The following is a 72,089-nucleotide window of genomic DNA, read 5'->3' on the forward strand; positions in this document are numbered from 1 at the left end:
ATACATTTCTGTTTGTTAAAGCTGCCAATTTGTGGTATTTCTTTTATAGCAACACTTGATAACTAAGACAGTGTTCTAAAAGCAGTCTTAAAGAGCTCTCTCACCTTTTCTCCCCTAGCAATCCCCTAAAGCCAGGAGAAAAAAAGAATGAAAGATAAAGGGTGCCTTTCTTCCTACAACTTAGAACTGAGCTAAGGCCCTTATAGACTAGGTTTGGCTCTTTTCCTCTCCTAGGCTCTTGTAAACTAGGCTTGGCCATCCAAGAATCAGGAAGTACTCTCAGGCCTTACGGTGACTGTTAACTTTAACCAAGACAATTTCTAATGTTGCAAATGGTTAATGCGCTTGACTGCTAACTGAAAGGTCGGAGGTTCAAGTGCATATAAAGGTGCTTTGAAAGACAGGCCTGGCAATCTACTTCCGAAAAATCAGCTATCGAAAGCCCTATGTAACAGTTTTATTTTGACACTCATGGGGTTGCCATGAGTCAGAATCACTTGATGGCAACTTGTTTCATTTCCTAATGCACATACTTCTCCCATCAGAAACTACCTTTCCAATATAATGGTTTATGTGTTCCTGGGGCTCCATTTGTCACTGACTGTTACTAGAGCATCTCTGTCTTGGAGATAAAATAGGAAGCAGAGAGAGGAGGTCTTTGAGCTCCTGCCAGAGCTTGGGGATGCATAATTCTCCAGTTAGCATTTGCCACTGGCCTTTCCTCAGGCGTCTGGGCTATACCTCTTTCTTGCTGACTATTGCTTCATGCTTTTATTTTGATAATATTGCTTTCTTGGTGTATTTAATAAAGGTTTTGCTCAACATTCTGTAGATCCTAAGCTTGTTTGTGCAAGGCCTCCAGGAGATAGGTCAAGAGAATTACATTGGAAGCTGGATTCCACTGAATTAGATACCCAGGGGTCTGTCTTCAGAGAATTCTGGCCAAGGGCTGAGGGCTTGTCAAGGTGGAAGGTAACACATTCCTATCACAATCAGAACAAAGGTGTCAGTCAGGGCCTTAATATTTTTTCTAAATCTCACAATAAGTGATCAGCCAGTCAGGTGGCCCATGAACTTTTGTAGAATTTTCACCCATGAAACTCATCAAACAGGTGTCAGTTATTCAAGTATAACTTCCAAATGTTATGTTTGCAACATAAACTCTATTACCTCCAAACAGAATGGGCTCAGATACAGTTCTCTGAACTCTACACATCTCTCTGTACAATCTTTCCTGAAGACAAGAAGATGGGACATGCTCGGGCTTTCAGTCAGGAAGGTTTCTTCAGGCAGAAAGATAAAATTGAATTGCCACCTTGCCTACAGCAAAATGAAGGGATGTAAGTTGCTGTACAGCCTTTCCATCACCCATATATTTAGCGTACGTTTATAATCATAGGCTTTAAAAGAAATCAGGTCTGTGCATGTAAAAGTCAGACCAAGAGCCTGTAAAAAAAATATTACACAGTAAATCATTGAAATAGTAAAGCGTAGTGGTGTAAGATTAGGGGGTTGTACCAGTTAATCGGTTGTTGCAGCCATTCAGTGATTCTGGCTTTGACATTAAAGCCAGTAATGAGTTTAAGTTGACATGACCCCAATCTTTGAAATTGTGATAACAGCTCTTAATAGGCATCCTCTAGGTTTCTGGGCCAAATTTGACCTGTTACCTAGAAAATGTACGGCAGAATTTTGTTTAGGGAGAGAACCTCAGCAATTTGAAAGTATAGTGAAAGTTTAAAGAGCCAAAATTGCTTTTCTGGAGAAGAAAAGATGGAAGGGCTGGCCTAACTGCAGTCTCCCATCTAGATAAATGAAGACAGAAATACAACTTGAAACCTTATTTAGAAAAAAAAAAAAAATTTTTTTTTTTTTGAGTTTAAAAAAAAAAAAAAGAGAAAGCAAGCTAAAAAATCCCACATCTTGTGAGTTAGACTTCCCTAATGAAATGTGATTCTGTTTCACTCAAATTGAAAATCTACTGCTGATTCCATTTGTTTGGGATCTGATGTAATATGTGAGAGGGCTGTAGAGTTGTGGAAAGTTTTCTGCAATAGGCATCTGAAGACCAAGTTTGAACCTGATTCTTATAGCTTTTACCGGATGGCTTAGGATGAGTCAGTCATTTACTCTCTCCGAACCTCGGTTCTTTCATGTGTGAGAAGTGAATTCCACCCCTGCCTTACAGGGTATGTAAAACCAAAAAAACCAAACCTGTTGCCATTGAGTCGATTCTGACTCATAGCACCCCTATAGGACAGAGTAGAACTGCCCCATAGAGTTTCCAAGGAGTGGCTAGTGGATTGGAACTGCCAACCTTTTGGTTAGCAACTGAGCTCTTAACCACCAAGCCAACAGAGCTCCACAGGGTATGTAAAAGTACCTTTAAATATTATGGAAATACAGGGCAAGTGAAAGAAAAGCAGAGGTATCTCTTTTGATCAAACTCCTTCATTATCTTGGTGACCCAGCTTCAGTACTTCATTTGTAAACAATGATGATTTCCCTAAAAGTTTTAAGCACCTTCTATGGGCACCTGCTCTCATGAAGCTTCAAGCTTCCTTTAGTTGGATCTATTTGAATGCCTCAGAATTTTCATCTCAAAACCAAAAATGGTTTGACTTAGGGCCTAACACTCATCACAGTAGCCTTTTCCGTTCTGTTCTTCAAATGAGCATTTCCCCAAACAAGGTTCCTGATGAGCCTTTTCTTTCATAGCAAAAGAGCTGTTTTTTCTATTTTATTCTGAAAATTTCAATTCATGGGACCTTATAGATGAATATCTAACACTATTTGACCTAGTCAAAAATAAACACTTTAAAGGAATAGGCTGATTTTTTCCCAATTCAATCCAATAACCTTTTCTGGTGGCATAGTGGTTGAGTGCTACGGCTGCTAACGAAAGAGTCAGCAGTTCGAATCCGCCAGGCGCTCCTTGGAAACTCTATGGGGCAGTTCTACTCTGTCCTATAGGGTCGCTATGAGTCGGAATCAACTCGATGGCACTGGGTTTGTTTGTTTTTTTATAATAACCGGCTTTATTCCACGGCTTTTGAAGACGGTTTCTTTCACTTTCTTTTACACTGCCATTGAAGTAAGTAAATGACCATGTCTAATACTGAAGCAAAGGAAAAATATTTCTTTTCCAAGCCATCCTTATCAAAGATAAATTCCTTCTGCAGAATGATAGTTCTTAGAATCACATATGATCCTCTTTCCTGATGAGCTTCTTCAGATTCCAAAATTGTTAAGAAACAGGAAATGCTGTCCTGAAAACTCCTCCAGCCTTTCACAGGCACGCCCAAAAATCTAGCTATGAGAACAATCTTCCCGAGAGGTAAGGTCTGGGCCTCTTTGTGAAACATCAAAGTCGATCACACTGGCGATACCTCCTTACCAGACCAAACCCATTGCTGTTGAGTTGATTCCTACTCATGGCGACCCCATGTGTTACAGAGGAGAACTGTGCTCCATAGAATCTTCTTGGCTGTTATCTTTATGGAAGCAGATCTGTGGCACCGCTGGGTGGGTTCAGATCACCAACCTGTAGGTTAGTACTTGAGCGCAAATGGTTTGCGCCACCTAGGGACCTTTCTACTTCCTTAGATTTCACTTTATTGTAGCACTAGCCTACGGCTTAAAATGGGCACTTAAAGGTAGATAAGAGTACAAGCTCCAGCTCGGTCTTTATTTAGCTATGTGAGAAAAAATAATAATAATATCTTACTTTGATTTTAAGGGTTGTTTCTTACCCAAGAAACCAAAAGTTAATTGGAAAAAAAAAAAAGCCTGACCCAAACTGCAAAAGCATTAACTCTTTTTTCCCCAGAAGCTGCTCTGCCGTATTGTCTATTTGTCTTTTCTGACTAGAAAAGGGTAGTCAATAACACACCCATTACCTCTGATTTAATGAAAAAGACTGTGGGTTTCTTTAATGTTAATTTCAGAGGTCTCAAATTTACAAATGGGTACAGGGCCAAACCTTCAGGAGTTACCTTTTTAACTTCCAGAACCCAGTGCCCTCAACTTGGTCACCATTAATTACTTGGTCACTATGGAAACTTGTATTCATTAAGGAAAAAAATACTTAAGCTTTTGGAAAATCTCCAATCCTCAGAAGTGTCTCTTTTCTTCATTTTTCCTTTATTCATGGGAGACTCTGCTCCTCCAGTTTACAAATTGTCTATTAAATTATGAAACAATCAAATATTGTATTCTTGTTTTAAGATAATTCAAAAGTGGACACGGGCAATCCGGGGTGGAAAGGAGGAATGTGCAGTCCCATTATAGGGACAGCAGCTAGAGTCACTAACAATGTGTGTATAAATTTTTGTACGAGAAACTAACTTGAGCTGTAAACTTTTAACTAAAGCACAATTAAAAAAAAAAAAAGATAATTGAAAGGTTTAATTTTAACAATTGTAACTAGCCTACTTTGGGCTACTTACTTTTCGAGGTGAAATGATCTCCCTGCATGCATATAGAATGACTACTTGGATTAAACTTTGTTTCAATTTCTTGGAGTTTTGATTATTCATAACAGTAGCAAGAAAGTCCCACTCCAAACTTAAAGGTAATGATTTATGCCAGGGAGCAGTAAAGGGCACTAGTTGAATTTATTTTTTAATCATCTGTGGAACGTTTGCAAGGAGAGCCTATTAGAAAATGCTTGTATTTAGAACAGTGCATTACGTTTGCAGTGAGAGAAAGCTTGAGGTGATTTATATATATTTCACCTGGAGTATTAAAAGTGCAATGGTTTAAATATATATATGCCCACTGCATCGTAAGAGGGGAAATGTGTTTAGTCCTTCCCCAAAGTGAGGGAGAGTCCTCCTTTTTGCCTCAATTCACTCCACCTCTAAATTCTGATAGAATATCCAATAAGGATGAGAGGCACTGCGGATCACAGTGATCTCAGAATAGCCCAGAGGCCAGGGGGCAACGAGCCGGGAAGGAACCCATTCTAAGCTATAAGGCTCCAGAGCCTGAGCCTGGGCTGGTCCTGCATGCTTCACTCCTTGTCGGTGTCCGGCCCAATCCCGGTGGACTGGTATCTCCTGGCTATAGCCTTGGGGCCCAGGACAGGCCGGTCTCTTTCTTAGCCCTACACAGAGACTCTGCAGCTATGCAGAGCAGAACCAGTCTTTAAGTGCTGGGCACTGAATTGACATAAAGCAGTGCTTCTTGAATTCTGTGCAGAGAATCCTCTGGGACTCATGTTGAAACGCAGGCACTGACTCAGTAGGTCTGTGGTGGGCACAAGACCTGCATCTCTAACAAGTGGCTGGTGATACCTAGCTCATGGACCACACTTTGAACACTGAATACCTGAAGCAGTGGGCCTCAACCTTGCTGCCCATTAAGAGTCACCTGGAGAGCTTTTAGACCCACACAAGTGCCCAGGCCTCCTCCTTACTAATCTGAATCTCTTGGGTTGGAGTGCAGGCATCACTGATTTTCTAGAAGCTCCCCAGTCACTGATTGGGGCTGAGAACAGCTCACCTCCGGGTCCAATTCATTGTAAAGCAGGAGCCCAGTCTCAAATGAACAGGTTCCTGCAGATGACCAGACTTAACCTGGTCTTATCACTTTCAATTTTTTTGTCCTCCATGACCAGAAAAACAAAATTGCTGAAGGTATTTTACCGCTGAAGGCAATGTACTGTCATCCCTCACTTTAGCCACTATTCTCAAGAGAGGAAAGAGGCAGGAATATTTTCTCCTCTTTTTACCCAGCCAGCTCTTAGCACAGGGTCACGGACACAACAGGGTGTCAGCACTTGGTGGTTTGTGATGTCGCATCTTAATACCTCTCACTAACCCTGGAAGAGGTGCTAGTATGCAGTAATCTCATCTGAAGGTGTAAAAGGAACAGAGTCTGGAGTATTCAAAACCTGACCAGTGAAAGGATAGTGAGAAAGGTTTCACAGCTTGAAGAATGTAATCAATGTTACTGAATCATCCATGTAGAAACTGTTGAATTGACATACTATTTATTGAATATATTTTTACCACAAACAAAAATCCTGACCAGTGCTGAGACCTAAAGTTAATAGTGGTCTACTATCAATAAAACGACTCCAGAATCAGGTTAAAAGAGGAATAAAGTATCTTTCAGATTTCTTTCAGAAAACAAATCAAAATTGTCTTCAGCATTTGATTTGATTCAATGCACTCAAGTTATGAAAGTTGGTGATTCTATCCAGACAAAAATGTATCTATAGACAGATACCATTTTATGGTCATTTACACCTACAAAGTGTAAAGTTTTCATAAAGTAGTTTAATAAATATATTAAGGCTTAAGGTAATCATTGTTTTAAGCAGATGAGGACAGTTTACATACTTGTTTACTAGTATATCTTAAACATACTAGTTTACATTCAGAATCTTTAAAAACAAAAAATTTACTATCTTACAATGAAGAATACAAAACATTAGTTTGCCCCAGTTTTTTTTTTTTTTCCATTCAGCATATCATCCTTCCACCTATATCTGATGGACAAAGAATGATTTAGATTTTTTGACAGACTGAGAAAAAAGTTGATAGGTGTGATCTGAAATGTTTACTTTTTCAGCAAAAAGCTTTCACTGAGTTGCCCGGACAGTTAGTAATGCGGCTTACAAATAAGTAAAGCTGAACCAATGACTTAAAGGTTCATTTAAATAAAAAGCACAGCTGTGGAAGGTACTGAGGAAGAGGAACAGTAAAATGTTACTTTTCATACATCCCAGCCTTGAGGCAGGAGCCCCACCACAAGGATGGTGCCGATAAGCTACTATCCGCAAGGATACCCACACTAATCAAACACCCACTAAGGCATTTTGCAGGGACCCTCTCATCAATGTATCATATGACTCCCCAGCAGGAGGGAGTCACAGATACTGCTAAGCACCTCAGGTCTGCATTGGCAAAAACCCCAGCCATTAAAATAGACTACCCACACATGTTGATGGAGAAGACCTGTTCACGAATCTGCCTGGCAGTGTTCATCCCACATGCCAAGGCCCTCCAGTGGGGAGCACGGGAGGGTCCTAAAAGAAGCATTTGCAAGAGGAGAAGCAAGTGCTGCCATGGTCCAGTTGTAAGGGTTTCTCCAACAATCACAGCCCTCCTGAGGACCCTAGATGGGCTCCAGGATCCAGTCACTGCTGGACAGGGGTGAGATGGGCGGCGCCATGTCCCGCGGGGCTCCTTGCTCCCTCCCGTCATGGAGCCGGCCCTGCTCCTGGAAATAGTCCTCTTCCTCATCAAAGAAGCCGTTTTCCAGAGTGTAAGAGCAGTCTGGGCTGGAGGCTGCCTGGCATGCTCCCTTGTACTCCTGAATTGACTCATAGAGGCTGTAGAGTTGACAGAGCAGGGACATGTCCAGCTGTCGGAGGCCAACCTTGTGGAGGGGCGGAAGATAAAACAAGAAGTCAACACTTGGGTTAATTTTAAGATTACGCACTCCGCCAGCAACATGCTGGTGGCTAAGCATTTTTCTGTACAGCTGATGACTCAAAGCACTGCTGGATGCTTTGTACTTCCAGTTTTAAGAAAATCTTAATTGAGTTTCCCCACACCTCAGACAATTACTCAGTGTGTCAGGGAAGGATTACGACTGTGAGGAAGTGAGCCCCCAGCCTGTGGAATTTACCTGGTGTTCCTGAACACACCTGCTAATGCAACAGTATTGCACAGCTGGTATCTCCAGGTGGTTTCACTTTGGACACCAATATGCAAGTGTGTCATTTTCTCTCCCTGTGGTCAGATGAAGGGAAGAATCACACTGCCTTCCCTAATATGGCATCAGGATCCCAAGAGACCCAGTCACTCTCATGACTCCCTGGTCAAAAGGTCCCCTCTTGCCTGTGGCAGTGGTTCACCAGTCAGCATCATGCACTGCCTCCTGGAGCACCACTCTCTGACCAGGCCAGCCCCCAGGCTCTCAGAAGAGGCCAGTGGTCAGGACCCTCCTCCTGAGAGGGTCCATCTTACTAAGACAGTCTTAACCAGGAATGGTTGTGGGAGCACTCTTCAGAGCGCACGACAGAAGACAGCCCAATAAGGTAAGGTCCCCTAGAGCTCTCCCTGGGGGCTTCACAAGGAGTGGTGAAGAAACCACAAATATTAACAAGTTGTTGTTATTGTTAGGTGCCCTCAAGTTGGTTCCTACTCATAGGGACCCTATAGGACAGAGTAGAACTGCCCCACAGGGTTTCCAAGGAGAGACTGGTGGATTTGAACTGTTGGCCTTTTGGTTAGCAGCCAAGCTCTTAACCACTACACCACCAGGGCTCCATTAACAAGTTAGATATTAGATATCTGCTTATCTTCAAATTCCTCTCTTCCCCACAGCCCACCCCGGGGAAGGAACACAGATACCAGGAGAGCATTGTTATATCAATCCCACAAAGAGGAGGGTTAACACATTTAGCAATGCAGTATATATCAGTGCATCCTAAACTTCCATGTGCATGAGAATCCCTTGGGCATCTTGTTAAAAGTGCAGATTCTGGTTCGGTAGGTTAGGCTACTGGCAGTCCAGGCTTCTAACAAGCTCCTGGTGGTGCTGATGCAGCATGCTGCCTGCCCACCTTATTCCGAGTAGCAGGGAAGAGCCTCTAAACATGGCGCCAGGAACCTGCCTTCTGCTTCTTGGACCTTAAGTAAGTTATTTACCACTTCTGTGCCTTGGTCAATGTCAAAAAGGAATAATAATTTTTCTTACTAAGTTACTTGGGGGATCAAATGGAGTATTAATTCATTTCAACAAACAGCAACCGAATGCCTCCTGTGTACCAAATGCTGTGCTAAGTGCTAAAGGTACTTGGTATGCGTGCATATAAAAATACATAGAAAACATTCATGACTCATTAATCCAGTAAAGAGGTTTACCCCATAAGACGGACTTTCACAAAAGGAAAGCTGAGGTTGGGAGAGGAGTATCATCTTGTGACAAGATAGGGTGCTGAATTCCAGGTTATTCTTCATACCCTTCCTTAACCAGTGTAAATCATCAAGTAAACACTGGCAATGTCCCTACTACAGCCTGAATAAACTATAAAAAACAGAACTATGTTATGTTTATGTAGTGTATTCTCTTGAGAAACCCAATGGAAGACTTCCCGTAAGAGGCAGTCTGTTGTTACTGTAGCAACCCCACATTACTCTAGAATTCCTTCTACTCTGTTGCTGTTGCTCTTAGGTGCTGTCAAGTCAGTTCCAGCTCATAGCGACCCCTATATACAATAGAATGAAACCCTGCCTGATCCTGCACCTTCCTCATAATCGTTGCTGTGTTTGAGCCCATTGTTGCAGCCACTGTGTTAATCCATCTCTTTGAGGGTCTTCCTCTTTTTTGCTGACCCTCTACTTTACCAAGCATGATGTCCTTCTCCAGGGACTGGTCACTCCTGATAACATGTCCAAAGTATGTGAGACGAAGCCTCACCATCCTTGCTTTTAAGGAGCATTCTGGCTGTACTTCTTCCAAGATAGATTTGTTCACTCTTTTGGCAATCCATGATACATTCAATATTTTTTGCCAATACCAAAAAGGCATCAATTCTTTGGCCTTCCTTATTCGTTGTCTAGCTTTCGCATGCATCCTTCTACCCTAGAACTCCTAAAAGCCATGATTGGGAGGCATGGTCTCTAGGCCAAGCTTTGCTATTCTAGATGGCTTTGTTGAAGGTCCTCGCCCTTGACCGGCCTATACAACAAGAGGTTTAGGCTGTGTCATCTATGGCTAGTTCAAAAACTTTGAGACTCCAATAGCAAACTGTTGCTTCTTTGTCCTTTGTTCTTTGCAATGAGTTCCAAGTGCTTAGAAGAGAGTTTCCCAAAAAGAGGGCACAGGCTTGGCTCAATGGCATCCTACTCTCAAAAGCATACCTTTAAAAAGTAAGAAAGGGGGCCTGGTGGCACAGTGGTTAAGTACATGGCTGCTGACCAAAAGGTCGGTGGTTTGAACCCACCAGAAGCTCCACAGAAGAAAGATGTAGTAGTCTGCTTCTATAAAGATTACAGCCTTGGGAACCCTATAGGCAGTTCTACTCTATCTTATAGGGTCACTATGAGTCGGAATCGGCTTGAAGGCAATACATTTGGTTTTTTGTTTGCTTTAAGAGGTAAGAATTTGGTAAACCAAGACGCCCGGGCCGCCACAACATACCTGCCTATGGTCAGATACCATCGATTCTTTCCCTCAATTAGCATGTGAGCCATGCATGTGGGCAGGTGGGAGGGTGGATCCTGACATGTGTGTTTTCAAAATTACCCCCAGATGATTCTAGTGCCCAGTTCTGGTAAAGAACCAGAATTCTTCATGCAAATATTTTTCTGTCTTTCCCGGGCAACTTACACTTCACTGTAATCACTCAGTTTTAGGCTAGCCAAGACAGAAGAACATAGAATTAAAAATGCAGGATCTGGAGCCTGCCTGTCCATGTTCAGATCCTGGCTTTGCCACTTATTAACCGTGAGACAACTGCCTTATTTCTAAAAATAGCAACAGCTGCTGCTATCAGGGCAGAGTTTCCAACAGGAAAGGCCCTTGGATGTCTTACGTCAAAACTGAAAAGGGAGAAGCCCAGTACCTCCCAAGCTGGGTCATTCTTCTTCAAACAGATGTAATGGTTCCTCATACAATCAAAATCTACCAGCACGTAGGTTCTATAGAGCTCTTTGTGCTCTAGGTAACCTTTCACACACAAACAAATCTAAGTTCTCTTTTTCATAACCACTCTTTAAATATTTGAAGATAATTTTTACTCACCCATCCCAACCCCTAAAAAGTAAATCTTCTCTTTTCTAAGCTAAATACCCTCAACTATTTTCATTATGATATTCTGGTCCACTACCTATCCTAGTCTCTTTCTTCTGGACTTGCTCTATTTCCCAAGATTCGTCTATAGTATCCGGATTTGAATACAGTAACCAAGCCACAAGATTCTGACTGGGAAAATTCAAATATATCTCTCTTTTCTAAGATTTAATTATTAGGATAACCCGAACCCGTTGCTGTCAAGTTGATTCCGACTCATAGCAACCCTAAAGGACAGGGTAGAACTGCCCCATAGAGTTTCCAAGGAGTGCCTGGTGGATTTGAACTGCTAACCTTTAGGTTAGCAACTGTAGCACTTAACCACTATGCCACCAGGGTTTCCAATTATTAGGATATAAATTGTAATTTAAAAAAAAGTCACACCCTCCCAATATTTGCTCAACAGTAATGGAAATGATTCACTCTGAGAATCTAGATGTACTTCTCCTGAGTCACTTTGATACTAGTCAGGTTAGGCAAGCCCAAGACTATTATTTCCTACCTCAGGAATGAATGATGGAAAATACATAAGTGGCAGTGAGCTCATTTTCACCCTCGTGGGATAGTTTGAGCTCAGCCCAGGTAAACATAGGAGCCTGGGCTCTATGGCTTTAAAAAATCCCTTCTAGGTTTCAAAGGCTATGACTTCCCATGACCCCATGCTACCAAGACACAAGGTTCCACACTTTCCTCCTTAAGGTACTGTGGGGTAAAGAATTTAACTTTACCCAAAGTATCTGTTTTTTTGTCCTTGGTTCCTTAGAATTTCCCACAGTTCAAGTGTCTTTGATGAGGCCTCTGGACTACACCTGAAGGTTTGTGCTAATGTAGTGATTTAGGTGGGGGCTGGCCTAAAAGACCACCATGTGATATCAGCCCACCCTCAGGGAAAAGGGGCTCATTCAATCAATCATGACTACATAATGAGGCCATAACAAAGGCTCTGGACACCAAAGCTCCATGGACTTCCTGATCCGATATCCACGCACATGGGAAGGTAGTGCATCCCTTTTTTGGGACATGGAAGCTCTGCAGTGGGAACCCTCCCAGACCTCACCCTATACGTCTCTTTACTTGTATCTTTTTTTGCTATAAGAAAACCGCAGTCTTAAGCATGGCAATTTCTTGAGTTCTGTGAGTTGTTCTAGCAAATTATCCAACCCCAGGTAGTGGGAGCCAGTAGGTCAGAAATGAGGGTGCCCTGGGGACTCCCGAGCTTACAGCTGGCATCCTAAAGCGGTAGTGTGAAAACCTGAATTTGTAGCCAAAAAGGTCAAAAGTGAGAGTGTTAGGACACCCAAGCTTGCAGATGGCATCTGAAGTCTTGGGCAGATTTGGCAGTCTGGAGGACTGTGTCCTTTAATTTATGAGCTCTGACCTAGTTCTGGGTGGCTAGAGTCAGAGGAAGCAGTTCTGCCGTGCAGCTGGTGTCAGAACAGAAGTGGAAGAGAGGGGAACAGAACTGATAATAAATTGATTTGGATTGATCAACATACATTTGGAGTCAGGGAAGTGGGATTTGATTTTCACACAAGTACCACTCCCAAAGTACTCCCAGGCCTGAACAGGATTAGCCTGAGACAGGGAGTCAGCAGAAAACAGGGCTGTGTCCCCGGCCGTTCTGCATTGCAGCGAGCAGATGACTAACAAAGCAGCCCCGTCATGTCATCGGGTGGAACGCTATCCCAGAAACAAAGGTTTGACCCACCTAGAAGTACAGTGTGATTCCTGCCACACAACCTATTACACAACAAAATGTAGAGTAATTTAACAAGGCTTTAAACACACATGTGCACACATACACCCATGACTGAATGACAGATCCACCCACATCCCAGCTTCTTGGTGCCACCTTCTTCTGGCACCTCACTAAACTCCCCCTTACTTATCAGAACTCCACTAAATTAGCTGTGACATGAAGCGAGTGGTGAAATGAACACACCTAACTTCCTAACCAGGAAACCTCTTCCTTGGGCGTGGCTGTTTTAACACTTCCACTTAACTTGTTGTTGTTGTTGTTGAGAACTTACATAGCAAAACATACACCAATTCAACAGTTTCTACATGTACAATTCAGTGAAGTTGATTACATTCCTCAACTTCTGCAACCATTCTCACCCTCTTCTGAGTTGTTCCACCCCCAGTGACATAAACTCACTGCCCACTAAGGTTCCTATCTAATCTTTCAAGTTACTGTTGTCAATTTGATCCCATGTACATAGATCTTAAAAGAGCATAATGCTCAAGGCAGACTTTCTTTACTAGTTAAACTAAACTATCGTTTGGTTTTAATTAGACTTCAGGGGATATTTTTTGGTTTAAGGTTTAAAGATTATCTCAAGGCAACAGTTTCAGAGGCTCAGCTAGCTTCCATGGCTCCAGAAAGTCTAGACTCTATGAGAATTTGAAATTCTTTCTGCATTTTCCCCCTCTGATCAGGATTATTCTATGGAATCTTTGATCAAAATGTTCAGTAATGGTAGCCAGGCACCATCTAGTTCTGGTCTCACAGCAAAGGAGGCAGTTGTTCATGGAAGCAATTAGCTACACATTCCATTTCCTCCTTCAATTCCTGACTTTCTCTGTTGCTGCAGGCAAATGGCGGCCAATTGTTGAGTCTTGGATGGCCACTTGCAAGCTTTTAAGACCCCAGGAACTATGCAATGAACTAGGAGGTGGAACAGACAAACTGAACATTTTATTAGGCCAGTTAACTGGGATATCCCATGAAACCGTGGCCCTAAACCTCCAAATCAAGCAACTGAACCCCATGAGGTTTTTAGTTGTACATAATCGGCCTCAGCAGCTCCTCTTTCTTGCCTTTTTTTTTTCCTTCTGTCATTGCTGTACATATATCTATCATACAACTTTTGCCAATTCAACATTTTACAGATGTACAACTTATTGACAGCCCTTATAATAACTGGTTGTGCAACACTACCTTTAATCAATACGATTTTTCCATCATCATAAACCAAAACTCAGTACTCCACAAACCAAAACTCAGTACTCCACAAGCAATAACTTCCCCTCCCTCTCCATTCCACACTTGGTAACCACTACTAAACTTTGATCTCTACACATTTGGCTATTCTTGTCTTTTAATATAAGTGAGGTCATACAATATTTGTCCTTTTGTGATTGGCTTATTTCACTCAGCGTAATGCCTTCAAGCTCCATCCATACTGTAGCATGTATCAAGACTTCATTTCTCCTCCTGACCGAGTAGTATTCCATTGTATGGATGTACCACATTTTGTTTATCCATTCATCTGCTGATGGGCATTTAAGTTGTTTCCACCTTTTGGCTACTGTGAATACTGCTGCAATAAACATGGTATACAAGTCTCTTTTTGAGTCTCTGCTTTCAAGTCTTTTGAGTATATACCTAGGAGTAGAGTTGTTGAATCATTTGGTAGTTCTATTTTCAGTTTTCCACAAAACGGCTATACCATTTTACATTCCCACCAGCAATGGATAAGGGTTCCAATTTCCCCACGTCCTCGCCAACATCTGTTATTTTTTGTTTGTTTCTTTGTTTCATCTTAACCATTCTAGTGGTAGTGAAATGGTATCTCATTGTGGTTTTGATTTGCATCTCTCTGATGGCTAATGATGTTAAGCATCTATTCATGTGTTCAGTGGCCATTTGAATGTCCTCTTTGGTGAAACGTCTATTCAAGTTCTTTGCCCATTTTATGACTGGGTTATTTGTCTTTCTGTTGTTGTCTAAGTTTTATATATATTTTGGTTATTAGATTCTTATTGGATAGGTGGTTTCCAAGGATAATCTCCCAGTCAGTTGCTTGTCTTTTCAGCTTTTTGGTGAAGTGTTTTGATGTACAAAAGCTTCACTAAACTTCTCCATAGGCAAGTCAGAAATCCTTACCCGGCATTCCATAATCTGGTCAGAATCTATTCTTTGGGCTTAGGTCCCTTTCTTCCCTACCTCCACCTCATACAAGGGTCAAGTTGAGGCTCTTTCTGTTCCCATTTCATCTATAAAGCCTCTTCTGCTGCCTAGCTTAACGCCAGTTGTTTTGAACTGTCTCCCCCAAATATGTGTGTCAACTTGGCTAGGCCATGATTTCCAGTATTGTGTTGGTTGCCCACCATTTTGTGATCTGACATGATTACCCTATGTGTTGTAAATCCTAACTTCAATGATATTAATGAGGCAGGATTACAGGCAGTTATGTTAATGAGGCAGGACTCAATATATAGGATTAGGTTGTATCTTGAGTCAATCTCTTTTGAGATAAAAAAAGAAAGAAGCAAGCAGAAAGGAGATGGGCCTCATACCACCAAGAAGGAAGAGCCAGGAGCAGAGCGTGTCCTTTGGACCTGGGATCCTTATGCTGAGACGCTCCTAGACCAAGGGAAGATTGATGACAAGGACCTTCCCCCAGAGCTGACAGAGAGAAAAAGCCTTTCCCTGAAGCTGACATCCTGAATTCAGACTTCTACCCTCCTAAACTGTGAGAGAATAAATTTCTGTTAAAGCCATTCACTTGTGGTATTTCTGTTATAGCAGCACTAGATAACTAAGACACTGGGTTCTCCCCACTTTTTAGACTTCAATTGCTTCAGCCTCAAGTGAACTTCACTTTCTCACTTTCTCTGCCTCCTTTATGACATTTGCTATGTTTCTACCTTACATTACAGCCATGTACAAGGACCTCCTTCTCCTCATGCAGTGTGCACTCCTTTAACACAGCAACCCTGCTTCTACTTTGGATCCCTCAGCACCAGCAGAGCCTCCCACAGCAGGCCCTAAAAGGTTTCTTGACTCCATATAAATGCCCGGCTGTACAGATTGTAGGCATTCTCCCAGGGAACATCTGGCTATAGACACAGGCTGACAATGGAACCATCAGGCTCTTCTGACCCTTGGTTATTAGCCCTCAGTCAAGTGTGGAGATTTGAAGATGGCAGCACTGAGACCAGGGCTGAACAGGCAGCCCTTTGTACCTATATCCCAAGATGCCCCTTTGGAAGTTGTCTGACTACTAAGTGTCAGCATGGCTCCCTCCACGAAATCAAGTTTGCTCCCCGAGTACTCTTTATGGAGTTGCCATGTGCAGTGAGGGTAAGGGAGAGACAAGTGGCAGTCTGCCCCTGAAAGCCAGTTTCTCCACACTGAAGGCATATGGGTCTGTGTACGTGTGAAGGGGCAAGAAGCACCAGCCTGAACAACTAAATCTGCAGAGCTGTGCTTCAAGGCATGGTGGAATCACTCATCAACAAGAATGTCTTATCCTCCCAGAAGAAAAGGGGGGTGGGAAGCCCCTCAGCAAGCCCATTAAAACCCATCACTCACAGTCCCCATTACAAGAGCACAGGAAGTCTATCATCTTAGTGCCATGTCCTTGAAGGAGGGCTGGTCTCCTAATTCACAGCTGGATTCAGAAAATACAGCTTTCTTGAAAAAAAAAAAAAAAAAATCCAGATAGGTTCACTTATTTAAGAAAAATACAGAATTTTCAGACTTGAAATCTGTAGGTTTTAAAGACAGTTAAGAACAATCAACTAGTTTCCGTTGCTTTAAACTGCTAACGCGATTCCTTCCTCTCTGTTTGTTCAGGTTTCCTGCTTCCTTCCCCTCTGATCTGAGTCTTCTCCCATTTACCCCCGCCTGTGGCAGACACAGGTGGCTTACCAACCCAGAACATTCCTAACAATGGGACCAAACAATCCTGAACTACCTTTGCAATGATTTCCTCTTACTTGTGATTTTTAAAAGTTAATAATAGGTTTACCACATGAATATATGCCTCCAGGGTGGTGGTTTCACGTCACTAAATCTTTGAATATCTTTGGCAGGTGCAGTGGGGGAGGGAAAGTCCCTCATAACTTTTTAAAACTTACAATAGAAACACCACCATCAGAAACAAGGCTTAGAATTTGAGACCAGAAACCAAACCAAACCCACCGCCATCAAGTTGATGCAGACTCATAGAGACCCTACAGGACAGAGCAGGACTGCCCCCAGAGGGCTTCCAAGGCTGTAAATCTTTATGGCAGCAGACTGCCATATCTTCTGCAGAACAGCTGGTGGGTTCAAACCACCAGCCTTTTGGTTAGCAGCTGAGCACTTTAACCACTGTGCTACCAGGGCTTCTTTAGAAGATGAAAACTTTTAGAAGGAAATTTTCGTTGACTGAAAACATCTTGAGAGATCTTTTAGAAATAAAAAATTGTATTTAAAAATATCTTGTTTTAGTTTTAAGAAATAAAACTAAAAGCTGGGGTAATTTACTGGAAACCCTGGTGGCGCAGTGGTTAAGGGCTACAGCTGCTAACCAAAAGGACAGCAGTTTGAATCTACCAGGCGCTCCTTGGAAACTCTATGGGGTAGTTCTACTCTGTCCTATAGGCAATGGGTTTTTATGGGTCATCATTGTCCTTGGGAAGAAGTTCATTTTGTTTATGTTGATAAATTTGCTAGTAAATTACCTCCAAAACCAAACCCATTGCCCTCGAGTCAACTGCGAGTCATAGTGGCCCTATAGGACAGAGTAGAACTGTCCCATAGAGTTTCCAAGGAGCAGCTGGTGGATGTGAACCACTGACCTTTTGGTTAGCTGCTGTAGCACTTAACCACTATGGCACCAGGGTTTCCAAACAATGATGCGTAGAAAGCAAAAAAACAAACACAAAAAAGAAGTATTTCCACCTTTCTCCATATGGGAAAAGGATATGTGGGTAGGTCAAGGGAGGAAGCAGGGAAGGCTGCTACAATGGGTTATGGTCAGTAAGTCATAATAGGATTGTCTCTGAAACAGACAACCCACCACAACCCTGTACAAAATCCATTGTCTCCCCTATCATTGCAATGGCTCCAACCTAAACTGAAAAATATCCCACCTCACATAGGGGTGAAGCACAGGTCCAAAGTTAAGCTATGTAATCAGGACCTATAGTACAAGGTCCCCAAACTTGAGGACAGATGCAAAAAAAGTTTGTTGTATGGAAGGGTTAGATCAAAACATAATGGATAATAGTTACTTGGTTTAAAGAACTATTGTAGCCACACAATAAAAAACAAGGCCATCATTTAAAAGCATGAAGCAACTCTGCAGGTACCATAACGGAAGAGTGACCAAGGTATACTGTGAAGCACAAAAATTCAAGGTCCAGGATAGCATATTTAGTGATTTCACTCCACACGTACATGCACACATGTGTACAAGCTTTGACCTGAGGAGAAAATGTACTGAAAAGATACACACTATTAGAGAACTACTTCCAGAACGTGGGACTCAGTAGAGAAGAGGGGACACTGACTTTTCACGTTACAACCTTCTGTACTGCTTAACTTTTTTCCCCAACAAACATGTTACTTATCATTCTAAAAACTAGCAATAATTAAAAAAAAAAAAAAAAGACATAACAGATGTGCACTACTAGGACTACATAACTGTCAAACTCTCTTGGAGAACTGGCAATACTTGCCAAACACCTTAAAATGTTGCATGACTTTGACTAACCAACTGGTTCATTTCTAGGAATTTGTTCTAAAAAACTAATTACAGCTTTACACAAATATTCAATCCTCATCTTTGTTCTGTGAGATAGGCTATCAATTCTCTCTTAAGATAAGGACATGGAAACACAGAAACACGGAAAGATGAAGGAATTTGCATAAGACCACACAGTTAGTAAGTGGCAGAGCAGGGATTTGAAACCAGGTCTGTAAGACGCCAGAATGGATGCTTTTGACAACTAAGCTGGTGCACTCACAGCAAATTCTGGCTTTTCTCAATTTTCTGATTTTCTATATGAATGCATAGTAATGTATGAGAAAACTTTTAAGGTTGCCTTTTGAAAACATAATGAATGAATAAGCATATACAGATAGTGTGTAAATTTATTTTAGAAAAGACTTGGAAAATGCCCCAAATCTAATCAAGGTGTCTAGTATGTGGCCATGGGACTGGCATGTAACTAAAGCAAGCAGTGACCTAATCGATTGTAACCTAATTTCTGAACCAAAGAAAAAGACTTCATCAGTGTTTATCTGGAAGGGAAGGGGCTGTTACCTCAGCTACCCAAGCTTGATAGGAATGTCCCTTAGAGACCTCTAAACTCCTCTGTGGCTTCTAATTCTGTGCTCACTCAGCAAGCTTCCGATCCATAAGGTAGTCTCCGAAGCAACATTCTCCTCCCCTGGACAGGAACACATTTGTGTTACTTCGCCAGCTTCAAATTTTAGACCCGCCAAGCTGAGCACCAGACCCTGAAAAGCCATAGTGATTCAGACATAAATAAACCAGGTTGCTTAACTGAACCCCCAGATTAGGTCAAACCCAAAATGCCCAGCTGTACAGATCACAGCTGGTCCCTCCTCTACCCTTTACAAATTCCTCTTTTATTTAGGCCAATTTGAGTTGGGTTTTCTGCTACTTACAACTGAAGGTACCCACACAGATACAGAGAGGTATTTGATACTCACCACTAGAAGCCCATCCTGAAATAACAACTCTCATGAGGACATTCTTGTTTATCTCTAAACTAAACTAAGGTTAGGACAAATTAAACCAATTTCCATTGTTCTTTACTCGGTACAGATGAAGAAACACAATTGGCAATGTTCTTTAAGAAATGTCTATATACATTCTTTTAATTTTTTCTTATTATAAAAATAAAACATTCTAATTGTTTTAAAAATCCAAATGGTTCATAATTATAAGGCAGAAAAGGCCAATCTTCTATAATTCCATGCTATAAAGTAGCAGTCCTCAAATGTTTTGGTCTTGGGACACTGCAGTGCAGTGAATCACTTAATATAGCTCTTCTATCCATAGTCTTTGTGACCTCCACAAAACAACTGGGTGGGACAATGCAAATTAGGCACTTGTGGCCCACCAAAGGGATTGGACAGCTTGCTGCTAATGCAAATAAGGTGCATGGAACCCTGTGGGGGTGGGACCACACAAATAAGGTGTATAGAACCTTAACAAGGTGACTAGTCAGTTTTGCTATCCTGCTAAGCTTAAAAGAGAGCCAATCCCAGAGCAGAAGGGGATCTCGCTACCACCAAGAAAGAAGAGCTAGGAGTAGAGTGCATCCTTTGGAACTGGGATCCCTGTGCTCAAAGCTTCCTAGATCCAGGAGATTGAGAGAAAGAGCTCTAACACTGGAGACAGTGAAAGACAGTGAGAAGCTGCAACAGCAGAGGCAGCAGAACCAGGAGATCAGCAGGAGATGGCCTAGGGGGTTTCCTGGCCCAAAGAGCGAGAAACCTGAATGCCTTCCAGCAGGAGGCTTACTGGCAGAGTGGGGTGTCCCCAGGCACTTGTCAACGGAGCTAGGCTTGTTGACCCACGGAACAAGAGAGCTGAGTGCCCTTGGTCCAGGCTTCCTGGTGGAGTGGGGTGCCTCTAGGCACTTATTGGTAGAACTAAAGAGCTTTTTAACACTTGCCCAAACACGGAAGAGGCCAAGAGGCCAAGGGCCAGAGAGAGGCATGCCTGTGGACACAGCTGAGAAGAAGCTACACTGATGGAAAAACTGTATCTTGAGTCCCTCCTAGTCTTAAATCTGTTACCTCCCTAATAAACCCCATAATCACAAGTATTGTCTGAGTTCTGTGTGGCCATTGCAACGAAATATCAAACTCAGCAGAGAAGTAAAGAGTATCATGAGAGGGACGGTTGGTGTCAGAATTGATAAAAAGGTTGGAAAGAGGACGTATGTCTGACCTCCAACTCACAGGAATAAGCCTTGAGATGTTGTTCTTGATTCTCCTTCCCCTTTGTGAAGACAAAGGTCAGACAGCCCCGTCATGCCATTCTAACAGATACTCTTAAAATTATTGACGGTCTCATGGAGCTTTTGTTCATGTAGATTATGTCTATCAGTATCTACCGTATTAGAGATTAAAACTGAGAAATTAAAAAAAATTAATCCATTAGAAATTAATAAACACATTACATGTTAACAAAAATATTTTTACGAAAAATAACATTTTTGGTAAATATTTTTAATGTCTGGCTTAGAAGGCAGCTGGAGTTTCATATCTGCTTCTGCATTCGGTCCTTTGTAATATGCTGTTTTGTTTGAAGTAAATAAAGAGTATCTGGCCTCACACAGCTATGTAATTGAAAAAGGGAGTATTTTAAGAGCCTTTTCAGATAATTGTGGATATTCTTCTTTGATACTATACTTTAGGTGGGCTACATTGTGAAATCTGAAACCATATCAATGAATTGTCCATGCTCTATTACATTAAAATCCATTGGTCTTGCACTTTGACTGGATCTTTCAAATCATGGGCGATTTTATAGCATCAAGCATTGGTCATTTGAAAAATGCAGAAAACTGATCCACTGAGTTATGCAGAACTTCGAAATACTGATACTTTTCGCACATATATCAAGAAAAATCACGTGTTTTTTAATACCATCAATTATAATTCAGGACCCCTAAAAGGACCTCTGAGACCCCATGGGTCCCTAGACCACACTTCAAGAACTTCTAGTCTACAGATACCCACTTTTTAACAGTTTAGCATATATCCCTCAAGACTCTTTATCCATATCTAATTTGCTTTTTGGCCACCATTACCCATACAAAAATTTATACGTGTACTGGTTTGTCACTTTTTTATACTGTGAAAAACTGGAACTAGACCAAGTGGTCATCAATATGGAGTACTGAGCAATTGTTACAGAGTGTGGTAACTCCACATATATGGACATGGAAAGATGTTCTTCTACACAGAATGACCCACTTGGGATCTCAAAAGACGAACTCCAATGTTAAGTATGTGTGTGTGAGCTTAAAATAGAAAACCCTGGAAAAAATAAAAATGGGGTGGAAAAAGTACTTGGTAAATAGTAGTGACCAACACCCAATGCTTTCATACCAAATTTGTGCCATTTTGCCACAGATTGGGTTCTTAGGAAATATATATATATATATACATATATATATATACATACATATATATATATATATATATATATATATATATATATATGGAGTAAGCTTGACTAACCTTACATAAAAGAGCCCTGACAGCCCAGTGGTTAGGTGCTCGGCTGCTAACTGAAAGGTCAGTGGTTCAAACCCACCAGCTGCTCTGGGGGAGAAAGATGTGCCAGTCTGCTTCCATAAACATTACAGTCTGGGAAACTGTATGGGGCAGTTCTACTCTGTCCTATACGGTAGTTATGAGTCAGAATCAACTCGACAGCAAAGGTTTTTTTTTTTTTTACCTTATGTAAGCCACATCTGGAAGACACAGTTACAAAGAATTTGATATCTTAAGGTTTTTTACTTGTTCCCAGATAAACTTTTGCAAAAACATTTTAGAGCATATTAGTACTAGAATCATAAATAAAATGGGAGAGTTTTTACATGTATATCAACTAATTATCTTTCTTAGTGTTTTATCTCTCTAGTTCTCCCGGAATTTTCTATACACCTAATTTCTTTGGCTGCAGAGTTTTAGGCATCCTTTCACTAAACTTTTTTTTTTTTAATTGTAGACTTCATTTAGTAAGGAAAGCGATACCAGAAATAATGTTAAAATATTAAGTTATATTACCACCAAACACATGAAAAACTGCTCAGTATCAGTAGGCATCAGAGAGATGCAAATCAAAACCACAATGAGATACCATTTCACTCCCACTAGGATAGCTAAGATTAAAAAAACAGAAAATAACAAATGTTGGCGAGGATGTGAGGAAACCGAAATCCTTATCCATTGCTGGTGGAAATGCAAAATGGAACAGCTTTTGTGGAAAACAGTGTGGTTGTTCCTCAAAAAACTAAAAACAAAACTATCATGTTGTTGTTCTTAGGTGCCGTCAAGTCAGTTTCGACTCACAGCGACCCTACAGAACAGAGTAGAACTTACCCATAGGGCCTCCAAGGAGCAGCTGGTGGATTCAAATTGCCCAACTTTTGGTTAGCAGCCATAAGTCTTAACCAATGCACCACCAGGGCTCTGTGGAACTACTATATGACCCAGAAATTCCACTCCTAGAAGTACACCCAAAAGACCTGAAGGCTGAGACTCAAATAAAGGCTTGTACAACAATGTTCACTGCAGCACTATTCACAATAGCCAAAAGGTGGAAACAACCTAAATGTCCATCAAAAGATGAAAACAAAATGTGGTACATACATACAATGGAATATACTACTCAGCCAGGAGGAGAAATAAAGTTTCCACACGCTACAGTATGGACGGAGCTGAGTGAAATAAGCCAGTCACAAAAGAACAAATATTGTATTACCTCACTCATATAAAAAGACAAGAAAAGGTAAATGTATAGAAACCAAAGTTTATTAGTGGTTACCAGGGGCAGGAAGGAGAGAAAAAACGGGAGTTAACGGTGATAGAAAAATTGCATTGATTAAGGGTAAGGTTGCAGAGTGGAATATTGTAATTGCTGTCAATAAGCTGTACACTTGTAAAAAGCTGAAGTAATAAAAGTTGCATGATAGACATATTTACAACAACAGCAACACAACAAAAAAGAATAGCTACTGAGTCTGCTTATGTATAACTAAACACCTCAAGAGATGTGGTTCTTGGTTTGGAGGTTTAGGGCCATGGTTTCATTGCACATTCCAGTTAATTGGCCTAATAACGTGTTTGGTGCTTCTGTTCTACCTCCTAGCTAGTTATGTAGTTCCTGGGGTCTTAAAAGCTTGTAAGCGGCCACCCAAGGCACAACAATTGGTCTTTATTTGCCTGGGTCAGCAGACGAAGAAGAAGAGTCAGGAAGAGAAGGAGGATATGAAACACGTGGCTAATTTCCTCCATGAAAAAATTGCCTCCTTTGCCATGAAACCAGAAGAACTGGATGGTGCTTGGCTACCATTACTGAACATTTAGATCTAAGATTCCATAGAAGAATCCTGATCAAAAGGGGGAAAATGCAGAACACAATTTCAAATTTCAAATCTGGACTTTCTGGAGCCAAGGAGGACGAATGAACCCCTGAAAATACTTCCCTGAGATAATCTTTAAACCTTAAACCAAAAATATCCCCCTGAAGTCACCTCATAATTGAATAATAGTTTAGCTTAACTAGTAAAAAAAATGTCTGCCTTGAGCACTGTGCTCTTTTAAGAACTATCTATATGGGATCAAACTGACAACACCAACTCAAAAGATTAGACAGGAACCTTAGGGGGCAGTGAGTTTATATTAATGATAAACAACAACTCAGAAAAGGAGGGTGACAATGGTTGCACAGCTCGAAGAATGTAATCAGCAGCACTAAATTATACATGTTGAAACTGTTGAATTGGTGTATATTTTGCTGTGTATATTCTCAACAACAACAAAATAATATTAAAAAAAAAAGTATTAGTTATAATGGGAAGAGAGAGCTCCAGTAATATGGTTATGAGATGTGGACCACTTTTAGTCATGGAATAATCCTACATTTGTATTGGTGTAAGATTCAACAAATGACTTTAGCTATATGATGATAATAATAGTTATATTACCCATATTTTAAATCCCTTTTGGGACCTAACTTACAAACACTTAAAAACTGTACTGCAGTTCTCTTTTGCTATTTAATAAAACATGAAATCACAGCATCAAAAGACAGGTACATATTCAATTTCATAGGTATTCCCAAACTGTCCTCAAAAAAAAAAGAAGTACCATTTCCACCACTTCACATTCCCACCAGCAATGCATGAGAAGGTTTATTTCTTCAAACTCCATCACTATTATCTTTCTTTTTAATCTTTGCTGGTTTTTTTTAGATAAAGCATGAAAACATATGGGTTTTTTGTTTGTTTTTTTACCTTACTGTTTTAATTTGCATATCTGTGGTTATTTCTATTTAGCTGCTTTGAACTTGGATATTCTATATCTAATTCCAAGGATTGCCAACAACCTAAGAATACACCAAACACCCTCTTTCCATATGTATTTCAGTAATCTTCTTCCTCACCCCACCGCTCCTGGCTGGAACAGGCCTGACATTCAATAGACATGGCCCCTCAGCTAGAAAGCACTGGTTGGAGGGCCACCTAACACCACCACTTCTTCAGTCAAGGAGGGTGCCTCCCTCCATGAATCCTTGGAACTTCGATGCTCTCACTTGCAAAAGCAGGCCAGCCCATGGCTCTTAGGGTCAATCAAGGAAGTGAACAGAAAGTGTTCATAAAGAACTGAAAAGGCCACATGCCTTAAAGAATTTCAGTATCGCTGTAAGGAAGGCTAAGGTTTTTCTTCTGTCTCCAAACTTCATGAGGGAGAATGAACATCTCTGTGTTGTTTGTGGGGTAAGGAACCACAGGAAAGAATGAGCAACCTTTATGAGCCATGCGTAATTATCACTTGGAAACATCTGGAGCATCTGGGCAAAGAATGAGGTGCATGGGAGGCCAGGACTCTTAAGAATGACGCTGGGCAAGAAGGGGCTAATATCTGACCTACACAGCCTAGGGCTGGTTTCCTGCTAGTGGAGTCTGTGGGCCGCAGGGTTTCCTACACAATCATGAAAACTTGGCTTTTCAAACAAGCGTGTGAAGTTTCTAGGAAGTTTATCTGAGTATTCCAGGAGCAAAGCTTCAAAGCTTCGAACTCCTGCTTGGTGGTAGTGAACTGCAAGGTGAGCATGGACCTCCTCTTCTGGAGTCCGCCTATGAATACCCTTGCTTACCTGACCTCAAAGGTCCAGCAATGCCAAGAGACAGGGGCCTGGAGCAGGGGGCCTCTGACGTTTGCTACTCATTCACTGTGCTTGGAAATGCAGAAACGCCTGGGCTGTTTCTAATGTGGAAACTTAAAACTAAAACCAAACCTGTCACCATAAAGTCGATTCCAACTCATAGTGACCCCATAGGACATAGCAGAACTGCCCCATAGGGTTTCCAAAGAGCAGCTAGTAGATTCGAACTGCTGACCACTATGCCACTAAGGCTCCACAGTAAGTACGGTAATAGATACAAGTTTAAAGTTGTACAAAAAATATCTTCCAATTCTTTAAATCCTTGCAAGTTAGGACTATACTATAACTGCAATGGGGGATAAAGCAAAAAGTGAACATGAGGCAAGGCAACACTGAGCCCACCGAGTAGACACAGTGGGCAAAAGCTCACCCATCTGAGTTGAAAAAATTTACGGACAAGAAGTTATCATTGAAATTAAACGGTGGCAGACATATCCAAGGAATATTGCAGTGATCTGATTCCATTACCAATCTTGCGGTAGATCAATACGTGCAGATGGCAACTAGTGGGCAAGAGTACCATACTGGAATGGCGGTAACACGAAGAAATAATATCATGTTAGAAGCCTTGGAACGAGTATAAATAACGGCTGTGCTCAGTAGAAAAATCAATTGTTCCCACATGTGCCGTCTCGAAAGGGCTTGTTTTACTCTGATGTAAAAACTGGGCTGCGTACTTTCTTCCTATTACATTTTTTTAGCTAAATACACTCTTGCAATAGTTAAAAAAATAACAACTGAATATAAGCCCTAGGCCCATGGCCAATTGCCTGCCTTTTCCACACCTCCCGCACTTGTGTGCTTTCGCATGCACGAGGTATTATATATTATTGTTTGGTTTTTGCTTTTATTGGGGGAATACTGGGATACGGACCAGTACTATAGGGCAAGATGTGACCTAAAAACTTTTAAGACTATTATAGACAAAGTCTAATTTTTGATGAACCGAGACCCAGGAATAGCAAATGTGTACCATTCTTCCTTTCTGCCTTCCAGTTCTTTGCATTAAGTGAATTTTACACAACTAGGTAGAGTTGTGCAAATGTCCTCAGGTTCAAGTAAGCACACTGCTGTATGTATCCGTCCTTCTCCTACCCCCAAGTTGTTTTATGACAGCAAACTTGTTTATGGACATGAGGGGACAGAATCATGCTGCTGTAGTCGAGAGGATCCTCTGTGGTACCTCCCCCTCATCTGCCCAACAGGGGATCTGTAGCCCCAAATAGGGAAGTGGTTTGCCAAGGCACATCACATCATTTAATAACATGGAACTTGAACTTCTGACTCTTGGTTCATGCCTTCCCTACATCTTAATAACGTGTTAAAATGCAGATTTTGTTTTCTCCCAGGTTCTGATACAGTAGGTATAGATGGAACACAGAAATCTTCATTTTAGCCAGGGGCCTAAGAGAATTCTGGGGCTGGTATCCATCCTTGGACGAATACTGCATTAACGTATTCTAGCAGGGAGACTACCCAAGACTGGAAAAAAAAAAAAAAAAAAACGGTATTAAAGGCCATTGGACATTCCTAGTCTCCTCTGCTTAAATTCAATTGAGAAGGCACCTAACAGGCCTAATTTGAGACTGAACTTTTACCATAAACTCTCTTAAAGATAGAAACCTCCTTTCATGTCCGGGAAAGGAGCTGATCTCCTCTGGGCTGCCTGCTAGCCAAGCTAATACTTGTCTCCTGGAATACAGTCCGCGGGAGAAGCTCACTAGTAGGCACTCGGCAAGCATCTGGATGCAGACAAAGGCAAGAGGACATTTTGTTGTCTCAGGTTAAACATGGGAAGGATAAGTGTTGCTAGTTTCAGACATCAAACCTATTTTTTTTAGACAAAACTGATTCATTTCTTCACCAGACCACTGCAGCTCAGTAACTCAAAAGTTCTGTGTGGATGTCTTCTCGCTCATACAGAGGTGAGAGATCAAAATCGCTGTTTGAGAGTCTGAAGAAAAAATGAGGCAAAGGGTCCCGGAATGAAACAACTAAACTTCCTGCTGATTTGAGAAGCATAACCCTTAATACCCTGGGAAGCTGACCCTCAATGGCCTTCTGCCCAAAGGTGAGTCTCTCTTTCAGGTTCTATGCTCTCATGTCACCCTTGTGAGTATCCACAAGCTTGATTAACTAACCTACTCCAGGCGCTGCTGGAGGGAGGGATGGCCTATGTAGAAATCTGTGCCAGGAATGACTCTGCCAGGAGTCCCCAACTGACACAGAGGTAAAGGGCATCTGTAAACCACTGTGGTAATTTGAAGACAGCAGATATTTAGGTAGCCAAACTAGTCTGCCAGTTTATAGATAAAAATCGTTCAAATTGTGGGACCCTTGAGAATAAAATATTTTTACATAAAAAGGGGTATAGAGCAGACGTCTATTATTTTGGCTGTCTGGCAGCCCCTGCTCCATTTCTGGAAACTGTTCTTTCTTTGGGGAAGTGGCCCTCCCCCCACCCTACCACATGGTTGGTTACACCATCTTAGTAAATATGATCTGCCCTCAGTCACTATTAACTGGTCCAGAGCTAGACACCAACGGCATCCTTCCACGGTATTTACAAACTGGAACTAAGACATGTGGTTGGAACTGAGAACATGGAAACTGTCAGCAGTCTTATTCCAAAATGCAGAAAACAATGAAACAGGGGTGGGGAGGAGAAGAATATGGTGGGCTTCCTGGTTCCCCATGAGTTCTGCTCTAGTCTGTTTCTGCATACATTTACAAGACTTTTTAAAAGGTTTTAATCTTTAAAAGCATATACATCTGCAAAAGCTAGTTCAAACTGTGGTCGTGAAAAATAAGAACTGGTCTAAACTAAAGCAACTATATTGATGTAAAGATGTGCGAAATCTACCAGACATGATAAAAAAAAAAAAGTCAACTGTCATGGATTGAATTATGTCCCCCCCCCAAAATGTATGTATGAATTGGGCTGAGCCACGATTTCCAGTATTGTGTGATCTTCCTATATAAATCCTGCCTCTATGATGTTAATGAGGGAGGACGGGTGGCAGCTGTGTTAGTGAGGCAGGACTCAACCTACAAGTCTGGATTGTGTCTTGAGGCAATCTCTTGAGATATAAAAGAGAGAAGGGAGTGGGGGATGGGGGTGTGGGGGGGGGGATGGGAGGGATGGGGGGGAACTGGACTCATACCACCAAGAAAGGAGCATCAGGGGTAGAGCGCGTCCTCTGGACTCGGGGTCCCCGTGTTCAAGAAGCTCCTAGTCCGGGAAACACTGATGAGAAGGCCAACAGAGACAGAGTGTCTTCCCCTGGAGCTGACACCCTGAATTTGGACTTTTAGCCTACTTTACTGTGAAGAAATGAATTTCTCTTTGTTAAAGCCATCCACTTGTGGTATTTCTGTGATAGCAGCACTAGATAACTAAGACATCGACTATTTAAATTTTTTCTTTAGTCTAAAGAGTGGCTATGAGTAGAAATTGACCCGATGGCAATGGGTTTGGTTTTTCATAGAGCAATAAATAACCATTTGAGTGACCCTTGTAGCTTTTCAAATGGGCTCATGGCGGGGGGCGGGGACAGGGATGGGGACTCACAGACAAGGGGTTACTAGAATAAGAAGTATTGATATTTGGAGTGGAAACCACAACACTCAAAGCAGGGCTTCAACCAGTCATGGGACAGAACTCTCTCTGCCCATATAAGCTCCCCTCCTCCACTGTCTACTCCCCAACACCAGCTTCCTCAGAGAGTCCACCCTCTGTGCCCTTTTGTGTCTTCTTCCTTTGAAATTTCATTTACTCCCTCAGCTTCCACCACCTCTTCAATCAGTTATCTCTAGAACAAACTCTTTCTTCCAATCCCCAGATCCACATTCTGAAATGTTTAACATACTCTTTCACTGATGTAATGGAAAACCGCCTTCTTCCCTAAAGCAGCCACTCCTCCTGACCCCTACTGCTGCGCAGAACCCCACTTTCCCAATGATCAATTGTCAAGGGTCAAAAACTCGCTACTACTGCCATACAAAGGCACACTAAGCAGTCATTGAAGACACTGCTTTAGAATAAAACATATTGTCACAGAAAATGTTTGCAATATGTGCAAAAAAAACCCCAGCAAACCAGAATGTATGACATGATTCGTGTGTGTGACAGACAGTGTGTGTGCGTGTGTGTACACGTAGGTAGTACAGTGCAATGGTTAAACAGGGCTTTGGAGCTAGACAGACCTGGTTGGATCTGTGACCTTAGGGGTGTTACTGAGTTACTTAAATCACCTATAAGCACATGATTTTTTTTTTTTAACGTAAAACAGAGAGACTCTGAGTACCTATCTCACGAAGAAGATACAAAGATTAAATAAGATAATGTACGAAGAGCACTTACATTGTGCCTATATGGATATTCCAAATATTAACAGTAATTCTCTCGACACTTTGATTATAACTTTTAATTGTTTTGCTTAGCTGTACTTTCCATTAAAAATCTTAAGTTACCTCTGATTCCTTTTTCAACACCTTCCCAAACCTAGTATTTAATCAGCATTTCCTGCAGATTCTGCCTCAGAAAAGTCTCTCCCATTTGATCCCTCTTTCTACATGACCCCACTCTACTGGAGCTCTCATTACCTCCTCCATGCACACCTCCATATCTTCATGATTAGTCCTCCACTTCCAGCCTCTTCCTCCTATACTCTGCTTTGAAATTCATTTGCTCAAAGCATACCTAAACCCTACTCTGCTTACCTGAGGTGTTCCCAGCCTACCTCATGCCTTTCCCGGCCCACCCCACTCACTCTATCTCACAATGTTAAGTGTACACTCAGTCTACTCAGTTTGCAGTATTCACAGTCTGGCTTTGCTGCTACTTTCCATCTCCATGGAGCCCTTGTGACGCAGTGCTCAAGAGCTCAGCTGTTGACCAAAAGGTCAGCACTTCAAATCCACCAGCTGCTCCGTGGAAACCCTATGGGGCAGTTCTACTCTTCCTATAGGGTCACTATGAGCGTGAATCGACTTGACGGCAACCCACTTGTTTTCTTGGTTTCCTATCTCGTTTCCCTTGTTAAAATGCTGTCATCTCCTGAAGCATTGCTACACCACCACCTCCTTCATGAAAAGGAGCCTTCCAGATGCCCACTGATGTCATCTCTCTCTCTGTGCTTTCATGAAACTCTTCTTTTAAAGCATTTATCACATTCTGCCATGACATTTAGTTATGCCCCTTGTAACAGATTTGACCTTAGGCCTTCAAATTAAACAGATCTACACAAGCTAGTCTAGAGATAATTCAGGAATGCACTCCCAGTTCTTATTTTGCAAGGCCTCCCTAGTCAAAACCTCAGTGGAGTTGACCCTATTCTTAGAGACTGCCCACTCAGACCCCACTGCCCCAGACTAATAAATCTCCAGAAGACCAAAACACATTCTTAAAAAGCCAAAAGACCAGCACTTTTAAAAACCTTATGGCCTATCTTAGAAAAGACTTGTTAAAGCCTGTAGCCATATCTATCTTTATCTCAGCTAAATATGAGACAGACCAAAGACAGATGTTTATTTTCCATGTGCTTCAAATAGGCAGGTTCAGAGATCGCTCTGGTCTAAGGCATAATTATAAGGTTATGGCTGTTCTTGAGTCATACCAGAAGGGACCCGGAAAAACACTTTCGGGAATGGTACATGGAATCCCAAACCACCACAGCAAGACTCCAGTCACGTTTATAACCTAGAACTTCACAATAAGAGAGGCTCTGGGGTCTGTCTTCCTGTTCTATTTGTGTTGTTGCTGCTGTTCGAGTATGGAACTTAAATCACCAGGGAAGGGGTCTTCCTTTTTCTCCCCCATGTTTATGCCACATTCAAGTTCAGACTGTAAACATACTCACTGTAGATTTATCTAATTAAAATGCAGTCCACCAGCTGTGCAATGCTGTTGTCAATTAATGTTCATTAATAAATTTAAAAGGTTGACTTGGAATTTATGTGGTTCAGTAAGAAACAGAAAATCTTTTCAGAGAGAATTGGAAATAGCTTCAATCCCAGCTACAGAGTGGGAAAACAATACCTAATTGATTAAAAAAGTGTTAGGGCTGTTTTTCTGGATGCAATCAAGATTTAATTTTCAGAACAGATATACTCCTTTTAAAAAAAAGGACGCATAAGTGGAATTTTTCTAAACAATCCTAAATACACTAGATGCACACTTAAAGGATTCTTATATGAATCTTTTTGTGAATGTATTCTTAAGGAAAATCAACTTTCATATATTAGATATATGTACCTGTACTAGGGGAGGGAGAGATGCTGGACTAGATGAAAGGAAAGAACAGATTAAAAGCAAGTGGGGGTGTAGAGGTTGCCAGGGAACCACTAGGAGGGTTAGAAAGGAGGGAGGTTTTCTTTTATCTCCAGAGAGAGATATCGGGCTAAACCTGAGAGAGAAAGCTGGGGAGATCCACAAACACCTTATATTCTTCCCAAGGACTGAGAGAAACTAAGCCCCATGGTTTGGAGCCCATACACAACCCAAAGAACCCATGTGGACTTCACCCCGGACGGGGAGGACGATTACATGCCCAGGAGTTCCAAGCGGTTTCAGGCATTTAGCCGTACAGAGCTGAAAGGCGCTGGGGCCGCCCTCACGCGCCTGGCGCGCGCTCGGCTTTCGCGGCCATCTGTGGGCCGGAGCCATCCGGGCGGTAATCGGATTCTGAACGCACGGCCTGAGGGCGCGGGGGAGGGGGAGACGGCTGCTTCAATCTGTTGTCTACACTCGCAGCTGACAAAAAGCCGTCCTCTTCTGGGTAGGAAAACACAATCGTACACTGCCCGTAACCACTCGGGGGAAGTGAAAGCCTCTCCCGGACTGGAGAGAAGTGACAAAGCCCTCCCCAGCCCCCAAGGCCAACACGAACCCCACACCGCGCCTCCTGCTGCCTGGGTTTCCCAGCCAGATGGGGCCAGGACGGGGGCGGCTGGTGCCCTGCCCCCGAAGGCTGACCTCAGAGTTGGGAGACCCTCCTGGGGTCAAAGTCCAGCCTTGGGCACGGAGAGGGCAAGCAAAAGAGGGGTGTGAGAGGATAGTCTTCGTCTTTCATAGTCGGCGCCTGGGGCAAGAGTCAGCAAGTGGGCGGGAGAGGACGGGTGGGCGCGGGGACTTCCCAGCCGACAGCTGGGGCAATAGAGAACTTCCCGGTGCTGCGCGCCCCGACGCGAAGGGACGGCCCGCGGAACTCCTCTTACCATCTCTTTGCGAAGCAGTGCCAACGCCGCGTCCAGGTTGGGGGGCTTGGCCGGCAACGCCGCGGCCCGCGCCGCACCGCCCCTCTGGCCTCCGCGACTCAGCTCGTCCTGGATGCGCGATTTCTGCGCGTAAAGCCGCTCCAGATGCCTCCAGCCGCCCGGCGCGCCGCCGCCCGACGACGAGTTGAGCAGCCCGCTGAGGCTCTTGGGCAGTGGCGGCAGCCCGTCGACCCGCAGCCCCCGCACGCCTCCCAGACCGCCCGCGTCCGCCGGTGCCGGTGGCGCCCACCCGCTCATCGCTCCGCGGACAGAACTAGCCAGCCGGCCGCCCGCCTCCGGCCAGAACCCCTGCGGCCGCGCCCCCGGCCCGCCCCCGCCCGCCGGCGCCCCGCCCCTGCCCTGCCCGCCGGCGCCCCGCCCCACGTCTCGAGCCCCGCCTCCAACTCCGCCTCCAGCCCCGCCCCCACGCCTCCAGCCCCGCCCCTGCCTACTCCTCCGCTCCCCGCCCCCACCCCGGCTAGCCTCCAGGTCTGCCCAGGTGCCCCCCTCACCTGCCCGCGCACTCTCGGAGCACGGGAACCCGAAGACTCACCGCCCGATGGCGACCCGGCCCGGCGGTCCCCACGGCGGCGAGGTCGGCCCCTGAGCAGCCCCGACAGCCCCTTATAATCACAGAGGGGGTCCGCCCCCAGAAAGCTGATGGGGCCCCGCAGATGTGGAGAGGCAAGCCACCGCGCCCGCTCGCGGCGCGCAGAGTCGAAGTCCGAGCGCCCACTAAGGGTTCGGTCAGAGAAGGTCCGGCCAGGCCGACCAACACCGCCCTCGGTCACCTTTCTCGGAGGCCAGGGCCTGACAGGCAGTCGGGCAGATCAAAGGGAGAGAAAGCCGCGCTGGCCGGGGGACCGCAGGCGCGGGCCACCCGCCGTCCCCTCCCTCCACCCGATGCGAGGCCGCGCGCGGGTCCAGGTGCCTCTCATTTCTGGTCACTCGGCGTCAGGAGAACTCTGTCCCTCCCTGCGGAGCTCCTGGCCTTCCAAGTCAGCCGCCAGCAGCCAGCTGTGCTCCCTGCGGCCAAGAATAGCGCCGGCGCACTTTCAAACCTTCCAAATCCAAACAAACATTTCTTTCAGCCTGGCACTGAATACAAGAGTAATTCTAAATGGAAATGCAGGCGAAAGTGATTAAACCTAGGAAACTATCCGTTAACTCTGCGGTTTAAAACTAAACACACACGACTCACACCTCAGAGACAGGCGCTACCTCTTCAAGGCGGAATGGAAAAGACAGAGAAGGCTATAGCCAGACAAGAAACAGAAAAGCCGAGGAAGCAACGGCTAGTTTATAGCCCAAGCCCAACCACGGAGTTAAAACCAATGCAGTATGGAGAGTGGATGGTGTCAATGCCTTCTAATTCTCTGTTTTAATTATAAAAGGTATCGAATTGTTCTAAATGCAATCAACTGGATCTAATTATGAAGTGTTCTGAGCTCTTCAGACAAGAAACTTAAAAGAGCCCTGCACATCTGGGGCTTTTTTCCTTTTAATCTGCCACCCCGCAGAGCACTGACTAGCCCTATCCTACAGGCCAAACACACCCCAGAACCAATGTTTTTGACACTAGCATAATGTCTTCCTCTTGACCCTCGCAAAGGGGTGAGATGTACGTGGAGAGCCCTGCTGCAGGCAGTCTGCATGGTCGAGGTGCAGGGGAGGGTACCAGGCAGGCTTCACATCCACCCACACCCAGGATCCACCTCATCCCTGTGCCTCACCTTCCTCTAATTACCCAGTCACATTTCCAGGTCTCAGGTATACATTCATGGGTGTCTTTGGTAGAGTTACCAGTTTGCCTTGTAGGAGTAAGGGAGAGAAGGGGGTGGTAGGCATTTTGATCTTTCATTCACAGCCTGACATGAATCCTTTCATTTGGTGTGTCAGTTTGCTGTCCGTCCTGCAGACACCTAACAGAAATTACTGGATTTAGGAATAGGCGTTTCAGGTATAGATGAGTGCAATGAGAAAAGAAATCATTTTAAAGCACCAGAGCACTGAAATGATTGTAAAACACATACTGGAGAGAATTATGGGTAGCAAGATGGAAAGAGGGCAAAGGACCAACTAGATAGCATCGTGAGGTCCCTGGGTGGCAGGACATTAAAAAGGGGGTACAGATTAGATGATGTCAACCTCACAATGTTTAAGGCAGTCTCTGCTTTCTGATACATACTCAATGAGAGTCCTTCGTATGGCCCAAAACCAAAAACCAAACCCACTGCCTTCAAGTCTATTCCAACTCCTAGTGACCCTATAGGACAGTGTAGAACTGCATCATAGGGTTTCCAAGGCAGTAATCTTTTCAGAAGCAGACTGCCATGTCTTTCTCTGGCAGAGTGGATGGTGGGTTCTCACCACTTACCTTTCAGTTAGCAGCCAAGCACTTAACCACTGCCATGCCGGGGCTCCTTTGGATGGCCCAAAAGGCTATAACTCCTCCGCGTTCTTTCACCGACCCCCAACATCTTTTGGCTTGGTAAGACACTATCGCACCTCCCCCTCTGAAGCCTAACAAATCAAAAACCAAACCTTTAAGTTAATTCTGAGCAGCAGGGCTAAAGAGATACAATTCTGGGCCGGCATCCCCCTATCTGACTACCCACCTCTGTGGGTGGCCAGGCAGGAAAATTTGCGTTGCACTCCATGTGGTGAAATGCACAACCCCTGGAATATAAAACCAGGTGGGGGAAGATCTTCAGGGAGGGAGGGTGCCTGTAAAGTTTTCCATCCCACTCGGACAGCTTTTGAGCCAGGAGGACCGCTCGTCATGGAACTTCTCCTGTTGTACCCTGTCTGTTGCCTGTGATTTATTAAAAGGGCTTTCACTGTTGGCAAACCCATTTATGTGTCTCATGGGTTCAACTTGACCAGGATAAATGGATATAACACCCAAGGAGTGATTGGTACCACTAGGTGGAATTCTCATCCCAGTACTCCAATAAGTACGTAGGATCCAGAGACAGCCTTTAAGGCTACCCCATGTGCAACGTACTCAATGAGGTTACCATATTGAATTATTCCCTTTCATATCAACAAATAACATCACAAGGTGAATAGAAATTTCTACAGAATTTCTTTGGTACTAATTAAGATTGTATTTGTATATGCCCAAAATATAATTATGTAACAGTCCACCAAATATTTTGACAGCCATGCAAATGTCAGTCAGTACCTGCTTACTCAAAATGCCAATATTAGGTACATTTTAATGTCCATGCTTATGACTGGCATGGAGTAATAGAAACTTCTGAAACTATGTGATTTAATTCAAGGCTTAAACACCAGTATTTTAACCTGAAGCCAGAATGTGGCCCACCCATCTCCCAGGCAGCTATGTCACTCTGTTGTTGTAGTTTGTTTGTTTTATTCATAAACTCTTAGAAGTCAGAAAATACAGACTTCTAGTCTAGTGTGCCGTCCATTAACCCATACCTCTTCTTAGATTTTGTAGATCGAGGTCATGAACATAAGCCATGGAGCACAGACCTCCAAGTCACCATTAGGTAGATGATGCTGCCAGTTGCCTTCAGGTTGATTCCAGCTCATGGTGACCCCATGAGTATTAGAACAGAAATGTGATTTACAGGGTTTTCAGTAGCTGATGTTTTAGAAGTAGATTCCCAGGCCTTTCTTCTGAGATACCTTTCAGTTAGCAGCTGAGGTGTTAACAGTTTGCACCACCCAGGTACTTAGATGGTGCTAGGTGGATCTAAAATCATGTTTCTTTTTCATGCCAGGAGCTCAGGTGCGAACTCACCTGTGAACTTTCCAGGATTCACAAGAGGTATTTTCCAGCTCCCTCCATCCTGTCTTTCCACTAATCCAACCACTTGTTCATTTCCATTTATAATCCCTACTCACTTCGTGTGGGTTGCTTGGAACTTTGCAAAATCTTTTTTTTTTTTTTCTTTTTGAGAATATACACAACAAAAACATACACAATTCAAGTACATTTCAGTGTACATTTCGGTGACATTGATTCCATTCTTTGAGTTGCACAACCTTTCTCATCTACCTTTTCTGAGTCGTTCCTCCCACACTAACATAAACTCACTGCCTCCTGAGCATCATATCTAATCTTTCAAGTTGCTGTTGTCAATGTGGTCCCACACAGATAGTTCTTAAAAGAGCATAATGTTCAAGGCAGACATTCTTTCTTTACTAGTTAAGCTAAACTATTGTTTGGTTTTAAGAAGGCTTTGGGGGATATTTTTGGTTTCAGGTTTAGAGATTATTTCAAGGCAATAGTTTTGGGGGTTCATCCAGTCTCCATGCCTCCAGAAAGTCTGGAGTCCACGAGAATTTCAAATTCTGTTCTCCATTTTTCCCCTTTTGATCAGGATTCTTCTATAAAATCTTTCATCAAAATGTTCAGTAATGGTAGCCGGGCACCATCCGGTTCTTCTGGTCGCATGGCAAACGAGGCAGTTGTTCATGGAGGCAATTAGCCACACATTCCATTTCCTCCTCCTTTTCCTGACTCTTCTTCTTCCTCTGTTACTCTAGGTGAATATAGACAAATTGTTGTGCCTTGGATGGCCACTTGCAAGCTTTTAAGACTGTGGACACTATCTCAACGAACTAGGAGGTAGAACAGATGCATTAAACACCTTATTAGGCGAATTTACAAGGAACTAGGAGGTAGAACACAAGCATTAAACATATGATTAGGATAATTAACTGGGTTGTCCCATGAAACCATGACCCTAAACCTCCAAACCAAGGAACCGAATCCCATGAGGTGTTTGGTTGTACAGAAGCAGCCTCAGCAGCTACTCTTTTTTATTGTTGTTGTTATAAATATATTTATCACATAAATCTTTTTTGTTATTTTTTTAATTAATTTTCAATTCATTCAAATGATGAACTTCCAAATTCAGATTCTTTCTTTTTTTTTTAATCCCACAACTTTTGCCGATGCAACTTTTTACAGGTGTACAACTTATTGACTGCAATTACATGAATCACCTTTACAGCCCTACCCTTAATTAATGCAATTTTCCATCACCATAAACTGAAACTCAGTACTCCATAGCCCCCCTTTCCTGCTCCTTCCTGCCCCTGGCAACCACTAATAAACTTTGGTCTCTATATATTTGCCTGTTCTTGTCTTTTTATATAAATGAATCATATAATATTTGTTCTTTTGTGATTGGCTTATTTCACTCAGCATAATGTCTTCAAGCTCCATCCATACTATAGCATGTATCAAGACCTCATTTCTCCTACTGGCTGAGCAGTATTCCATTGTATGTATGTACCACATTTTGTTTATATGTTCATCTGATGATGGGCATTTAGGTCGTTTCTACCTTTTGGCTATTGCGAATAGTGCTACAGTGAACACTGGTGTACAAGTCTCTGTTTGAGTCTCTGCTTTCAAGTCTTTTGGGTATATATCTAGGAGTGGAATTGCTGGGTCATATGGTAGTTTTCCACAACAGTTGTATCGTTTTGCATTTTGAATTCTCACCAGCAATGGATAGGGTTCTAATTTCCCAACCTCCTCATCGACATTTGTTATTTTCTTCTTCTTCTTTTTATTAATCTTAATCATCTTCGTGGGGGTGAAATGGTACCTCACTGTGGTTTTGATTTGCATCTTTCTGATGGCTAGTGAATTTGAACGTCTTTTCATGTGCTTGGTGACCATCTGAATGTCCTTTTTGGGAAAATGTCTATTTAAGTCCTTCGCCATTTTATGACGGGGCTATTTGTCTTTTTGTTGTTAAGCTGTCAAAGTTTTATATATTTTGGTTATTAGATTCTTATCAGGTATGTGGTTTCCGAAGATGTTCTCTCAGTCCATAGATGTCTTTTCACTTTTTTTTGTAAATTCTTCTGATGAATAAAAGTTTTTCATTTGTATAAGGTCCCATTCATCTATTTTGTCTTTTGCTATTTGTGCTTTTGTTATTATATTAGATAATCCATTGTTAAAAGCTAGATCTGACAGAGTTGCCCCTGCATATTCTTCTAACAACTTATTATTTTAGTTTTCACATTTAGGTTGCAATCTTTACTGCCTTTTCATAATTCTAAAACTTTAATAACTTAGATTGTTGACATAATGGAAAGAACCTTAAAAACACATTGAAAGCCTGATTGAGCTCTCTTTTTAGAGATTGATGACTTTAAATTCTGCTAACCTAGAGAAGTTTACCTTCTTGTCCACCTTAGTCATTTGTTACAGAACCTAAAATTGGAATACTTTGAGAACAATTGTGCAATGTATTTGGCCTACATTTGAGAAAACGTATTTATTTCAAGATGTAATTTCATATGTTTCTATCATTTCTAAAACAAGTCGTAAACTTAAAAGTGTACACAAAACCTTTTGACTATCCTTATATCCAAATATGTACAAATATAAATGGAACTAAGAGCTTATCATTTAATCATAAACTCTTTTATATAATTTTATTTTTTTTTAAATAATTTTGTAATTGTTGCCTTGTTGCCTCAGTTATATATAAGTTCATTTAGGACAGAACAAGGACAATGTTTTTTTTCGTAGTTGCTATAGTACCTAGCACAATGCTGGGCACCTAGTGATACCAAAAAAAAAAAAAAAAAAATGTACCATTAGACTTAATTTGTTGAGTATCAGTCAATTGTGTGCCACCATGTTAAGCTCTATGGTGAATATACAGATGAATGAGAATCAGTCTGTGACTTTGATTAGTTTATAATTCATCAGGAGAGATAATACTGATGAAACACATAAGCAGTCCCCAGAAGGGAAAGATTTGTTGTGGCGATTGGAGAGGGCATAATAGAAAAGTGTCCAATCGGATTGGTCTTGAAGGGTAAGTAGAAGTAGACTCTTAGCAAGTGAAGGCTTGTCAGGGAGAGGTGTTAGTGGTCCTGATTAGTCTGAAGGTGGGCTGCATTTGGTAAAGAAGATGCAGATCTGGAACAATCCATTGATGTCAGATTGCCAAGGGTTTCAAGTGCTGTGCTAAGGAGTTTGGACTTCATTTCTTAGGCAATGGGAAGCTACTGGTCATTTTAAATTAGACAAGCCACACAACTAGAGCTTCAGAAGGATCATTGGACACTTGCATGTCAAATAGACTGGGGTGGGGCAGAGATTAAAGGCGAGGAGAGTAGTTTTAGAGGCTGTTGCATCTTCGAATTGAGAGGTCATGAAGGCCTGAATTGGGCGGCAGAACAAGCAATAGGAAACAGAAATAACCAGCATTTTGCAAAAAGGAGCCCTGGTGGCACAGTGCATAAGCTCTGCTGCTAACCAGAAGTTTGGCACTTGGAACCCACCAGCCGCTTTGCAGAACAAAGATGTGGTAGTCTGCTTCCATAAAGATTACAGCCTTTGAAACCCTACACTGTACTATAGGGTCACTTGTTGTTGCTGTTGTGGGATATGGAGTCACTTGTGACCTTAGAAGACCGGATAGAACTGCCCCACAGGGTTTCCAAGACTGTAATCTTTACTAAAGCAGACTGTCACATCTTTGTCCCACGGAGTGGCTAGTGGGTTCCGACCACTGACCTTTCGGTTAGCAGTCGAGCACTTAACCACTGCACCACCGGGGATCCTCATAGGGTCTCTAGCAGTCGGAATTGACTCAATGGCAAGGTGTTATACCTTGTAAAGCACTTTCTCACAGGTTTTTCTCGTTTGATCAGCCCAACAACTGGGAGTATTACTCAGAATCCCATCAGACACACGATGAATAAAGGACTCACAAAAGGTACATGATTTACCCAAGTTTGCTCAGCTAATAAGGAGGAGAACCTGTCCACAGGACATTGTCTTCTTACTGTCCAGAAGCAGGATTCTGTTGACTTGTGTAAAGGCCAGACCAGAGATTAGCTTAGAGGTGATGGCGAAACACTTAAAATGGAAGAAATCATAGGGGAGAGTGTCCCTCAACCAGTATTTAGAAACACTTTCACTAACTAGCACTTTGATTAAAAAAAAAAAAAAAGGCAAAAAGGAGTGCAGAAACCCAGTATTGTCTGGAGTGGAAAACAAAACAAAACAAAAAAAACCCCAAACTCGTTGCCCTTAAGGCAATTCTGACTCATAGCTACCGTATAGGACAGAGTAGAACTGCCCCATGGGGTTTCCAAGGAGCGCCTGGTAGATTTGAACTGCTGACCTTTTTGTTAGCAGCCATAGCTCTTAACCACTGTATGTAAGTGAAGCGTTCCAGACGTGTTTGACAAGTTCTAAGTAGGATTGGATGGCTTTCTCTGGTTTACTGTTCAGCCTACTTCTCATGAAGCTTAAAATTAAGGTCTAGAGTTGGTTGACACATCACACTTCTGAATAATATTGAACTTTAATCCAACTTTAGTCTTAACCCCTTTTCAACATGTTGCACAAGAGAGTAACAATCTATTTCCATAAGTACAAAGATTTAAAAAAAAGGGTAAACCAATAAATATGCTTGTTTAGATGTAGAAAATTTCCCAAAGGACATGTGAAAAACTGTAAACAGTGGTGATTTACTTCTAGAGGGTGAAAAAGAAGATTCTGAAAAGGAGATTTTTAACATTTTTCTTCATACCCTTTTGTAATATTTGAATTTTTGCCTTAGGCATGTAATAAATAAGTACAATTATAATTTTTCTTAATTATACTTAGTCAAACAAATAAGTAAATACCTCTTATCTCATGAGCTACACTCAAGCTGAAACTCTGTGTGTGGTTTGTTCTTTTGAACCTAAATGCAATACTTTAACTTATCCATGTTAAATTTTATTCAACCCATTAATTCTTATCTGGGAAAAGCTTCTTGAATCTTGATTCTTCAATCTAACTTAATACCTAATCTTTTCCAGATTTATCTCATCAGCCAAATTATGGATTCGTATACCATTTACGGTAATAATAGTGGTAAAATCTAATATTTTAAGGGCTTAATATTTTCTGTGCACTGTGGTAAGCATTTTATAGGCATTATCTCATTTAATCTTCTTAACAGCCCATTGAAGTAGCTATCACTTCCCCATTTAGAGATGATGAAGCCCAATTTAAGAGAACATGAACTTTCCCAAGTTCACACATGCAGTGTGTGGAAGAGCTGATATATGACATTAAGGTCTCACTGACTCAAAAAACTGTATTTTTAACCACGACACCATCCAAACCATCAGTGAAAATAATAAACAGGCATGGATCAAGGACAGAAACTTGTGTCAGAGACCCTCCTCCGGTTTGATAAGAATCAGACTTAGTATTAAAAAAAAGAATGTAAAATAACTCATTAAAATTAATTTCATCTGTTTATTTTTAGTTTTTTTAATGTGGCTACTAGAAAGTTTATAATTATATATGAGGTTTGTGGCTATGAGTCAGAATCGACTCGAAGGCAACAGGTTTGGGTTTGGTGTGGATAATGCTTGCATTAAGGCTCACGTTATATTTCTATCGGACAGAACTGGCCTAAAATGGCCCAAGGGCTTACACATATGGAAGGGTTAAAAAACAATAGAAAGCATTATTGGGCAATGCTCATTGCCATTGAGTTGATTCCAGCTCATAGTGACCCTATAGGACAGAATAGAACTTCCCTGGAGAGTTTCCAAGGAGCAGCTGGTAGATTCCAACAGCTAACCTTTTGGTTAGCAGCCAAGCTCTTAACCACTGTGCCACCAGGGCTCCTACTGAATAATATAAGTGCCAAAATAGAGGCTACAGACTCCAGGAGTTCACAAGGGGGTAGGACATCAATGGAGAAAGTCCTTATAGATGGAGCTGGACTTCTCTGGGCCTTGCATGAGTTAAAGAGAAATGGCGAGAGCATTCTATGACATTGCTCATGTTGGCCCCTGTCATAGAATGCCCATGGGGATGGGCATGTGAGCAAAAATGAGGAAAATAATCTGACTAGAGCAGGTAAAAGAAGCCCTGGTAGCACAGTGGTTAAGCGTTCGGCTGCGAACCAAAAGGTCAGCTGGAACTCAGCAGCCAATCTGGAGAGAAATATGTGGCAGTCTGCTTCTGTAGATTATAGTCTCGGAAACCCTATGGAACAGTTCTACTCTGTCCTATAGGGTCACTAGGAGTCGAATGGAGTCCACAAAACACAACAACAACAGAGCAGGTAATCCAGGCTGAGGGACACTATAGAGACTGCATAAGGTCACCAGCTTACAGGCCAGGCTGAGGCTCTTGGGCTTGCTCCATTGGTAACTAGGGCACATGGATATCGTTAATATGGAGTGGCTTGATAAAGCCTGTGTTTAAGAGTAGGAACGTGGCAATGGTACAGAATGGATTAAGTTGGCGGGGGGAAGAGATGAGATACTGAAAGGAGAACAACTAAGAAGCTCACAATCTGTTCATGCAGGAGCTGAAACTGCCCCTAGACCAAGGTGCTTCAAGGATGGAAAGGAGAGGAGGCACAAGAGAGATTTTTAAAAAGGAACTTCTAGTACTTGATGACCAGTTGTATGTAAAGGTCTGAGAATTATTCTAAGAGACTATCCATTCATGTTCTCACTGTTATCCTGAATAAATGAGAGCTGAGAGAATGATTGCGGTAGTCACTGGGACTGTCACACTAAATAAAAGCCCTTCAGTTGACAAGATTCAAGCTGAAACAAGCAATTCAAATGCCCTCCTAACAATAGCCAGCATTTTCAAGAATCCCTTGGTTGGGCACTTATTTGCAAACCTTGTTCAGATAACAGCTTAACTGAAACTAAAAATCATGGAGTTTCCCCATTTGGCACTGTTCACTATTTAAATGAATATCAAATGTGGGGTTAAAATTCACAGAACAGAAAGTTGAGGAAGGTTGAATGCTCACAGCACACACTGGCCAGGAATCCCAACAAAGAGCAAAAAGGCAATTGGAATGTAAATAGAATCAAGGGCACCATACAGAATTAACTTAGACAAAGTCATTAGTGTTCCATGCAGCAGAGTGAAAGTGAAATGTACTTTATTCAGCTCTACAGATTAACCAAACAGCTCTACGGTAAATTCCCTGCTGATAAGATCAGCGATGTCCAGTAAATCTTTTTAATTTTTTGTGTGTGGAAGGCTTGGTATCAAAAATTAATCAGTTAAATGGATTTATGCACTCACACCAGGCAAATTTATTAACAATAAGTTGAAATAACTTTAAAAAGGCCTTTCATCTATCATAGCTACCCTGAGATCTACCATAAAAGTTCTTTTTTTTCTTTTAAATGGTTCATTCACTTATTTTTTTACTTACCATTTATTAAACAATGACTATGTGCCAACTACAGTGCTATGTGGTGGAAATACAAATAGTTCTTCCCCACAAGAAGCAGAGGAGACCAACACACAAACTCACAAGTTTAGTATACATAATTGATACTATGATTGAAGTGGGAGTAGATAAAGTCCAGTTCCTTAGGGCACTAACAAGGACTAAGTTTAGGCAGGAGAATGACAGATTCTTTGGAAAGACTCTATTGGCAGAATTGTAGAGAATGGATTGGTGGATTTGTGGCTTGCTGTCATTGAATCCAGCTAGCCTATCTCAGCAGCTCATCTAAAAAGATGAGGATCTAAACCAAGTGTCTTAGTTATCTAGTGTTTCTATAACAGAAACAGAACAAGCAGATGGCTTTAACAAACAGAAATCTTTTTCTCACAGTTTAGAAGGTTAGAAGTCTGAATTCAGGGTGCCAGCTCTAGGAGAAAGCTTTCTGTCTCTCTTGGGTTTGGAGGAAGGTCCTAGTCTCTTCTGAACTTCTGTTCCTGAGTGATCTTCATGTGGCTTGGTATCTCTCTGCCCTCATCGCTGCTTCTATGGCTTGCTTATTTAATTTCTTTTACATCTCAAAAGAGATTGGTTTAAAGGCACATCCTACACTAATTCTGTCTCATAACATAACAAAGACAACCCATTCCCAAATGGGATTATAACCATAGGTGTAGAGATTAGGATTTACAACACATATTTTTGAGGGGCTCAATTCAATCCATAACACCAAGGTACTACTGGTGAGGGTCTATTCATTCACTTATTCATTAACATGTTCACTCAATCAGTATGTCTTGTATACCTCCAACATGCTAGGCACTACAGTAGATATTGGGGCTTGCTGTTCAGTAGGGGTAGAGAGGAGGGGTCAGATCAACAGATATTGTTATGTTGCTGCTAGGTGCCACTGAGGCAGTTCTGACTCATAATGACCATATGTACAATACGACAAAACACTGCCCAGTCCTGCGCCATTCTCACTATCATTGCTATGTTTGAGCCCATCGTTGCAGCCACTGTCAATCTCTCTCCTTGAGGCTCTTCCCCTTTTTCACTGACCCTCTACTTTACCAAGAATGATGTCCTTTTCCAGGGGCTGGACCCTGCTGATACCATGTCCAAAGTATATGAGACATAGTCTCGCCATCCTCACTTCCAAGGAGCATTCTGGCTGTATTTCTTACAGGACAGATTTGTTCATCCTTCTGGCAGCTCATGGTATATTCAATATTCTTCACTGACACTGTAATTCAAAGGCATCAATTCTTCTTAGGTCTTCCTTATTCATTGTCCAGCTTTCACATGCATATGAGGTGACTGAAAATACCATGGCTTGAGTCAGGCATACCTTAGCCTTTAACATTTTTGCTTTTAACACTTGAAAGTGACCTTTTGCAGCAGATTTGCCCAATGCAATACATCATTTGACTTCTTGACTGCTGTTCCCATGGGCGTTGATTGTGGATCCAAGTAAAATTAAATCCTTGACAACTTCAATATTTTTTCAGTTGATTGTAATGTTGCTTATTGGTCCAGTTGTGAGAATTTTTGTTTTCTTTATGTTGAGGTATAGACCATACAGATAATTAGGGATGTGGAACTAGCAGTGAATGACTCGGTGGGAAGAGAGAGGGAAATCAAGGATGAATCCCCCCTGGTGGATTGTGGTGGTTCTCCCAAAGACTAGGAATATCAGGAGGAAGAACAGTCTTCAAAGAAGAAGATGAAGTCAGTCTGATACATACAGAGTTTTGAGGTATTGTTGGAGTTTTCCAATCAGAAGTCAGTTGGCAGGTAAATATATGGGTCTTATTCTCTGCTGTATCCCAGGGCCAATTGGAATCTTGGCACATTGCAGACACCCAATCATTATTTGTTGAATAAATTATCCCTAGATTTTGCTCTGCAACTGTCCCAGGTATTATAAAAGATACAAAGAGGATTATGCTTAGTTTCATAGTCACCAAATTTTTAATCCAAATATGAGCAATCCCCTCAGGAGGTAATGGCTTTGACCTCAAGAATCTCTCTGGGGGCTTCTGCCTCTGTCCATAGTGGACTTACTGGTACCAGAGATACTATGCCATAAACAACTAGAAAACCAGACAAAATATATGAAACCTCTGCTTTCAGATATTGGGCAACAGGCAAGAAAGGACTGTGATCTCTGAGAGAAGGATAACAAACAAAGGGAGTCCTATGATTGCCCTGGCTTGTTGCCTGATGGCACCCTCTGGGACACGGCACAAGGAGAAGATGCCCAGCTGAGCACAGAGGTTTCTCTAAATTGAAGAGATGGAGATTAAAATTTGGAGAGGCAGAGGCAGCTAGAGTTTGTGAGGCAGAGCCTTGGAGAAGAGAGAGCTATGCAGAGAACGTGCTCCAGAAATCTGTACAGGGTACCCTTAAGTCTTTGCTGGCCAACTACAGGAGCATACCCTACAGGGAGGCACCAAAGAACCACTGCTGAGGAGGAGCTGAGCAGTTCCCAGAGTTCACACAGGGCATGGAGAAAGCTGGCCAGAGGAGAAGAAACCTTGTTACACCTGGTTGAGACCTGCCCTGAGTAGGGCATTCAACAGAGAAACCACAAGGTTCACTTCTTCATAATAGAACTCAACTGTTGTTGTGTGCCATCAGGTTAATTCTGACTCACAGGGACACCGTGTGACACAGCAGAACTGTCCCATAGGGTTTCCTAGGCTGTAATCTTTACGGGAGCAGATCACCAAGTCCATTCTCCTGTGGAGTGGTTGGTGGGTTTGAACCACAGATATTTCAGTTAGCAGCCTAGTGTTTAACCATTGTGCCACTAGAGTTCCTTAGAACTTTACCAGCCTAAGTAAAAACATTTATTGTATGTAAATTAACTGATTTCCCAAGAATTGATTCACTTCTTAGGACTATGAAAACTCTTGTTTCTAATTTTCTTTGTGTTTAAATATACAGTTTAACTATTTTCCACAAACTCAAATCCCCAAAGACATATGACATCATCAGCTTATGACACTTAAAGTTAGCAATTTATGCATTTTATTAGGAGAAATTATAAAATTATACCTTAACATCAATAGAATAATAATTTTAATAATATCCATTTGTGTAGCACTGCATGGATTCTTTTTAAAAATGTATAACATTTTAATAAAAGTTGAGTGATAAATTGTAGATAGTTCAAAGAAAAAATAAAAATGGCCTGTAATTCCGCCACTCATGGATAACCATTCTTTACACTGTGTAATTTTAAAAGATGACTTTCTCGTGCATTATCTCATCTGATGATCTCAACAACCAATTAAGCAGAATGGTGCATTATTACCCACATTACAGAGATGCAATAAAGTTCTTGCCTAAGGACACACGGCTTAATGGCCAGTGAGCCAGCTCTGGGCCCCGAATACCCTGACTCCAGATGCAGTGCTCAAGGCCTGGGGGCTACAGTTCCCAAGGAAAGTGCACCCCCATTAGAGGCTCCACCTAGCTTTTTCAACAGGTATGAAACAGGCTAAGAAAAGCTCAATATTAATTAGCAAATAAGCTGTGTGTGTGTTTGTATGTGATAAGTGTACAGGTAACAAAATATTTGCCATTTCAACAATCTTCCCATGGTCAGTGTAGTGACATTGTGTTTATCACGTTGTTCAACCACCACCTTAACTATTCTGAATTTTTCCATCACCCTTAACAAAATCTCAGTGTCCCCTAAGGCAAATGAGCTTTTTAGACTTCAGAAAACCTTTCAGGAAATGCTTTTAGAGCAAGTCGTCTTTCTCTAAGTCCAAGAAAGAAGACAGGTTTCCTTTAACTTTTAGGCAGAAGGTTTTAAGAGGAAGAGGAAAATATCCTAGTTTGTATGCCACAAGTTAAAAACAGATTTTCAACCTGTAAACAACCAAGATAGTCCAGATGAAGAACTACACTGTGATAATTTGAGGATGCAGCTAAGTAAATGACAAAAGGTCCCTAAAATTTTAATTGTTATTTTGGAAATCTGAGAATAGAGGATTCCCCTTTTTCCTAAATCAGCTGTTTTTTTAAAAAAAGTTGATCCCTCAGTAAGTCTACCCTACTTAAAAATTGTTCCTTCATTTGAATATCCATCTTCCCTTCCTATGAAATGTAGCACTGTGAATTTTCTGCAGCCTAGCCCCTTCCAAGACTGTGGCTTGCCCATTTAGCTACTCAGAGCCTGTTGGATTGAATTGTGTCCCACCAAAATGTATTAATTGTGCTCATCAGGAATCTGTACAAAGGTCAAAAGGCAGTCATTTCAACAAAACAATACTGCATGGTTTAAAGTCAGGAAAGGTGAGCGTCAGGGTTGTATTATTTCACCATGCCTTTTTTATCCAATCTGTATGGTGGACTGTATGAAGAGGAATGGGGCATCAGGATTGGAGAAAGACTCATTAACAACCTGCGGAAAATAAAGAGGACTTGAAGCACTTACTGATGAAGATGAAAGACTACAGCCTTCATTATGGATTATGCCTCAACATAAAGAAAACAAAAATCCTCACAACTGGACCAATAAGCAACATCATGATAAATGGAGAAAAAGTTGAAGTTGTCAAAGATTTCATTTTACTAGGATCCACAATTAACGTCCATGGAAGCAGTAGTCAAGAAATCAAAAGACACATTGCACTGGACAAATCTGCTGCAAAAGACCTCTTTAAAATGATGAAAAGCAAAGATGTCACCTTGAAGACTAAGGTGCGTCTGACCCAATCCATGGTGTTTTCAATTGCCTCCTATGCATGTGAAAGCTGGATGATGAATAAAGAAGATCGAAGAATTGATCTCCTTGAACTCTGGTGTTGGCAAAGAATATTGAATATACCTTGGGCTGCCAAAAGAACGAAAAAAATCTGTCTTGAAAGAAGTACAGCTAGAATGCTCCTTAGAAGTAAGGATGGTGAGACTGCATCTCACATACTTTGAACATGTTATCAGAAGGGAGCAGTCCCTGGAGAAGGACATAATGCTTGATAAAGTAGAGGTCCAGTGAAAAAGAGGAAGGCCCTCAATGAGATGGATTGACACAGTGGCTGCAACGAAAGACTCAAACATAACAACGGTTGTGAGGATGGTGTAGGACCAGGCAGTGTTTTATTTTGGTAGGGTAGCTATGAGTTGGAACAAACTTGATGACACCTAACAATAACAACAACAAACTGTGTTGGAATCCTAACCCCTATACCTGTGAATACAATCCCTTTTAGGAATCGAGTTTTCCTTATTATGTTAATGAGGCCATATCAGTGCAGGGTGTCTTCTAAACCTAATCACCCCTGAGTTATAAAAAGAACAGGTTAGACAAGAGTGAGCACAAATGGGGGAAGACAGGTACCATGTGAGGTAGCCAAGGAACTGAGGAAGGCTGGGGCTACAGGAGCTGAGACAAGGATCTTCATCCAAAGCCAACACAGAGATAGCCTTCCCCTAGAGCCAGTGCCCTGAATTTGGACTTCCAGCCTCATAAACTGTGAGAAAATAAATTTATCTCCTTTAAAACCATCCACTTGTGTTATTTCTGTTACAGCAGCTCTAGGAAACTAGACAGAGCCTAAAACTTTTTCTTCAATTCTAACTTTCCTCTACCAGCCATATGAGTTAGTAGCAGAGTAAGTCGTATTCACACAGTGGGTAAAAAGTTTGTGGCTGGCATTTTCCCACCCCTGTTCTCTTTTGCCATCCCTAATTTAAGAGAAATATTCTACTAAAGCACAACAAATAAACAAAAAATTACCAGCAGCTTTATGCTAGGCCCGACGTTTAAATGTAAAGAGGCACATGACATGGATCATCAACCCTTGGAAGGTAGGGTGGTCTCCTCTCTGGTTCAGGATTCCCCATACCTCACTCCTTTCTTCTCCTACCAGGCTGACCATTCCTAAATGGAGTTTCTGCTGAGATCAAGAGCCTTTTGTTTCTGAAAACCAAAACCAAACCCTCTGCTGTCAAGTTGATTCTGACTCAAAGTGACCCTATAGGAGAATAGAACTGCCCCATAGGTCTTCCAAGGAGCGGCTGGTGGATTCAAACTGCCAACCTTTTGATTAGCAACAGAGTTCTTAGCCACTGTGCCAACAAGACTCCTTTGTTTCCAAAGTATTTCCAAATTATGGACTACCCAAAATGTATAGCTACTACCAGTGTGTATATTAACTCTCTTATGTCTAGCTAACTGCAAGCTTTGGTGAACACAGTGAGTTCTGCCATCTGGGCAGATTTTGCCACTGGCGAGGGATCATATTCTAGAAATAAAGTGAATTTGTTACCCAACGTTTTCCTGTTTCAGTCTTAAGATGTGAGCCATCAACAAACAAGATTAAGTCTGGATTTTTCTAAAGGCGTCTGATAAGTCTATTTATTGCACAGATAGTTCACAAACAGAGGTTAGACAGTCATGAGTTTCTCCTTCCTGGATAATAGAGGAAGAGTACCAGGATTAGAAGTATTATAATGATGCATGGAAACATGAGAGGGAGGAAGTAACAGGATTCCATAGGAGATAAGCCTGCTGTCTTAGTTATCTAGTGCTGCTATAATAGAAATACCACAATTGGATGGCTTTAACAAAGAGAAATTTATTCCCTCACCGTAAAATAAGCTAACAGTCCAAATTCAGGGCGTCAGCTCCAGAAGACGGCTTTCCTTCTCTGTCTGCCTTCTCATCAATCTTCCCTGGACCCAGAGGTTCTCCACGCAGGGATGCCAGGTCCAAATGCCACACTCTGCTTCCAGCACTGCTTTCTTGGTGGTATGAGGTTCCTCTGTCTCTCTCCTCACTTCTCTCTTTTATATCTCAAGACATTGCCTCAAGACACAATTCAATCTTGTAGATTAATTCCTGCCTCACTAACACAACTGCTACCCATCCTCCTTCATTAACATCATAGAGGCAGGATTTAAAGCATGAGGAAAGCCACACAATACCGGGAATCATGGCCCAGCCAAACTGATACACATATTTTTGGGGGGACGTAATTCAATCCGTGACACCTACTTGCAAGGAGTACGGGTAGTGCAGTGGTTGAAACGCTGGGCTGCTAACTGAAAGGTCAGCAGTTGGAACCCACCAGTTGCTCCACAGGAGAAAGATGTGGCAGTCTGCTTCTGTAAAGATTATAGCCTTGGAAACCTTATGGGGCAGATCTACTCTGTCCTATATCGTTGCTATGAGTTGGGATGAACTCCACACCAATGAGTTTGATTTGGCTTTTTTAAGCCTACTTGCTAAGAAATGTGTATTTCCAGTGAATAACAAATGTTGTACATCATGAGGAACCATCAAATTTAAAGGAGACCCTAAAACCAAGTTGTCCCTGGGTGATGCAAATGGCTAATTGCTCCACTGCTCACTGAAAGGTTGGAGGTTCAAGCCCACCCAGACATGCCTTGGAAGAGAGGTTTGGCAATATACTCCTGAAAAATTAGCCATTGAAAACCCTATGGAGCACACTTCTAATCTGACACACATGGGGTCTCCATGAGTCAAAATCAACTCAACAACTGATTTTGGTTAAAACCAAGTTGGCAGAAACCTCCGCTAGTTTAGCTGTTGTGGTTGTTGCAGACAAGATGGTTTGACTTTTGCCACTTGGTCAAGAGGGATTGTAGTAAGTTATTGTTCTATAATGATTCCCATGAAGTTGAGTTGCATGTATCATAGGTGGAAAGGCCTACGATATTATGGTAGTTAGGAAACCCTAGAGTGTGAGATTGTTGAAGCACTGATTTTAACTCACGAAAGGCCTGTTGTATTTAGATTCCCAGGGAAGAAATTCAGTTACCAAGGACTTGGATAAGTCACGTAGTGACATGGTGATGTCAGGGAAGCTGGGAAGCCACCACCTGCAGCAGCCAGTGAGGCCCAGGAATCCTTTTAGCTACTGGCCTGGAAAAAGTCTGAAGGTCTTATAGTTTCTCAGAAGTAAGGGATTTACCTCCTTGGGATAAAGCATGTCCTAGGTAATGAACTTTAGGATAAAATTGTAACTTTCCTCTGAAAGCCTTGTACCCTTTCTGAATTAAGATAGTAGGATAGAGAGATGGAATAGAGCTCACCTTATTTATAGGACACAACAAAATGTCATCCATATAGTGGAGAAGAGTAGAATCATAGGAAAATGCCAGGTCTTTTAGGCCCTGGTTCTTTGACTTAGCATAATGTTTTTGAGGTTCATTTCATAAACCTTTGATGAGTGACGCAAACTTTGGACTCAAAGTTTGTCCAAAGGGCACAGTCTCAGAAGAAAACTTCTGATTTTCTCAGCCCCTGAGGCCAGAGAGGGGGATGGACTTACTGGGGCCTACACCTGTCCTTTCCCTATGAACATTTTTCTTATGGATGTACAACAAATATGAAAGCCAGAAGAAAGTAGTAACATTGTCAATAATATGACAAATTTCTGCTAAGGTCCAAAAAAGATTTTTCAAATCTGATTAGGTGATCAAAAGTCTCTCAGAAGGCGTCTGGGGTCTGAAATGCTAGCAAGTGGCCATCTAAAATGCATAAATTGGTCTCAACCCACCTGGAACAAAGAAGAATGAAGACTACCAAAGACACAAGGTAAATATGAGCCCAAGAGACAGAAAGGGCCGCATAAACCACAGACTCCATCAGCCTAAGACCCAAAGAACTAGACGGTACCCGGCTACTACCTATCATTGCCCTGAAAGGGAAAAGAGCAGAGAATCCCTGATGGAGCAGGAGAACAGTGGGATGCAGATCTTAAATTCTCTTAAAAAGACCAGGCTTAATGGTCTGACTCAGACCAGAGGGACCCTGATGGTCATGGTCCCCAGACCCTTTGATAGCCCAAGATTCGAACCATTCCTGAAACTAACTGTACAGAGAAGAATTGGCCTGGACTATAAGACAGACAATGATGCTTGCGAGGAGCGAACTTTGTGGCTCGAGTAGACACATGAGAGTATGTGGGCGACCCCTGTCTGGTGGCAAGATGAGAAGGAAGAGGGGAACAGAAGCTGTTTGAATGGGCACGGAGAATACAGGGGAGAGCAGCTGGGAGTGCATGGCGGGGTGTGTATAGCTTTTTGTATGAGAGACTGACTTGATTTGTAAAGCACGATGAATAAATTTTTTAAAATTCTCTCAAAAGGATTTTATACTCCTAGGAAATAAAACAAACTTAGCATTTGGGAGCTCAACAAAAAGAAATCAAAGTTCAATATCATCTGACAGATAGATAGGTTGATAGATAGCTGCCATTGAATCAACTCCAACTCATGCCAACTTTATGTACAACAAAGCAAAATGCTGCTTGCTCTTGCATCATCCTCATGATTGCTGGCATGTTCGAATCTATCATTATGGCTACTGTGCCAATCCATTTCACTGAAGATCTCCCCCTTTCTTGCTGGCACTCTACTTCACCAAACGTGATGTCCTGCTCCAGCAACAGATCCCTCCTGATAACCTGTCCATAGCAAATGAGTTGAACAATGTTCTGTTGTGATTCATAAGATTTTCACTGGCTAATTTTTGGAAGTAGATTGCCAGACCTTTCTTCCTAGTCTACCTTAGTCTGGAAGCTCTGCTGAAATCTGTCCACCTTGAGTGACCCTGCTGATATTTGGAATATTGATGGCATAGCTCCCAGTACCATAATAACACACATAGTATGACAAACTATATTTCAGGTTGGTGGACATGACATATAGTAAATGGTAAATAAATGTTGGCTATTATTATTCATTCACTCAGCATATATTGATTGTATCATATTCAATGCTAAGATTTAGTGATACAAAGCATAAAACTAGGTCTGCTAAGGCAGGGGAGACAGATAAGTAAACAAATGAACACAATTGAATGAGGCAAGTGCTATGATAGAGGAAGGTACAAGAAGAAGGAAGAGAGGTGCATGACTCAATCTGCAGGGACCAGAAAAGGTTTCCAAGAAGGGGTGACTCTTAAGCTGCATCTTGAAGAAGAAGAAGGTTTCCATCTCTTCAGGTAGTGCGAACATCTTGTTTATAGAGCAGAGAAAGCATGACTCATTCTGGGAACTTCAGAAAGTTCCTTATGGTGGAGATGAAGCCTGAGGGAAGAGGGCCAAGAGATAGGAACAGAGAGGTAATAGGGGTTGGCCTTGTATACCATACCAAGGAGAGTGGGGAGTCGTTGAAATATTTCAAGCAGAGCCATTAAATGATCAGATCTGTGTTTATTACATTCCAGGCACTGTGCTAAGTACTTTACATATATTATCTCATTCAATTTTCTCAATAACCCCATGGAGTAGGCATTGTTTTTCCTGTTGTACAGATGAAGAAATCAAGTCTTGTCGAGATTAAGTCTTTGCTCAAAGCCATGCAGTTATTAAGCAACAGAGCTAGAATTTGGATCCAGACCTTCCAAAGCCCTTGTTCTTCACCATGATGCTACCCAGCACTAGTTAGTTCTTCAGTTCTGCAAAAGAGAAATGTTGAGAGCAGAGTCTAGGACAGTAGCAATTAATGAAGAGACTGAAGCATATTCAAGAGGTCTTAAGGAAGTTGAATCTGCAGGAATTGGTAAACTGAATGTGAGGGATGAGCGGGAAAGGGAGAATAAATAACCTGAAGATTTCTGGACTGGGCAACTAGATGGATATTTGTGCCATTTGACTAAACAGGGACTTTTTTTTTTTTTATACTAGAAGAGGAAACACTGGTGGCATAGTGGTTAAGAGCTACGGCTGCTAACCAAAAGGGCAGCAGCTTGAAGCCACCAGGTGCTCCTTGGAAACCTTATGAAGCAGTTCTACTTCGTCCTTTAGGGTTGTTATGAGTCAGAATTGACTTGACGCAGCAGGTTTAGGTTTTTAGGGGTTTTTTTATACTAGAAGAGGAAACCCTGGTGGTGTAGTGGTTAATAGCTATGGCTGCTAACCAAAAGGTTGGCAGTTTGAATCCACCAGGTGCTCCTTCAAAACCCTATGGGGCAGTTCAACCATGTTGTGTTGGATGGCTATGAATCGGAATCGACTCGATGGCAATGTTTTTTTTTTAATACTGGAGGAGGAGCAGACTTTGATATAAGATAATTGTTTCTATTTTGGACATGTTGAGTTCAAGTTACTAGTGGAAAAACTGAGTGTAGTATTCAGAACCCTTCTGGCATCAGAGCTCAGAAGAGGGATAAAAGCTGGAGAAATAAATTTGAGAGACATAAGCTTGGGTGTGGGAGGTGAAGCCAGGTGGAGTGTATAAAGTGAGAAGAAAATAAATCTGGTAACAATACATGAGGGAACATGGGCTCTGTCAACCAGGCAAGAGTATTTTGTCATCAGGGAGTCCCTAGGTGGTGCAGATGGTTAGCGCTTACACACATGGGGTCGCCATAAGTCAGAGTTGACTTGACGGCAACTAGCTATTTTTTCATCAGAGCATGAATTCTTCCTTTCCTGGACAATGGTCTAAGGAATCCAACCTCCACTAGCATGCGTAGAGGTGAGTCAGCTGTCTTTTCTTCAATAAGGTTAGAAATTTATTTCATAGATAGTCAAATAATCATAATGCTACCTTATCAAGGAGAAGAAAAATAGACAGCCTGTGACATGGAGTGAACATGCTGCTCAAAGACAGATGTCCAATTCAGACACACCAGTGCCAGCTTATTAGCCCAGAAGCCCATTAACTGGACCTCTCCATGCATTTCTATTAACAGAAGTCTTGAGTGCTTAGGGGATCTGCTTATCATTTATTCATCACTTCTGTGCATTAATTTATGAAGCCATATGAGGTTATTAAGTAAAGCATCAGATGAGAAAATATGTCTCATGCTTTATCATAAGACAGAGTTTCCGATAATGTGACCCTTAAGATGGCGAGTTCCCTTTGAGCAGACCAGAGAATCCTCAACTGGCATTTGCAGAGTGATCACGTGGGGTTTTTTCAGCCACTCTTGGATACTCTTACATCAGGGAGGGCTAAAGTCAAAAGCACAGTAAACTTTTTACTGACTAACCAATACCTCCTGTTTCTACTACCAAAAAACCGAACCAAACCCATTGCCGTCAAGTCAATTCCGACGCAGAGCAACCCTATGGGACAGAGTAGAACTGCCCCGTAGGGTTTCCAAGGAGCAGCTAGTGGATTCAAACTGCCACGCTTTTTGGTTAGCAGCTGTAGCTCTCAACCACTGTGCCACCAGGGCTCCGTGTCTCTACTATAAGTCAACAGATGGTTGCTAATAGTGGAGAAACAAATTAAAATAAATTTAATTTGTTTTCATGGTGTGGGCCATGAAAGTGGATGCCATGTTACAAATGACTGCTTTAAATCCCTTATGTGATTAAAATAAACGAAATGATTCAGTCCAGGAAAAAGACAAAGCTGCTTTCAAGGGAAAAGCAAGAAATAGTCACCTGAAACTTTGTCTGTGCTAGGGGGGCACCACAGTAAAAGTAGATATGTCTGCAGGATACCTGCCTTCTGCCTGGGTTTTCTCTGTCCAACCTGGTCACCCAGCAACTCGGTCTCAGTGGGCCATTCATGCTCAGGAAAAGGCAGACATTCAAGTCAAGTTCAGGGTGGGGAGGGTGGTGAGTAAGGCCCCCAAGTGCTCTTTATTGGCCCTGTCCACAGGCTTTAGTTGACAAAGGAGCAATTTCTCTACTCACTGTTTGCTGAAAGAGAGCCCTGTTTGTTGTCTGCCATGGTGAGATTAAGGGCCTTTCAGAAGTAAGCAGGAAGGAAATTTAATTTGTTTGCTCTCCGCTTTTTATTCTTATAAAAAAATCCAAAGAGTTGATTTTGAAAAAGACACGTACAGGTGTGGTACCCTGGTTGGTAACATGTTTTTTCCTCTATGAGGTTTGTAATTTTGAACTGCTTTCTTTTTTTCCTTTTCTCCCTCCCTCCCTTCCTTAGCTGGAGCTATCTTTAAATTGCCTATGCAAAAGTACACTGCCCAGCTCAGCCTCTTGCTGTGTTATCTGTTGCCCTAGTCTTACCCGTAGACCCTGCCCTGAGGTCGGGTCCCCTAAAGCAGGGTTAGAAGAATCCTGGCACATTGCTCTCAGCCTACCCAAAGTCACAGACACCATACATCCACTGAGTGGCACAGAGCACAGGAGTTGGAGGAGGCGACTGCCAAAAATATCTGCCAGGTGTCCCCTCTTCCTGCTCTGACCACCCTCTCTCTGCGTCTTTTATCAACTAAAGGCCTGGACGGTCAGTTCTAATCTGGTTTCTGATTATCCTTCTGCCTGGGTCCCAGGAATGCTGGCTTTTTCCAATTCTTCATGAACCACCCTCGGGGACTGTGAGGTGACCCTGCCCCTCTGATATCTGTCCCATAACTGGGCAAAGGGCCAGGTGCAGAGAAAAAAGCAACAGAGGCTGCTCCACCCCAAACTCCCAGAAAGAATGGGAAATTGGTGCTGAAGGCATGCAGATGTGACATTTGTTAAGAAACAAAAGCCCACAAGGGACAGGGAGGGGTCCTAGGAGGAAGGATGTGGGTCATGTACTATGCCTAATGACAAGGGAAACAAGCCCTTGAATGGAATTTTGTTCTCGGTCCTCAGGGACCTGGGCCGTATTTCCTGGCGGGATTGGTTCAGGGCTCTGGAGGGCTGTGGGTATGCTGGGCTGTGCTTAAAACAACGCCTCAGAATTAGAGGAATTTGGGTTTGAATCCTGAACCAGGATGAGACTAAACATCTCCTTGGAAGGTGGAAGCATCAATACCATACAGATGGAAGTTTAGGTATGAAATACTTTGTGAAAGCTCTTGGCACCTCATCTCATTCAGCACACCACAAGCTCACAGCACTCAACAGGAATGCACCTAATCCAAGCAGGGCTGTGAGGATAAAGTTGCTGGAGAAGGAGGGAAAACATTAGAAGACCCTGGGGCCCACCGCCAAAGAGCTGGGATCAGAGAGCACAAAACTCTCAAGAGCTGGGGCCCAGGGAGACTCCATGCCCCTCCCTATCACTGCCAGGGATCTGGAGGAAAGCTGGAGAGACCGGCACTTTGCAAGTCCAAGCCTGTGTGTACAGCTAACATGTACAACTATGTGTACAGCTAACACATACACACACACAGCTGTAGCATGCCTCTAGGTGTACTGGCGAGGATGCTAGAATGTCTAATACATATTTTCCCAGGTCAGTTATGAGGAGGCTCAAGCCCAGTAAGATGACCCCACCTCACCCAGAAGCTGGGACTCTTGATGGTGGCAGCACCCTAACCATCAAGTTTACACCAATAAAAACCCAAACCAAATCCGTCGCTGTCGAGTTGATTCTGATTCATGGCGCTCCCCTGTGTTACACAGTAGAGCTGCTTCATTGGGTTTTCTTGGCTGTAATCTTTATGGAAGCAAATAACCAGGCCTTTCTTCTATGGTGTTGCTGGGTGGACTCAACAGCCAACCTTTAGGTTAGTAATCAGTAGAAAACCATTTGGGTCACCCATGGACCTTAATATTAATAGAGAGAGAAAGTATTCTTTGGGTGTGTTCTTGTAGCTGACTTGCTATTGAGAGAAAAGCAATAAAGTTAAAAATCTGAATGAAACCAGAGGAAACGCAGGGCTTGCAGGTTAATTCTTGTGTTACTTCATCAAGGTGGTAGGCTAAAAAAAGTGGCAAATGAGATTTGAAAGCGCCAGAAAGACCTTTGCTTGATCTTCTTTAGTGAAGTTGATGTTGTGACCCTCATGGCTGCTCTCTGTTGCTTAGAATCCGGAGAAGAGGAGGCACAGTAATTATTGAGACCCCAAAGCCCCCTGATGGAGGTGCCATTTCCTACTGCAGTGGTTTTTCCAATGATCTTCTCAGAAGCCCCAGGGGTTCCAACGTATCCCCTCAGAGGGCCCTAAAGGGGGTGAAGCAAGGAGCTGACAGAAGCAGAGCTCTACTCTTCCCTTCTCTGCTTCAACAGAGCAGCTATAATTTTACCCGTTTTTTTGTGTATTGGGCTTCTGGATGAGATTTTGTTTAAACGAAGGCTTATCAGTTAGGGTTCTTTGGTTGAAACTATAGAAACCAACTTCAGCAAACAAAAGCAGAAAGAGAATTTATTGAAAGTGTGTGGGGATCTGAAGAAGCAACTTGGAGGGGTCAGGCAGCTCCAGAAGATCTCTGCAGAAAGGCTCATCAGCATCTCCCAGGCACTGCTGCCAGATGTAGAGAACTCAGGCTTTTTCCTCCACCATCACTTCACCTCTCTCAGGAGTCTAAGGCCATGGCGGGGTAGTGGTGAGAGGCAGGACATGGCAGAGCAGCCTCCGCAGTGGGAGAGAGGCAGCTGGCTCTGCCAGTCTCACCAAGATGGCACACAGGAAAGAGCAGAGCAGCAGAGGCAAACCAGCACGTGCTGGGGAGAGAAAGGAAGCAAGGCTGTCAAAACTAACCATCACCTGTCACTGTGACTCGAAAAGAATGGCCACAAAATCAGACATTTGCTCACTCCTCCAACGTCTCTGGCCCCCTCAAACTGTAATAAGACAGCTGGCACTAACTGTGCAAGTTTTAGATAACAAACTTGCAAGCTTCATGCAGTGCTAGCTCAGACAGGCTTTCCTGGGCCTTGCCTTCAGAAACCACTGGTTACTTCTGCCATTCCTACTCTGCCTTCACAGATGCCTCCCAAACTCCCCCCACCCCCCCATCTCATGCTTTTACATTTGTGAACTCTTACTTGGTGTTAGACTGCAAAGGAGAATGGGGGTGGGAGCTCAAAAAACAAGTGAGGGGGCAAGAAACAAATGGTGAAGAAAGAAAATATGTAAATCACTACCAGCTGCAGAGGGTGTCATTATAAAAGGAAAATTGTGACTCTGTCTTCCCAGAAGGTGTACCAGCAACCGACAGAGAACAAGAAGGACCTCAGGACACTGTCAAGCTGAGACAGCTATAGCAACAATGCCTAGAATGCTACACAGATTGAATTGTGGCCCCCTTCCAGTATGCGTTGGAATTCTAACCTCTAACCCTGGTGTGGTGTAGTGGTTAAGAGCTACGGCTGCTAATCAAAAGGTTGGCAGTTCAAATCCACCAGGTGCTCCTTGCAAACCATATGGAGCAGTTCTGCTCTGTCCTTTAGGGTCGCTATTAGTTGGAATCAACTTGATGGCAATAGGTTTGGTGTTTTTTTGGGGGGGGGCCTGGGGTTTAACCCTGGTGGCATAGTGTTTAAGAGTTTGGCTGTTAACCAAAAAGTCAGCTGTTCGAATCCACCAGTTGCTCCTTGGAAACCGTATGGGGCAGTTCTATTCTGTCCTATAGGGTCACTACGAGTAGGAATCGACTTGATGGCAATGGGTTTGGGTTTATATCAGTAGATGCGATCTTGTTTGGAGATAGGGTTTTCTTTGTTATGTTAATAAGGCCATGCCAGTGTAGGGTATGTCCTAAACCTAATCACTTCTGAGTTATAAAAAGAGATTAGACACAGCTGCACTTATACACAGGGGAAGATCCATTTGTGGTATTTATGTTACCAAGGCGCTAGGAAACCGAGACAAATGTCAAGTTTTCATTCTCAGTTCATGCGCTGTAATTTTCAATGGGGTTGACTGAGGCTCGAGCCAAATCCTTTCCAGAGACAAGCAACAGATTGGGCCACTGTCTCAGTGGAATTTGCCTCAGTTTTATTAATAATGAAGACTCAGCATTACCAGTAGGCCCTTTGTTGTTACTCTAAGCTCCTTTCCCTGGACTAATAAATCAAGCTTTACCAAGAGTTGTTGAAATTATCTGCAGAGAAACTCTCCTGAGGTGTTCCATCACAGAGCAGAAAGTGGGAAGACAGTGTTTTTGTATCCTCCTAGAGACATGAGAAGTTGTCTCTCAATTCCACTTGGGAGGCTCCCAGAGTTCAAATCTGCTTAGGCCTTCTTGCTGGTCCATTCAGGTTTGTTTACAGACTCCAATGGCAGTGATTATTAAACCTTTTCAACCTGTTTGAGACCATGTTGAGAAGCTTTGCTCTACGACAATAGATGAAGGCATGTAGGCACCCAGATCACTGACTCTGAGCCACATGCCAGAGGAACTGTAGTCTAGGCTCTAAGAGAATTTTCATGGCAAGATTTATAAACGTTAGCATGGAAGAAAATTCAAAGGGGGAATAACATTTCTTATTTTGAGCTGCCCCAGATAAATTATAACTCAAAGATCAATCTAGCCCTACTCAGATTTCCATGGTGGTGGTGGTTGGGGGTAGGGGGAGCCTTGAGAAAGGGAAAAAGAAGCTAACATTAATCACCTGTACCTGCTGGCTGCCCACTGCCTCCTGAACATAGAGTCCAGCTCCAGCACATGATAGGTGCTCACTGAATATTTAAGGAATGAATAGTAGAATGGCAACCTTGTGCTTTACATATCTGATTATCTCACCTCCAGGTGTGGGTTTAATCTCGCAGACCTGAGATACCAGAAAAAGCGATCCCTAGGCTCCCTCTTGTTCATCTGCCTTGTAAACCCAAACAATAGAGAGCTAGGGTAAGGGGGTTTAACTGTATTTTTCCAGGTGAGGTCAGAGAAGGTCTTCCTTAAAAGCTTTCTGAACTTGGATAAGGGCCAAACGTTTAAGAGCACCTTAGGTTCCACAGAAATGTAGATTAACTGTGTTGCTCTTGTTAGGTGCCATCACGTCGCTTTCCATTCATAGCACCATGTGACAGAGTAGAGCTGCCCTCCTAGGGTTTTCTAGGCTTAAGTCTTTACAGAAGCAGATCGTTGGGTCTTTCTGTCATGGAGCCATTAATCAGGTTCCAACCGTGAACTTTTTGGTTAGCAGCTGAGCACTTAACCATTGCGCCACCAGGGCTCATCAGATTAACTGTAGCTTCCACGAAAAAAGATTTAAAAACAAAGGGATGTTATTAAATGGAGGCCAGGCCACAGATGCTTGCTACTTTTGCATTAAATGATATAAGTGTAGTCCTACCTAGTAGGCCCTTCATTGCCCAAATGAGCTTTCTTTGACTTAACTGACCCACATCAGCCTAACAAAAGACCTAGGGATGTTCTAACTCTTTCTCATCTGTGTATGGAATACTTAACTTTTTTACTTATTTACCCACATCTCGTTGAGAAAGGCCCTCAACAAGATGGATTGACACAATGGCTGCAACAATGGGCTCAAGCCTAACAATGATTGTGAGGATGGCACGGGATCAGGCAGTGTTTTCTTCCCTTGTACGTAGGGTTGCTGTGAGTCAGAACCAACTGGACGGCACCTAACAACAACAACATTCACACTCCTCTCTGACCAGAAAGGACTTAAAGTGCTGGCCTGAGAATTGAGATTGGCAAGAGGGGATAGAAGGTAGTGGAAATATTCTGAGCCTGAGAGTCAGGGGCCCAGATTACAGTCCTGTCTGTAAACACTCATCCACCACTGTGTGACCTGGGCAAGTTACTTCTTTGTTGGCTTCTGTTTCTCATCTAGGAAATGAGGAGTTGAGTTTACAGCTTTAACATTCCGTAGTCCGAGATAAGAATAGGAAAAAGAAAATATATATATATATATCTGAGAAGTCTGTATTTCATTTCAGAGCCTTTTGACAGCCTAGTACCTTGGAATGGTTTCCAATTTTCCAAAGAGCAGAAATGCAACTTTGAGTGTAAATAAATTGTCTTGGACTCTATCTAGTCCTCAGTCAAACAGAACAAAACAAAACAAAACAACTTATTCCCATCAGGTGTATATACATTGTCCTTTCAGGAGAATGCAGTCAGGGAGAGTTTCTGGGATTCACTATGTGCCAAAAAACATTTTGAGGAGGAGAAAACCACTGCTCTCTTTAAAATACTATTTTATGCAAATCATCATTACTCAATAAGTCCTTAAGAAAACCCAGAAGCCCTCTGAGCATTTGTTTTTATAATGTCCATCTCCAAAGCCCCGTCAAACTCAAGAAAAAAGGAGCCTAACAAGCGTAGTGGTTAAGTGCTACGGCTGCTAGCCAAAGGATCAGCAGTTCAAATCCTCCAGGTGCTCCTTGGAAACTCTATGGGGCAGTTCTACTCTGTCCTATAGGGTCGCTATGAGTCAGAATCGACTCAACAGCATTGGGGGTGGGTTAACACAAGATACTAACAGGAAGGATGAGAACTGTCAAGCTCTGTCTGTGACCACCCTCCCCATGCTGTTAACACCCTGAATCTCGTTAAGTTTCCTGCCACAACAAATCTCTCCTCTTTCCTTAGCACCCTCAGCACTTCCTCAGGTCTTTTCAAACATTCTCTAAGTTAACCAGAGCCCTGGTGGCACAGTGGTTAAGAGCTGGGCTGCAAACCGAAGGTCAGCCATTCGAATTGACCAGCCACTCCTTGGAAACCCTATGGGGCAGTTCTACTCTGCCTTTATAGGGTCACTATGAGTCGGAATCGATGCGACAGCTATGGGTTTTGAAAACTAACCTAACCCAATGCCGTGGAGTCAATTCTTACTCATAGCAACCCCATAGGGTTTCCAAGGCTGTAAATCTTTATGGAAGCAGACTTTCTCCTGTGGAGCTGCTGGTGGTTTCCAACTGCTGATGTTTCAGTTAGCAACCACTGTGCCACCCGGGATCCTAAATTAGCCTAAGGCTGTGCTATTCTACTAGATAATGGAGACAGGAAGACGTGGTTGCTGATACTAGGGTTGGGGTCAGCTTCCTGTGAAGCAGACATCTGTGTGGCCTGAGCACAGGATCTGCTGGACTTCACACAGGCCACCTGTGCTAAGCCAAGGCTCAATTTCTTTTGCAAATGGAGAGGAACACAAAATGTCCTGTGCAAGCCCTAACCTGGAACGTGAGGTAACTTTTATTATGTGCCCTCAGCATCCAAATTATCATTGGGAGGTGAAGGCAAGTGAAAGTACAGCTGATTTAGTGACAGAAGGAAATACATCTGAGAAGATGATGGTAAGAAAGGAAAACTTGTGTGTCCTAATAAAATAAAAAGTGGCTGTTGAGGCTGGTTAGGGGCACCAGGCATACCTCAGAGATCTTGAGGGTTCAGTTCCAGACCACCGCAATAAAGTGAATATCACAATAAAGCAAGTCATGCGAATATTCTGGCTTCCCAGTGCATAAAAAAGTTATGTCTACACTATACTGCAGTCTAGTAAGTGTGCAATAGCATTATCTCTAAAAATGTACATACCTTAATTAAAAAATGCTTTGTTGCTAAAAAGCGCTAACCATCATCTGAGGCTTTTGTAAGTCATAATCTCTTTGCTGGTGGAGGGTCTTGCCTTGATATTGAGGGCTGCTGACTGATCAGGGTCGTGGTTGCTAAAGGTTGGGGTGGCTGTGGCAATTTCTTAAATTAAACCAACAATGAAGTTCGCCACATCGATTGACTCTACCTTTCATGAAAGATTTCTCTGTAGCATGCGATGCTGTTTGATAACATTTTACCCACAGTAGAACTTCTTTCAAAATTGGAGTCAATCCTCTCAAACCCTACCGCTGCTTTATCAACTCAGCTTATGTAATATTTTAAATCATTTGTTGTGATTTCAATAACGCTCACAGCATCTTCACCAGGAATAGATTCCATCTCAAGAAGCCACTTTCTTTGCTCATCCGTAAGAAACAACTCCTCATTCGTCAGTTTTGTCATGAGATTGCAGCAATTCAGTCACATTCTAAAAAGAAAGAAAATAAAGCTATCAGTCTTTACTTTATGATTTGCACTTTATGTGTCTTGTGTAAAAAACCCTTTTCATCCCTACAACAACAATAATAAGAGTGAGCATGCAGGTCAGTAACAAACAAAATAGAACTAAAATACTAGCAAACAATAAATAGCACTTTACTTGGGATGGACTGAGCTAAATCATTCTGGTCTTTCTATTGTTTCAGAAGAAATAAGGATTTTTACATACTTTAAACTTTGTTAAGTTAAACGAATATGTTAAAATATTTAGGGTAATCTATAAACCAAAGCTGTGCAACAGAAATACAAAGACATACACCTAATTTAACATTTTCTAGTAGCCACATTAACAAAGTAAAAAGAAACAGGTAAAATTTTAATAATATGTTTCATTGAATCTAATATATCCAAAATATTATCACTTTGTTACTAAAATATCTTACATTCTTTTATTTGTACTAAATTCCTGAAATCTGGTGTGTATTTTACATGCCACAGCACATTTCGATTTAGACTAGTCACACTTCAAGTGCTTAATGACTCAAGTAGCTAGTGGCTATCTAATTAGACGGTGGAGCTCCAAACTGTTACAGCCAATTTCCAAACAGAAAAAGAAAAGAAGGAAAAGCTCAATCAATACAAAAGAAGGCTAGAAAGAACTAAAAGAAGGAAAAATAGAAAGCACAAATAAATTAAAATATATCAATAATCATAAGGAACATGTAAACGGATTGAACTGTGATGTTAAATAACAAAGGTTGTCTGGTTAAAATTTTAAAAAATCTAACTGTATGCTCTAGGCTGTTTTCAAGAGACTCATTTAAAAGTTTCAGGAAAAAACCTGATGGTAAGAAGGTAGACAAATTCTACCCAAAATAGACTTAAAGACAAAAGGATCCCTACACGTAAAGGGAAACTACGTAATGATGAAAGATTCAACTTTTCAGGAAGATACAATTCTAAACCTGCATGCCACTTAATAAAGTAGCATTAATATGTGTAAAACACTTGGAAGAAAGGCCTGGCAATCTGCTTCTGAAAGGTTACAGCCGTAAAAACCCTATGGAGCAGTTCTACTTTGAAACATATGGGGTGGCCATGAGTTGGAATCAACTCGAAAGCAATGAGTTTTTTTTTTTTTAAAGACTGGGAAATTACGGGCTGGGTGAAAACTACTCATGAATTACTGGGGATCAGATCTATCACTGTCACTATCTTGTATCAATTATCAAAAATTTTATCATGAAAAACCTGTTTAGTATCCCTCTAGATGTGTTTTCATGGGTAGAGATTATAGTATTCCTTTCGGCAGTTCGAATCCACCAGGCCCTCCTTGGAAACTCCATGGGACGGTTATACTCTCCTATAGGGTCGCTGTGAGTCGGAATCCACTGCACGGCAACAGGTTTTGGTTTTTATCACTGAATATGGAGCCCTGGTGGCCTAGTGGTTAAGCATTTGGCTGCTAACCAAAAGGTCAGTAGTTATCCACCAGCTGCTCCTTGGAAACCACGTAGGGGCAGTTCTACTCTGTCCTATAGGGTCACTACTACTTGGAATCGACTTGACAGCAATGTTCTGTTTTTGTTTTTAATTACTGAATGTTGAGGTCAGTTTGAGTGGAAAGATGGGGGGAAGGAGGCTGTATTTTTTGCTGGATTATCATTATCATATTTTGTAAACACAAAGCTACAGTAATACCAATAAACTATTCCAAAATAGCAAAAAAAAAAAATGTGTAAAGCAATAACTGACAGAATAATGAGAAAATTTCAAATCTGCCATCAAAAGTGGTAAATTATAATATATCTCTTAGCAATTGATAGATCAAGCAGACAAAAAAAATTGTAAGGATATAGAAGATTTGAAAAGCATATTAACAAATCTAATTAATTATTAAACTAATTATTATTATATATATTATTTTTAAGCACATGTAAATATTCTCAAAAATTGGCCATGGGCTAGGGCAGAGAACAAACTTCAACAAATTTCTTAAGACTGGAAAGGAGCTCAGCTGCTAACTGAAAGATCAGAGGTTCGAACCCACTAGCAGCTCTGCAGGGGAAAGAGGTGGCAGTCTGCTTCCATAAAGATTTACAGCTTTGGAAACACTATGGGGTAGTTCTACTCTGTCCTATAGGGTCACCATGAGTTGGAATCAACGGCCACAGGTTTGGTTTGGAATCACATGTGGAAACAGTGCAGTTAAATCAATGACAAAAAAGATTTCCAGAAAAGTCTTCAGTAGTTTTGGGTATCAAAAACATACCTCTATGCAACTCAAAGGTCAGAAAACTATCATAATGGAACTTTAAAAATACTTCGACCTGATCAACAACAAATATAACCTATATAAAAACTTAGGAAGTGGCAAAAACAGTACTTTGAAGAAAGTAGATAGTCTTAAATGCTTACACAAGAAAAGAAGATAAGTTCATATTGAATGAGGTAAATATCCAAATGAATAAGATTAAACAAATAAATAAAACCAAAGCCAAACCCTTTGCTGTGACTGGATTCCGACTCATAGCGACACTATGGAACAGAGTAGAACTGCCCCATAGGGTTTCCAAGGAGTGGCTGGCAGATTTCGAACTGCTGACCTTTTCGTTAACAGCTGAGCTCTTAACCACTGTGCCACCAGGGCTCCAATAAGTGTATATATACAGTTTAACCCAGGAATACAAGGTTGTTTTAAAATGAGAAATTACTGTAATTTACCATAGTGATAAGCCAATTTCTCACATCTATAATAATCAAGCAACACTGCTTTCAGATAAATTGGAAATACACCCTCACCCACTACGCTACAGCAACTGGGAAGTGTTCCTTGGTATTTGTCTACTAGGGAGATTAATGAGAACAGTTTGATGAAATGGGGGTGAGGGGGGCGGTGGGATGGAAATGAGACCACAATGGACTGAAGACAAATGAGAGGTGAGGATAAATGAGCCTGAGCTTCCCAGGCCCTATATTTGCTTCACACTTCCTATTTTAATTTGCAATTTCATTTGAGCCAGTTCGAATCAGTTTCTACACTAATGAGCATATTTTCCCTAAGATACTCACCTTCTCTGGCTAGGAATTCCTACTTATCCTTTCAGACAAAACTCAAATTTCAACTCTTCTCTTAACATTTTCCTTGACTCCGAAAGACAGATTTCTATGGTTCCTTTTATATGGTCCTGTAGCTCTTTGTGTATCATTCAGTCTTATTTTCTAGTTATAAGACTGCCTGAGAAGTAGCTCTTCTCACACACTATTACATTTTTTTAGATATTAATCTCTTCCAGTGCCTGGCATATATTCATAGAAGGTCCTCAATATCAGCTTGCTGAATAAATAATAACAGCACATGTTATGTACCAGGCACTGTGTTTGATGTTTATGCACATCGTCTCATCCAACCTTAATAACTCTATGAGATGGATACTTCTATTTTTCATTTAATAAATGACAAACTGAGGGAGAGACTAAGGTCACATAGGTAAGTCAGCAGCTAGACTAAAATTCAGACCCAGGTATTCAGTTTCCACAACCCAAGCTCTAATGAGCCCCCCATAAGGTATGACTGGAGACCAGTCCAAGGAAACACTATCCTCTCAATTTGAAGGATTTATTAGATCAGGGAAAGATTTTCCAAGGGACCCTGTAAAATTCAGTTGTATATCTATATATATATAAAATTTTTTTTTTGCCTTTCCTTGTCTTTTTATATAAGTGAGGTCATATACTATTTGTCCTTTCATGATTAGCTTATTTTCCTCAGCATAATGTCTTCAAGCTCCATCCATACTACAGCATGTTATCAAGACTTCATTTCTCCTACTGGTTGGGTAGTATTCCATTGTATGTATGTACCACATTTTGTTTATCCATTCATCTGTCGATGGACATTTAGGTTGTTTCCACCTTTTGCCTATTGTGAATTGTGCTGCAATGAACGTTGGTGTACAAGTCTCTGAGTCTCTGCTTTCAAGTCTTTTGGGTACATACCTAGGAGTAGAATTGCTGGGTTATATGGTAGTTCTATTTTTAATTTTTTGAGAAGCTGCCATCTTGTTTTTCACAGTGGGTGTACAATTTTGCATTCTCACCAGCTATGGATAAGGGTTCCACTTTCCCCACTTCCTTGCCAACACTTGTTATTTTATTTTATTAATTTTTTTTTAATCTAAGCCATCCTAGTAGAAGTGAAATAGTATCTGATTGTGGTTTTTTGATTTGCATCTCTCTGGTAACTAATGATGCTGAGCATCTTTTCATGTGTTTGGTGGCCATCCGAATATCCTCTTAGGTGAAATGTCTATTCAAGCCTTCGCCCATCTTATGATTGGGTATTTGTACTTTTGTTGTTAAGTTGTCAAAGTTTTATATATTTTGGTTATTAGATTCTTGTTGGATATATAGTTTCCGAAGATATTCTCCCAGCGGTCATTTTTCTTTTCAGGTTTTTGGTAAAGTCTTGGGTTTTTTTGATGAGCAAAAGTTTTTAATTTTTATGAGGTCCCATTTATTTTGTCATTTGCTGTTTGTGCTTTTGTTATTATATTAGATAATCCATTGTTAAAAGCTAGGTCTGACAGGTTTTTTTTTTCCAGAGTTTTTTTTTTTTTAATTGTACTCCAGATGAAGGTTTGCAGAACAAACTAGTTTCTTATCAAACAGTACACGCATTGTTCTATGACATTGGTTAACAACCCCATGACATGTCAACACTCTCCCTTCTCAACCCTGGGTTTCCTATTACCAGCTTTCCTACTCCCTTCTGTCTTCCAGTGCCCGCCCCAGGGCTGGTGCGCCCCTCTAGCCCTGTTTTCTTCCATGGCTCTCTTCAATCTTTGGCTGAAGAGTAAACATCTGGAGTGATCATTACTGAGCTGAAAGGGTGTCCGTGGGCCATACTCTCAGGGCTTCTCCAGTCTCTGTCAAGCCAGCAAGTCTGGTCTTTCTTTTTGAGTTAGAATTTTGTTCGATATTATTCTCCAGCTCTGTCTGGGACCCTCTATTGTGATCCCTGTCAGAATAGTCGGTGGTATAGGTCCAACAGTTTTGCCCCTGCTTTTTCTTCTAAGACTTTTATGGTTTTAATTTGCATATTTAGGTCCTTAATCCATTTTAAAGTTGTTTTTGTGTATGGTTTGTGAAGCACGGATCATGTTTCATGTTTCTTCATGTGGAAATCCAATTTTCCCAGCACCATTTATTGAAAAGACTCTTCTTTCTCCATCGAATGGACTTAGCACCCTGGTCAGAAATCAGATGACCATAGATGTGTGGGTTTATTTCTGTACTCTCAGTTACTCCATTGGTCAATGTGTCTACTGTTATACCAGTACCAGGCTGTTTTGATTACTGTGGCTGTATAGTATGTCTTAAAATCAAAGAAATGTGAGTTCTCCTACTTTGTTCTTCTCTTTCAACGTTGCTTTAACTATTTGAGGCCTCTTGACATTCCATACAAAGTTGAGGACTGGTTTTTCTATTTCTGGAAAGAAGGCTGTTAAAATTTTGATCAGGATTACATTGAATCTATAGATTGCTTTGAGTAGTATTGACGTCTTAACAATAGTTAAGACTTCCAGTCCATGAACACAGATTATCTTTCCATTTATTTAAGTCTTCTTTAATCTCTTTTAACAGAGTTTTATAGTTTTCATTGTATAAGTCCTTCACACCCCTGTTTAGATTTATTCCTAGGTATTTTATTCACTTAGACACTATTGTAAATAGAATTGTTTCCCTAATTTCCCCTTCAAGATTTCTCTTTGCTCATGTACAGAAATTCAATGGATTTTTGTTTGTTGACATGGTACCCTGCAATTTTGCTAGATTTCTCTATTAGCTTTAGAAGTTTCCTTGTGGACTCTTTGGGATTTTCTTTACATAGGATCATATCATCCACTAATGGAGATAACTTTACTTCTTCCTTTCCAATCCGAATATTTTTCATTTCTTTTCCTCGTTTTATTGCTCTGGCTAGTATTTCTAATACAGTATTGAATAGAAGTGATGAAAGTGGGCACCCTTGTCCCCAATTTCACAGGGAAAGCTCTCAGTCTTTCTCCATAGAGTGTAATGTTGGCTATTGGCTTTTCATATATGCCCTGAATCATATTGAGGAATTTCCAGTCTATTCCAATCTTCTTTAGGATTTTCATCAAGTAATGGTATTGGATTTTATCAAATGCTTTTTCTGCATCCATAGAGATGATTATGTGGTTATTTTCCTTTGTTCTATTGATGTGGTGTATTACTTTGATTGCTTTTCTAATGTTGAACCATTCCTGCATTCCTGGGATAAATTCCACTTGGCTCTTTTACTATGTTGTTGGACTCTGTTCACTAGCATTTTATTGAGGATTTTTACATCTATATTCATAAGAGATATTGGCCTGTAGTTTTCTTTTTTCATAGTGTCTTTGCCTAGGTTAGGTATTAGGATTATATTGGCTTCATAGAATGAATTAGGGAGTATTCTTTCCTTCTCTATCTTTCAGAAGAGTTTAAACAGCATTGGAGTCAATTCTTCTATAAATGTTTGGTAGACTTCCCCAGTGAAGAAGTCTGGTCCAGAATTATCTTTTATTTGGAGGATTTTGATCACCAATTCTATCTTTTCACTTGTTATGGGTCTCTTGAGGTTTTCTATTTCCTCTCAAGTCAGTTTGGATAGGTTGTGTTCTTTTAAGAATGTGTTCATTTCATCTGCGTTACGTGGTTTGTTGCCATACAGTTGTTCATAATATTCTGTCATAATTCACTTTATTCCTTTTGGGTCAGTTGTTGGTTATTTGCATTTTTTCTCTTCTTTTCTTTGTCAGTCTAGCTAAATGTTTGTCAATTTTATTCACCTTTTCAAAGAAGCAACTTCTAGTTTTATTGATTCTCTCTGTTGTTTTTCTGCTTTCTATTTTATTTTTTTCTGTTCTGATCTTTGTTATTTCCTTTCTTCTGGTAGGTTTAGGCTTAGTTTTGCTCTTCTTTTTCTAGTTCCTAGAGTTGTCGATTTAGGCTGTTAATTTGACATCTTTTTTTACGTAGGCATTTATTGCTGTAAGTTTCCCTCTGAGCAAGCACTGCTTTTGCTGCATCTCATAAGTTTTGGTATGTTGTGCTTTCATTTGCATTTGACTTTAAGAAAATCATGATTTCTTCCTTGACCCACTGGTACTTTAATAGCGTGTTGTTTAATTTCCATATGGGTGTGTACATTCCAAGTTTTTTTTTCTGTTATTGATGTCTAGCTTCATTCCACTGTGGTCAGAGAAAATAGTTTATATGATTCCAGTCCTTTAAAATTGTCCACACTTGCTTTGTGCCTTAAAGTGTGGCCTATGCTGGAGAATGGTCCATATGCACTGGAGTAGTATGTATAGGGTTGCTATGAGTTGGAATTGACTCGACGGCAGTGGGTTTGGTTTTAGAATGTATATTGT

General features: G+C 41.8%; 1 protein-coding gene and 1 pseudogene across 1 annotated transcript; one reads left to right on the top strand and one right to left on the bottom strand.

Moving 5' to 3' along the window:
* Positions 1 to 6,266: 6,266 nt before the first annotated feature.
* On the bottom strand, positions 6,267 to 33,044 carry FAM89A (family with sequence similarity 89 member A). Its single transcript, XM_064276650.1, has 2 exons — positions 32,748 to 33,044; positions 6,267 to 7,389 (listed from the first exon to the last, which is right to left on the bottom strand). The coding sequence occupies exons 1-2, from the start codon at positions 33,042 to 33,044 to the stop codon at positions 7,126 to 7,128; spliced, it is 561 nt and encodes a 186-aa protein (XP_064132720.1). The 3' UTR covers positions 6,267 to 7,125.
* On the top strand, positions 25,416 to 26,766 carry LOC111750906 (small nuclear ribonucleoprotein G-like; annotated as a pseudogene).
* Positions 33,045 to 72,089: the final 39,045 nt, after the last annotated feature.

Source organism: Loxodonta africana, chromosome 25, assembly GCF_030014295.1.
Source record: "Loxodonta africana isolate mLoxAfr1 chromosome 25, mLoxAfr1.hap2, whole genome shotgun sequence".
Classification (NCBI taxonomy): domain Eukaryota; kingdom Metazoa; phylum Chordata; class Mammalia; order Proboscidea; family Elephantidae; genus Loxodonta; species Loxodonta africana.

Coding starts and splice junctions, on each gene's coding strand:
- FAM89A (XM_064276650.1), bottom strand. CDS start 33,044: ATGAGCGGGTGGGCGCCACCGGCACCGGCGGACGCGGGCGGTCTGGGA. Junction 7,390..32,747: donor CACTGCTTCGCAAAGAGATG/GTAAGAGGAGTT, acceptor CCCCTCCACAAG/GTTGGCCTCCGACAGCTGGA.